Raw genomic sequence first — 67,828 nt, forward strand, 5'->3', positions numbered from 1 at the left:
TATTTCCCCACCGTCTACGACATTAAGCATCTCATGAAGTTCTGCAACAGCCTTCACGGAGGCCTCAACAAGCTCGCTGAGCTCTTGGAGGTCGAGAGGGTTGGGGTCTGCCACCAGGCCGGTTCCGATAGTTTGCTGACGTCATCTACCTTCCGCAAGTTGAAGGAGAATTTCTTTAGTGGCTCCCTCCAGAAGTATGCTGGAGTCTTGTATGGATTAGGGGTTGAAAATGCACAGAATACTACTCATTGAGACTTTTAAATCAAAATTTTAAAAAGATTATATTATATTTTTATTTTTATTTATACATATGTTGAAATTAGATTATAAACAAAAAACCAAACAAGTGTTGAGAAATACTTAGACCTATTTTTGTTTGAGACTTTGGATGTTGGGTGAATGCAAACATCACTTGTGGAAACTTTTTGCATTATGCAGTATTTACTTGTGCCTTCTGATACTTAAGTCCTTATTTTCAGTTTTGTGCCAAAATATCTCCTTAATTCTTAAATGATAATGCAGATTGCGGAGTTAGCTCAAATCATATTCTAGGTAGGACTTGGAACAGTCATGGTTGTCTTTGTTTCCATCCAATTTATTTGGTACGGTGGAGTTACTTTGTATTTGTGCACCTTGATGCCCTGATTAATTTACCTTCTCTTCTTACTGTTTATGTTTTGGTTTAAATGCGGACAGTCTAGGAGCCATTTTTGGTTCTGATGATGATGAAACAAGATGAATCATTATCTCACTAGGGTTAAACTTCATGAGCTCCTGTTGTACCTCTCGGCTCCTGTCTCAGAATTCATCTCTTCCTTAATGTTCTTTGGGTTTTCGACCAGTAAATTTCAGGCCAAATTGTCCAATAAAGCTACAAATATGGTTTGCCCTCAAACGTATTGGTGACGTTCTCCCTATTTGTTTCTGACTGTTTTGTTTGGGGAACAAAATCTAGGCATTTGATTTGCGTAGTCATTGGGAAAGCTAACTATCCAATCTCAGAGTGGTAGCGTCGTATGCAATACACATATCAGAGCTGCTAGTACATTACATTTAATTCAAACAATGAAGAATGAGCAACTAATTTCAAACAATGAAGAATGAGCAACTAATTTCACAGGAAAGGTTTACAACATTATTTAACTCCATGATCATAGACTCTTAACAAAAATATTAATTGGAATTAAATCACACTTCAGGCTAACAATCCGAAGTTAAATCATCCATTATCTTCAAAACGATTTCAGAGCTTGATTTCAAAATAATTTTCAGAGCTTGATTTCAGAAATAATGGAAATCGAGAAAAAGAAACAAAAAAAAACGAAGAGAGAAACACACATAAATTCTGAAAGAGAACGCAGATATAAACGCATGAAAGAGATCGCAGAGAGAAGGCATGAAAACGCAGAAGAAATTCGAAAAAAGAAACGAAATTCTTTCGAAAAAGGAAGTTATATATTCGCGCATTAATTGATTGAAAAATCTGTTAAGAGGCGCCTGTTAGGTGTAATTGAGTAACTAGACTTGTAAGACGTGTATAACAAAAACGCTTGTATATGAAAAATAATTCTTAAGTATTAAGTACTACTGTACTAAAATTTATTATTAGCGTGTTAAAATTTTAAAGAAGCCACCTCAGCAGCCAAAGCAAAAGATGTTTTCACCATAAGACTAGCCTAGTTTGGATAAACAATTTAATTAAGTTACTTTTTTTTGTAGCTGCATTCGGGTTCGAATATTGGTGTATGCACCGAGTTGAAAAGGAATCCTTTAGTATTGTGAGGAACCCTTTAGTATTGTGTGGGTGAGTGTGTTGTGTGCGTGTGTTGTGATACCTAGGATTGGGAGTTGTCCAATCCATTTGACAAAAAAAAGTTACTTTTGAAAAAATAGCTTAAACAATAAATGATTATATTAAAAGTAGTTTATAAATAAGTTATTTTGTGTTCAGATTTTTAGTTCTAAAAGCACTTATTTTATAGAAATGTAATAAAAAATAGGAGTATGAGAGAAGTTATTTTTTTTAACTTCTCTATAAGCTTCTAAATAGCTTCTTAGAAAGTTGCAATTTGATTTTGAAAATTGCACCAAATATTAATACTACTATTTTTCATAAGTCAAAAACTCAAAAAATTACTTTTAAAGTTTCCAAACGAACCCTAAAGAATATTAATTTAACTTTTAACTTTTTTTTATTACCGTTAATAAAAATATTTTCATTATTTATAGGGGTGACAAAGCAGCCGTCCTGCCCATCAAGTAAGACAGATTTTAAATACTAGTCTGTCCCGTTTTATGATGAGTAAGTGGGTCGGCGAGTTAGCCTGCTTAACTTTTTTTTTTAAAAAATTAATAAAACTAATATAAAAATTGATAATTAAAAAATTAAATAATTATAAATTTGTGTATTTTTTTTTCAAATATTTAACTTTAATAAAATTGTTTAAAATAATATCTGATAATAAAATTATCTTTATTTTAAGAAACAATTCACATAATTTGAGTATATTATTGTATTTTTTATATTAATCGATTTTAAATATTTATAATTTTTTATTTTAGTTTTAGAATCTATTGATTAAGGTTTAGATTTCGTGTTTAACATTTAGTATTTAAGATTTATAATTTGGGATTTAGGGTTAATTTTTATTGTTATAGGTTTGGAGTTTTGTTTGTTTCATAGTTACGGTTTAACAGCCCATTCTTTCACGGCCGATGTGACATTCTCTCTTTTGGATATAACTATTTATAAAAGTGTATAAGGCTATGTTGTAACGCCAATATCTATTGTGTTATATACTCTTCCATATCTTTCCCTAAGATCAACTTGCACAAATTCAGCTTACTCTGCCTCTTCATGTTTTGCTTCTTATTATATGTATCCTATTTTCTTTTGTATTTTATTGATTTTCTCTCCACAAGGCCTTTTATTTGGTATTATGAGAACAACAGTGAGAAGAATAAGCTAAATGCCAGAAACAATCCTCATTGTCATTCAAGAGTTTGGAATATATATCTCCGCTCACCAATCCCTCCAAGAATAAGCAGAACATCACAGGAACAGTCAGCTCGAAACATCTGATCCTAATAATAATGATAATATTTCGACAAATAAATATTAAAAAAAATACTGAAATAATATCCACTTGGTTCTATTTTTCCTAAGCCAAGCAGCTAAAGATATTTAGCCTTGCGCTTGAAGGCCAAAAATGTAAATCAAACCAGCGATATTCCGCGATCAGGGGGAGGAGGAGGAATAGAGCGTTTGATTCTGAGAGTGCCAAGAGAGAGAAGAGATGTAGCGAGGATGACGCCAAGCAGATCGGCGAGGGCGTCCTTCAGGGATGCTCCGGCGGATCGGAAGTAGCCCAGGTGATCGGCGGCTTCTTTAGCGGCGCCAGCCAGGAGAGAAGCCATGGATGCGAGGGGAATTGACTGGCGGCGAAGGAAAGGGTGTGGGGTGAGGGATGCGGCGCTGTGGAAGAGAAAAGTGAGCACGAAGCAGAACATGACATGGTAGGCCTTGTCCGCCGCCAACCACGGGTCTGCGTCTGCGTCCTCCATTGCATTCTTCTCTCTTCTTCTCGGTTTTTTTTTTTTAATTATACCGAATACTTTACAATTTACATCCGATTTTCCTTTGTATGTGTGATATAAAATAGGATTTAGTTAACATGACTTAAGAATACCGATAAGATTATATTAATAGAAGTAACGAAAATGTTAAAAAATAGAAGAATTTATTATATATTTAAAAATGTAAATTAAAATATATTATTAGATTATTAGACTAAAAAAATTAAAATAATAAATTAATGATTAAAAATATTAAAAACAAATAAATTATATTTGTTTTTGTATTTTTTTTAGAAATAATATTGATAAGATTAAATTAATAAAACTTTTGAATTTTTTATACATATAAAATATATGTCTTGAAAATTTAAAGTTTTTATATTTTTAATAAAAGAATTTTAATTTATAATCTTAGCCTATATTTGTAAGAATTTAAGATAAATGAGATCAATTTTATAAAACAGTAAAGAAAACATTTTTTTTGGGTGAAGCTAAAACATACATCCAATTTAACTAATGAGACATTTTTTTTGAATTTTATTTAATAATTTTTATTATTTTATTATATACATTAATAATAAATAATCCTGTTTGTTTTATTTTATTGAGAATTCTATAGTATCTATAATTTTGACTTGATAAATAGAGTAGCAACCCATTGGAAGTGGTACGTGGCGTTGGACTCTGAAAACAACCGTCCGTCGGACTCCACTCCCTTCCTTCTTCATTCTCCATGGAGGTCACCGCTTCGTGGGATTCCCTCCGCCAACAGGTTCCATTTCTTCACCTTCTATCCCCAATTTCCGTCTCTATCGAACATTTCACATGCCTATGCCTATCTATAATGAAATTTGGAGGCCACTATTCCGATTTAATTTCTTTTTTCTTTATTATATATTTCCTGCTGTTGGTGATTCGAATTATTGGATCAGTTTGTTGTGCTTGTGCCCTTTTTCTACTTATGTATGAGTTAGACCTGGCTTGGGTTCATAGAATAACTGCATCTCGAAGCTAATTCTATACGCATACGCTTGAGTGCTGACTGCTCCGGGAAGCTCCCCATCATGATTATGGAGTTACAAAATCTTATTCTTGTGCTTTGGACATGGATTGCTTTGCTGTTAGTTCTGATTTTCTGTTTACATTCATATTTGAATTTAAATTTCTCAGGAAATGAATTATGAAGATTTAAAAGGCTTCTGATGATTTTTTATGCTAGATTTAAGTTATTTGATTTCATAAATAGGAGAGACAGCATAGAAGCTAGCCTAATTTGGGCAAAAATGGTCTTTACTTAGAATCAAGGTATAGGACGCATTTCATTGCTTGTTCTGTTCACACCAATGCTCTCAAGGTATTGTTGTAAGTAGCAAAAGTTCTAATCATAGATGGTTCGTTCCTTTAGGTTATGTATTTTATCATATTGTTGTTTTGTATTCAAATTGCATTACTGATAGCACATTTATTGAATCGTTTGTTTTTCTTTCTGCAGGCAAGAAAGCTCCAAGCTCAGCTGGATGAGCAAATGAGTTTGTACCGCAAATTGGTGTCAGCAAACATTTCTACGAAATCTGATGCTGCTGAGAGTGATTTGGAGTCTTGGATTGAGCGGCTACTCAAACAACTCCAACAAGTAAACTCTCAGATGAAAGCCTGGGTGTCATCCGGTGGGTCAGAAATGGTTTCTCATACTCTAACTAGACACCAAGAAATTCTTCAAGATCTCACCCAGGTATTTTATAGCACAAGTTGAGTTTCCCCTATCATTCTCTGAGGCTGTGAGCTTGCTCCCAACAAAGGCTAACTACTTCACTTTCTAGGACTTGTATTGTTATGGGTTTATTATTTCTGCAACATAGTTTTATATATTCAACATCTGGTCTACTTCTCTTTCTGCTTTGTAATGATTCTGCTTGTATTTATTTCAATTCATGATTTTATTAAAGCTCGGGCCTGTCAGAAACCAACTTCTTCAAGATGTAATTTGGTTGCAGGAGTTTTATCGCCTCCAGTCTAGTCTTAGAGCTAAGCAAGAGCATGCTTCACTACTAGATGATTTTAGAGAGTTCGATCGGACAAGATTAGACCTGGAAGAGGGTGCAGGTTCTGAACAGCAAACCCTCCTAAAAGAGTATGCATCTATAAGCCGAAGCACCGGACAGGTCGGTGACATGAAACAATCGAATTGGTTCTCTGTTATAAAGTTCTGTTCTCGTCTTATCATGATCTAGCCAGTGGAGTGCTTTATATTTGAACTTAGATATTTCTCTCACAAAGTTTGTATGATATTTATGTCTGATTTATTTGCTCTTTCTTAATGGGGCTTTGTAAATAGCAACATATTGGTTATGTGCAAGCACAATAGGTTAGTATTAGGATATTGCTGGGGTGTTTAAACCAAACATGTTAACTCAGAACAGTTTTACTACGTCCACAACTTTTTTAATAGATATAGATTTCTGAGTTCTAAAGTATTTGATATGTCATTCCAATGCCTTGTTTAGTTTCCTTGCTTGGATCTGGGGTGTGTCTGTTTTGTTAAGGTGTCTGCTGTTTCCTTTTAAGTTCTATGGGAGTGGTCTCCATCTCGGATTTTCTTATTTTGAAGTGTTTTGCATATGGTTGTGGTACAGATGGACACTGTTATTTCTCAAGCACAAGCAACGATGGGTTCACTAGTCCACCAGCGCTCAACTTTTGGTGGAATCAATTCAAAGCTCAGCAATATGAGCAGTCGCCTCCCCACGGTATGATCCCTGTTTCTAAAGCCTTCACACTGAGTTGTTTTTGTTTTTGTCAGTTCATTGCTGTCTACTAGAACTAGGGTTTATGTGCCTGGTAGGATGTTGTTTGGAATTCTTCTGTTTAATGTATGCAGCATCACTTTTAATTATGTTGCAGGTAAATAACATCCTATCAGCAATAAGGAGAAAAAAATCAAGGGATACAATAATTCTTTCGCTTGTCATATCCGTGTGCACGTTCTTGATTTTAATATACTGGCTAACCAAATAAGGTCTCATGGGGTGGCTAGCAATGGGCATGCTCGTTGTTTTTCTTTTGGGGGACTCCATTGTATTAATTCATCTGATTTTAGGAGGTGCCTTCGGGCATTTCCTTTTAAAGATCAAGTTACTGATCAATTTTCATTATTTTGACATAAATAAATATATAATTTTCTGTTTCAAAGCTTAATAGAAGGAATGATCTATCACAATTCAAAAGGGACCTGTCTGAAGGGGCTTGATTTTAAGGTTACAGATTCAAAAGAATCTCAACTCTCAAGTAACAACAAAGCAGAAGCAGTTGAAGAAGCAATCTCACGTAATGACTCAGGGTCAGCATACTCGACTTGATTTGGGATAGAGATGTAAATGCCTTCAAATTTGCTAGGACAACTCCACGTTTGTTTTAGGCATATTCACACTCACAATCTGCATGGCATGTGCGTGTACAACATTACACAAAGAGTACCGCTAGGGAGACAATGAAGTATCTATACAATATATACAATGAAATTTTAATTTGGCCCATTTTAAAATAAAAATGAAAATAAATCATTATTTACCCTAATTGAAACCCTCAATTTCAAATTATCCCCCATTTACTTGTTATGACCGTCAATAACCCTCTCTCCCCACCCCTACCCACACCCCCCAAAATCCCACACTATCACTGCTCAACCTCCCCCGAACTCTCTCGCTGTCGTCTGCACCCGCAACCTGCCGCAGCTCGGACGAGAATTGCATCACCCACCTCCTTCTGTAGCGCCTAGCTTCCACACCTATACCCGGTCGCTGGAAGCAACCGCGGCGCACCGTTCTGGGCTGAACATCCCAGCCTTGCATCCCCTCGTGTCGTGGATCAGTCATCGGCGCCGACCCGAACAGCAGCACCCGGACCTGCTTCCCGCGCGTCATCTCTGCGTCAGCCTGCTGTCACGATCCTGCCTCCTGTGTCGGAGAGTTGATGCCGTGACCATTCGACAGTCCAGGGTCTCGTTAGTGTTAAAGCCCCCATCTCCGATCGTCTTCAATCATCTACGGTTAGTGGGTTAATTTTCTTTTTTCAGGATTCATCTTTCTGTTACTTCGTGTTCTAGACACAGTTTAGCCTACTGAGATGTTTGATTGTACATGGTGGAAAACGAATACATGCAATTTTAGTAAGTAGGAACATGATGAATAAGATGTTTGCTGAGATTGTTGAAATTGATTTAAGCATAGCCCGGAAAAGTTAGCAAAATTTAGGTAATCTGGTTCAAATAGCATAATATTTTTCCCTCACCTGGTTGTACTTTGCATGCAGCGTGACGTAAGCAAGCTGACCATTGTCTATCTGTAATTGACCCCTAATTAGATGGTTACTTTAGCAAGATATCGGATGGTTGGTTTTGATGATAGATCTTTTTCTTTTTCTGCATATATGCTGTTTGTTTGTGCTATTGGTGGTTGTATTGAATTTTAATTACGAATGTAACAATTGAATAAAAGTTCTTAATTTGTTAGATGTTTATTATCAATTAAAATGGATGTTCATTTTACTATGTATACAAATGGTTCGTTTATTCGAAAAGTGGATGTTATTTTACTTATAATATTGATCTTTTGCATTGATTTGCTGAATTTTGCATGTACATGCTCCATTAGTTTCTTTTGTTAAGTGGTTTGGGAGTAATGAAGAAGATTTGGATTAGACTTAGTTTATGTTTTCTTGAATTGAAGTTGGGTTTGAGTTAGGCTATTTAAACATGGTGCACAGATGAAATTTTGGTTAATTTGTTAGATGTTTAGTATCAACTAAAACGGATGTTCATTTTCTTTAGAATAAGTTAGTTGGCTGTAAAAGTGATTTGACTATCTCTTTGAGATTAAGGTACTATGTTCACTCTTAAAGTGAACAACAATTAAGTCACATAAACAGAACAAGAAATGATGTTTTTTCTCTCTCTTACAACTACTGGAAATCACAAGAGACAGCAAGGTATGATGCAACAATAAGATTGCTGTTGTATGACTTTGGTGGTCACAACCCAGAATTTGTAGTCCTGGGAACAGTCTTAGCACAAGGGGAAAGGTTGCATGACACTCACCAAACCACACAATTGCATAGATGCATGCACTGGGTTGCATGCTCAGTCTTGTCAATGAATGCATGAAATTTCATGATCGATCTACTGGTTTATAATGTCTAATCATGCATTCAAATGATGTAGTGATCCATTAGAAGGTTAAAGGTCTTCAATAGAAAATACCATGACATATAACATGTCTCATAATATGATATTTTGAATTAAGATAAGAAAAACAAGTTTAATTTACATATGTTTACAAGTGATACTGAGAATTCAAGATAAACCTGCCAACATTAAAGAAGTCCTTGAGTTCTTGATGAAATATCTTGAATTGCTCCACAAATGCTTGATTATATTCCCTTGGGTTCTTTGTGATTTTAGCAAGCATAGCTTCTGTTGCAACCAAATCTTCAGGACCACCATTTCGATGAAGCTTGTTTTGTATAGTGTGCTTAATTTGTAACTGCCAAAAAAGAGCATGAAACAGGCAATCTATCATACATTAAACTGAAATGGGATTACATACTTGAGGTACTGTGGAAAAACAACCTTGAGGTCATATGGGATGTCATTCCGGTGAGAAATATCTCTAATTCGAGTTAGAGGAGCAGATTCTTGAAGAGCTTAGCCTTGAAGAGCTTAATATTTGTTATCATGATGCAGCATTTCTTGAAGATTCTTCTTATGTTAACACATTTTTAAATCTTGATGACTAACTGTTGACTTTTTAGTATTTCTCTAAACTATAAATTATATATCTCATGTAAATGTTATGTAATAAAAAAAATTCTTTTAATTTTAAATTAAGGTTTTATTTATTTTTCAATTTAATATCAATGTTTACAAAAATTCTATTTTAATCTATACTTTCTAAACCATAAAACAAAAGAAACACGTGGAGCATGCGGATGCAAAAACCAGAAAATTAAGTAAAGGACAAATGGTATATCTAAAATAAATATTCACTTTAAAAAGAAAGGAACAATTCGTATAGACAGTAAAATGAACATCCACATTAGTTGATAAAAAATAACTAAGCAATTGATCAAAAATACCACTCGTGCATCATGTTTAAATGGCATAACTAAAACTCAGTTTAAATTCAATCAAATTAAACTAAATCTAATTCAACCCATATAATAGAAAAAACTTGCAGGCCATATGCAAACAAAACGCAGGAAATCAAGTAAAAGACAAATAATATACCCAAAATAACCATCTACTTTAGAATGGAAAGAACCATCTGCAATTATAATAAAATGAACATCCGACTTAGTTTAAGTAGCTAAAGAAAAATACAATTTAGTATTTGTTTCACAAATCAAAATGTCACATAACTCTGTTATAACTTAATCACTTATATATATATATCTAACTACAACAACTCAAAGCATACTTGAATTCAGTGAATGGTACACTAAATCCAATTCTACAATATGACCAAGTTCCGTCTCATCAGTTTCTAGCTCATTCACACCCGTCACTTCCACGATCTGCAATCAAACACAAACAAAAAAAAAAAAACCAACCAAAAGAATTAAGTGACATATGGTACTATGACATAAATATTAGCAATATAAACCACCAAGAAAATGACTAACTTAAACAGGATTAAGCATGTTAGTAAAATTTTAGTTTATAATAGGCATTATGCTCACTATTTTTTAACAAATGCTTCTAATCAGGCAAAATTATATTAAATTCACTCCAAATCACATACACATCTAAATTAGAATGAAAATAACTATGGACCTGCCTAATAAAATGAACATCCGGCCTATATTAAAACTACTTTACACTAAGAGTACATCAAAATTAAATTCTATAATATATATCTATGCTTCCCTTCATGAAAAAGAACCATTGGAGCTCCAAGCCATAGAAACAAAAACAGATTCATGGATATATACAAAGCACTATTCTCTCTAGAATATACATTATTTGTCGCCTATAACTTACATTTTCTGCATTTTATTTATGTCAATTTAGTTAGACCATAGTATAAGATCTTATCTATGAGTTAAGACATATTTAAAGACTATAACTCAAAGAAACCATCATAAAATAAAATTCTAAATAGAAGAAACTAGAAAAAAAGCACTTGTACTACCTTTCCAAGAGTGAAAGCAATGACTGCACAAGCAACACCAGTACCTACAATAATAATGTCATCACATTCTTCTGAGACTTCTGGTGGAGTTTATGTACCATTTACTGATATCTTTATACTTTGTGCATGTGTTGTTGCACTTGGAACACTGAATTTTCTCTTGTTTGATGCAGAACCGTACAAACAAGCACAAACACCAAACCAAAAGCTATGACACTTCCAAAAATGAACATATAATCTATTGCCAAGAATAAGAACAAGGGATTGGTGAAACTGCGAGACATAGTTTGGGAAATAACGAAGAAAGATTAATGAGAACTAAGAATGGTGATACACCATTTTTGTTCTATTGTTCCTGTGAGTCTTAACGTGTTATACTCTTTTTTTTTTAATATCTAAAAACTTGCTTCAACAATAAATGTATATCAATGCCACATAATTAAACAACAAATAGCAACAACAATAATAAATTAACCACATTAATATAAACACTCACACTGTTATGATTTAGTCCATCAACATCACAACTATGAAGAGCTACAAAAAATGTTATATATAATGATAATTGTAAATCAAAACTAGCATCATAGTGGTTGAAAACCAATTTTAATTGCTCAAAACTTCAAAGAACAAGTGATGATGCATGTGATTATTTATGTTCAAAACCAACATGAATAAACCATTTCATTCAAATCACTCAATAAAACATGGTATGCACTTCTTAAAAATATACCAACAATTGATAACATCTAAATTTTTAACCAAATTGGTATTTTGATAAAAAAAAAATCACAAACAAGTGCATAACAAAATTCAAGCTCAAACATCATTAGAAATCACATAAAACTGCACAATTGTAAATTATAATGCCTCATGAGAATAGAATTTAAGTCAAATGCTGGCCATACATAAGAATTAAACAAAAGATTTCATTTAGGCATTTCATCGAACATATGATGTGCATCATGTGTAAACAGAGCATTCAGTACAATAGAAGCAGCAATCAACCTATAAAATTCAGCTAGCAAACACATTCAATTTAGCAACAGATATTAACTAGCCATAAGTCTAATCTATATGCAGAAACCAAAATTAAAAGCAATGAAATAAATAAAATAGAAAGAACCGGGGACAAGGAAAGGGATGGAACCTGCGTCAATGAAGGAGAGAAAGAAGAACGGGGGCTGGTGTCGCAGCGAACACCAAGTGTGACGGAAACACTCTAATCGTGCGGGAGGACCGGTTGGGTAGCGCCGACTGCTCAAGTTGCAGCAGACTTCATGGAGGTTGGTTCTCTAGCGTCGGCGGTGGGACTCTCTTCAGTGGCTGCTTGGTCAAATTGGGAGAAGGAGTTTTTGCTAGGTCAAAAGGAGAGGGAGAGTTAGATGAAGGAGATAACAACAAAAGAAAAATCCTAATTTCATTCAAATTTAAAATTTGAAATAAATAATAATTAATTACTTTAATTATTATTTGATTTTAATTACAAAATTATCTTCATTGTAGACATTGTAGAGTAATTACATTGGCTCCACATACTTTTCCTTACACAAATTACTCAATTAGCGTACCTTAATCAGTTAATCCTCGACTTCATCGCCCGATCCACCAGAGGAAGTGGAACATTAAATAATTTCGAAGTACACATAATATAATATCTAGAGAAGGAATGAAGAAGATTCCAAACTTGAAAAGTGATAGTCAGATATATGGATCTCTTAATTTTTTTTTGAATTGTTATATTAAGTGTGATTTTTTTATTATATATTCTTTAAGTGAGATCAAAAGAAAATATGTAAAAAAAGTATTGAATAATAAGATATCACATCTGATAAAATAATAAAAATAATTGAGAAATATATTCTCTAGATATATCATGGCCTAATTTGCATCAGAGTACTTTAATTGATATTCTAGGATTGAGTTTAGATTTCCTACTAGGCTACTACTATAATTTTATTTATATTCTATCAATAAAAATTAAATACATATTAAAACTTAAGTAAATGTAATGAGGAGTATTAGGAGTTAGCAATCATTAATTAGCATCATTAGTGTTTTTAATGATATGGAATTTCATTCAATGATGTGAGATTACTCACTTTTCTTTTGCTAGTTAAGTACTAGTTAGATTTTAATAAAAGTGTTGATCCGTTGGACTTTCTCAAATGTAATTAGTACTTAGTAGGCCACGTTATCTCCTACCCGTGCCACTCTATTTTAGTACTTAGTGCACAATTAGGGGTAGCAAACGGGCCTAAACCCGCCGACTCGGCCTGCGTAACCCGCCAAAAAGACGGACTGGGCTGGAAAATTGGGATCGCCAAATAGTAGAAGCCCGTCTAACCCGCCCCGCTTAAACTGCTGACTTTGGCGGGGCGGGGCGGGCTTCCCCGCCGGGCTTAGAATTTTTTTAGCAAAGGGTATTTTTACAATTTTTTTTACCAAAACCCAACTTACAAGATAATGAAGATGAAAATTGAGTATTTTGGATTATATTTATTTTGTTTTTGAGACAATATTTATAATTATATTTTGGGTTATATTTATTTTGCTTTGGAAACAATATTTATAATTATGTTTTAGATGAAAACTTGGTTTATAATTATATTTATTAGATATTTATAATTACAAAGACTTTAATGTTTGTAAATATAAAAATTATAATTTGTTTATACTTTTAGAAATTATAATAGTTAAAAGTAAAAAATAGGAAAAATTTTTTTATACCTTTATATATATTATTTGATAGTTAAAAAAATAAAAAAAATAAAAAGAGGTTATTTGGCGCGCTAAGCCCGCCGTTAGACGGAGCGGGCTAGGATTATAAAACCGCTTCACTAGACGGGCCGGGTCAGGCCAGCCCACCAAATGACAGGTTTCTGGCGGGGCGGGACGGGACGGGCTTCCCAATTTACCACCCCTATGCACAATATACATTAGTTAAACTTTATTTTAGTACGTAAAATTTCTCCTATTAAAGAAGAATATAATAATATAAAAAATAGATCTTCATTTTTTTTATACTTAAGAGTAAAGTGTGATCTCTCATTTTTTATTTTATAAGTGGGACCAAAACTAAATAAAAGAGAAAGAACAATGAAAAATAAGATTAAATACTAAACACCATCCAATTTTTTTTTTCATTTGAGAAGATCCACTCCCATAATAATATAATATAAGATGCTGAGTTGTAACTATTTGCCTAAATCATAATAATACAACAGAGAAGTGAGTAGTTGAACCGTAATTTAGGTCCAAGCTAAGTTAGAGGGCATGTTCTGGCCGTTAATGCACAACTGATGGATCTATATATTAAAAGTTGAGTTTATTAAGTTATAACAGATTAAATAAAACACCGTTGTGACTTAACAGAGACTCAGCAGCAGCACCGGCCGCCGGTACAAGAACCTCTAAAACATTCAGAAACCCATACACAGACAATTGGGAAAGGGAAATGCAATAACTTTTAGATCGAAAGAGGCGTATCAGAATGGGTTGGAGGAAGGGCCGCCGGCGGAAGAAAAGGAGTTCAGGATGTGAGCCGGTGTATCTGAACGTTTACGATGTTTCCCCCACGAACGGCTACTCCTACTGGCTCGGCCTCGGAGTGTACCATTCCGGGGTGGAAGGTTTCTTCCATGCATGCATGCATCTACTTCATCATTTCTCCATAATAATTAAGAATATATATAACGTTGACGTTGTTGTTACAGTTTACGGCGTTGAGTATGCTTTCGGGGCTCACGAGAGTTCGTGGTCGGGGATATTCGAAGGAGAACCGAAGAAGTGCGAAGGATTCAAGTTCAGGAAGAGGGTGATGATAGGGAAGACGGGGATGGGAGAGAGTGAGGTGAAGGCAGTGATGGAGGAGCTTGGCGGAGAGTACAGAGGGAATGCATACAATTTGATAAGCAAGAACTGCAACCATTTCTCCAACGCAGCCTCTCGCAGGCTCACCGGAAAATCTATTCCCGCTTGGGTGAATCGCCTTGCCAAATTCGGTATGCACGTAATAAGCTCTCTCTTACTTATTAATTAGCTGATGATGATCGATGATGATATAATTTGGATTGCAGGGATGTGTTGCAAATGTGTTGTGCCGCCGGTGAGATTGGATGCAACCATGGCCAATACTCACCGCACCATTAATTGCGACAACATGCCAACCTGCCAATTGCCCGCCTACAGGGAAACACTAGAACCGCACCAATATAAATAGAATGCACCTTTTTCATCTCTTCTTCTAAATCCTCTATATCACATGCACCTCTTTCAATTTTCTCTAAGTCTATATTTTGGAACTATAGAGCATCTCAAAATTATATAATAGAATACTATTCTTTATTTTGACAATCTTGTCAAGTAAATAAATAATTGGTTTATCAAAGTCGGCTTAGTTCATCTATAAAAATCATTTATACCAATAAATGAAAGAATTTATTTGCTTAAAAATAATATAATTATATTAGACAATAAAATATAAAATAAAAATATTGTTATTTTTTAAAATATATTAAAAAATATTTTTATTATTTTTATTATTTGTATTTTTTTATTATTAATACTTTACATATATATAATTATATTTTAATATCTTTACAATTATACTTATTTCAACATGTTATTGGTTGTTGTTTTTGTAATAACTAAAAAGTTAAACATTAAAAATTTTGTTTATTAACTATAATGTAATGTTATTATGCAATTGTGAAAGAAATATGATAAACAAATTTAAACATTTGTTACATATACCACATAAAAAAATTTAATTCACCGACTAAAATAAATACAAAAATGAAAAGAACAAATAAATGTAGCTTTATATAATTCTAATATTAAAAATTTTAATGGTGTAAAATTATATCTAATGGTATAAGATTATTTACTTTTTTTCTGATTAAATACTGGCCAAATTTTAATAAAAGTACTGCCTCTAGACTTTTTCAAACATTTATACCAATAAATATATATATAAGAATTTATTTGCTTAAAAATAATATAATTATATTAGATGATAAAGTACAAATAAAAATACTTATTATATTTTTAAAATATATTTATGAAAAAAAAACATTCTTATTATTTTTATTATTTATATTTTTTATTATCAGTATTTTATTTATATATATATATTTTAATATCTTTGCAATTATATTTAATTTCAACATGTTATTAGTTGTTTTTGTAATAATTAAAAAGTTAAACATTAACAACTTTATTTACTAATTTTTAACTATAATATAATGTAATTATTATGCAATTGTGACAAAAAATATGACGAATAAATTTAAACATTCATTATGGATACCACATAAAAAAAACTTAGTCCAATCGACTAAAATAAATACAAATAAATGTAATTTTGTATAACTAATATTAAAATTTTTTATATTATAAAATTTTTTAAATAAAAATACATCAAATTTAATGTTAATTTATATATATATTTTAATTACTTTTTAAACAATATAATATACTTATTAAAATATACCATATACTATTATGCACATTATGTGGATCTCAGTTAGTTACGTTAACATAAAAATTTAATCTAAAAATTGAAAGGTCAGATTAAATCCAAGTAAAATTAGAGAGATATATTAAAATTTTACTTCATTTAATGAATATTGGATCCATCTCAATTTTGGGTTCGTCATATCATCATCTCTATCAGCTGTAGAATGGTAGGACACCTGTGTTTGGAGAAATGTAGTATTATTATTAATTAGAAACAAAGATTGGATTATACATTCTCATTGACATGTTATTATTTTGTGCAGTAGTGATGCAATAATAATACAGTAATAGTAAGATGAAAGATGGTATAGGTGGAATAAGAATAAGAATGTGACGCAGAAGATGGAGAGAAGCGGAAGACCGGGGCAAAAGGGAAGCACGAGACCCGCTGCTTCGCTCTTTGTTTATTATTTTTGTTAAAGTGAGACAGCGAAGTTTGTTAGTGAACGAGTGGGAATGAGTGATTTTAGTGTGATTTTGGAGAGAGAATTCAAATCATGCATGCACCAATTGACACCAAGTGTGTGAATAATCCAATCTCTCAGCTGCTAATTATAATTTTTCACTTGTTTTCCCTTATTATATAATCTCATGTGCTCGTCTTTTTCTTAATCACTAATAAAGCTTCTTCTCTCTCTGCTCTCCTCTTTGCTTTTCACTTTCAACTTAATAACCAATAAGCAATAAACAATAAGCAATAAGCAATAAGCAATAAAGAATAAGATGACGAGCCTCGAAGACATCAAGAAGGAGACTGTTGATCTTGTTAGTTCTTTTCCTTTCTTCCTCTAATATTCTTGTTTCTCTAGGTATGTATATCATTAATGTGTGTGTGTGCAGGAGCGGATTCCTGTTGAAGAAGTGTTCCGAGAATTGAACTGTACAAAGGATGGACTCAGCTCTGAGGAAGGCCAAAAGAGATTGGAAGTTTTTGGCCCAAACAAGTTGGAAGAAAAGAAGGCAATAATCCATCAAACTCATTCATTCTTTTCTAGATAATTGTATGTTATGTTTTTGTGTGAGTAATTGCATCAACCATAACTAGCTTGCCATGTTGTTGTGGCAAACAGGAGAGCAAGGTGCTCAAGTTCTTGGGCTTCATGTGGAATCCTCTTTCATGGGTGATGGAACTAGCTGCCATCATGGCCATTGCATTAGCAAATGGAGGGGTACGTTTTGCGTGCTCTACTACATTCCGTAACGTACGATATCCTAATTTGACCTTCTCTAATCATGTTTAATTTCTTCCACAAATACGCAGAATGAGCCACCGGATTGGCAAGATTTTGTGGGTATAGTAGTGCTGTTAATCATAAACTCCACCATCAGTTTTATAGAAGAGAATAATGCAGGAAATGCTGCAGCAGCACTCATGGCAGGTCTTGCCCCTAAAACGAAGGTATAAGAAGAAAACAAAGACAGATGTGAAGAATGATGATGGTTGTTGGTTGGGTATTATATTTAAAGGGGTTGGTTATGTTGACAGGTTCTGAGAGATGGAAGGTGGAGTGAGCAAGATGCTGCTATATTGGTGCCAGGAGACATAATAAGCATCAAATTGGGAGACATCGTCCCAGCTGATGCCCGTCTATTGGAAGGAGATCCCCTCAAGATAGATCAATCCGCACTCACCGGTGAGTCCTTGCCTGTAACTAGGTGCTCCGGCGATGAAGTCTTCTCCGGTTCCACAGTAAAACAGGGAGAGATTGAGGCCATTGTGATTGCCACCGGAGTCCACACCTTCTTCGGTAAGGCTGCTCACCTTGTGGATAGCACTAACCAAGTTGGCCACTTCCAACAGGTACGCTACAGTCTTCTCTTCATCTCTCCAATCACTGACTAGTTCATTTCATTTCATTGAGGTGATGATGCTTGAGTTGTGAATCAAATGATCAGGTGTTGACAGCCATTGGTAACTTCTGCATTTGCTCTATTGCCCTGGGAATGATCGTAGAGATTATAGTCATGTATCCCATTCAGCACCGCAGGTACAGGAGCGGAATTGACAATTTGTTAGTGCTTCTCATTGGAGGAATTCCCATTGCCATGCCAACGGTCTTGTCTGTAACCATGGCTATCGGTTCCCATCGCCTATCGGAACAAGGTGCTATCACTAAGAGGATGACAGCCATTGAGGAGATGGCCGGCATGGATGTTTTGTGCAGTGACAAAACTGGCACCCTAACATTGAACAAACTCACCGTCGATACCAACTTGATTGAGGTCTTCTCCAAAGATACCGATAAGAACACTGTAATTCTTCTTGGAGCTAGGGCCTCCAGGGTTGAAAACCAAGATGCTATTGATGCTTGCATTGTAGGAATGTTGGGTGATCCAAAGGAGGTTTGTAATCCTTCCCTCAGATACATACATAGATTGATTTACTTGTCTTTAATTAATAAACTAGTATTGTGTGAATAAAACAGGCTAGAGAGGGCATTCAAGAGGTGCATTTCCTTCCCTTCAATCCAGTGGATAAGCGTACAGCCATAACATACATTGACGCTGAGGGTAACTGGCACCGAGTAAGCAAAGGGGCACCAGAGCAGGTACGTACATGCATGAATTATGAACACATCTCCTTTAATTCAGCGGAATGTCCTTAACATAGAAATTGTGTTGCTAGATTATTGAACTCTGCAACCTCCGTGAAGATGTGGCAAAGAAGGCCCATTCCATTATTGATAAGTTTGCTGACCGCGGCCTCCGCTCCCTTGCTGTAGGCAAACAAGTGAGTAGTTTCTTACATTACATTACATGACATGCGAGTGAGTGTTTGAAGATGCATCTGATGATGAAGAATTGATTGCAGGCAGTACCAGAGAAGAACAAGGACAGCCCAGGAGGACCATGGGAATTTGTAGGGTTGTTGCCTCTGTTTGACCCACCCAGGCATGACAGCGCAGAGACCATCAGGCGTGCACTCGAGTTGGGAGTGAATGTTAAGATGATCACCGGTGACCAGTTGGCCATTGGTAAGGAGACTGGTCGCAGGCTTGGCATGGGAAGTAACATGTACCCCTCTTCCTCCCTCCTTGGTCAGCACAAAGATGATTCCATTGTTGGCCTTCCTGTTGATGAGCTTATTGAGAAGGCTGATGGCTTTGCTGGCGTCTTCCCTGGTAACTTATTATTACATTCATTCTATACACACACATTTCTTGATTGATTTTGATGTGAATATGATAATTGTAGAGCACAAGTATGAGATTGTAAAGAGACTCCAGGACAGGAAGCACATTTGTGGGATGACTGGGGATGGTGTGAATGATGCTCCTGCCTTGAAAAGAGCAGACATCGGAATTGCAGTGGCTGATGCAACCGATGCGGCGCGAAGTGCCTCCGACATAGTGCTCACAGAACCAGGGTTGAGTGTGATTGTGAGTGCAGTTCTGACCAGCAGAGCCATCTTCCAGAGAATGAAGAACTACACCATATATGCTGTTTCCATAACAATTCGGATCGTGTTGGGCTTCATGCTGCTTGCTCTCATCTGGAAATTCGATTTCTCGCCTTTTATGGTTTTGATCATTGCTGTACTAAACGATGGCACCATCATGACCATTTCCAAGGATAGGGTGAAGCCATCTCCCGTACCAGACTCATGGAAGCTTAAGGAGATTTTCGCCACAGGCGTGGTGCTTGGTACCTACCTAGCCGTTATGACAGTTATTTTCTATTGGGCTGCTCATGCATCCGATTTCTTCTCGGTAAGATGGAAAAAAAAAGTAGCAAAAACAAGAAAGCAGAGCAAACTTGTTTGGGAAATAACATAAATTTTGTACAATGGCAGGACAATTTTGGTGTGAGATCCATTAGGAACAACGAACGCGAGCTGATAGCAGCAGTGTACCTTCAAGTGAGTATTGTGAGTCAGGCTCTGATCTTCGTGACTCGATCGAGGAGCTGGTCTTACGTTGAACGCCCCGGCGTCTTGCTTGTTGTTGCCTTCCTCATTGCACAGCTGGTGAGTTGGTTATTAAATTAGTCTTTCCATTTGCATGTATATGTATTGATTGCTTGGTTGATTTTATCATCAGATTGCGACCATCATAGCTGTGTATGCACACTGGGATTTTGCGAGGATTGAAGGGATTGGATGGGGCTGGGCTGGTGTCATTTGGCTTTACAGCATTGTTTTCTACATTCCATTGGATATCCTTAAATTCATCATCCGATATGCTTTGACCGGCAAGGCTTGGGATAACATCACTGAGAGCAGGGTAAGTACCGTACCTAACAACTCCACTACTCTCACTCAATTACTTAATTGATTATTGAACCTTGCAACGGCAATGAAATTTGCAGGTTGCTTTCACCTCCAAGAAGGACTACGGAAGGGGAGAGAGAGAGGCACAGTGGGCCACAGCACAACGCACACTTCATGGCCTCAATCCTCCTGAAACAGATCAAATACTGAATGACAAGAACAACTTCAGGGAGCTGTCCGAACTCGCAGAACAGGCAAGAAAGCGTGCTGAAGTTGCCAGGTTGAGGGAGCTCCACACACTCAAGGGCCACGTGGAGTCTGTTGTCAAACTCAAGGGGCTTGACATTGAAACTATTCAGCAGCATTACACTGTTTGAGTGCCATCATAGATTTAGCAAAGAGAAATTAGATGAATAGAAAGCTCCTTGTGTTCTTGATATGCAAGGGCCTTAGAATAATCCAACACTTCGAGATTGTGCATCACAGTCCAAGGTTGGCTCACAAGTTTTTTAGTACTAGTCCCCATGAGCTGTTGTTTCCTTTCATGTTCCATCATGATTGCTTCCCTTTCTCCTTTGCGCTTTTCGCATTGATACGGATTCCCTATTTAGCACTAGTAATATGTATTCTTCTCACTCCATCACAATAAAGTTACTTAGCACAAATTACTGAGCTTCCTCTCTCTCTCTCTCTCTCTCTGTTCATGCTTTCGATTATTATTATCTTATAAAGATTAATTACATGAAATCTTTTAAGATAAATTAAATATATACATCATAAGGTGTAGCTTGATAGTAACTGACCAAGTCCCTTAATTATGTAGTTGAGAGTATAATCCATAGAAAAACGCATGAAGCACTTTAATTTATTGCCAATCATTTATTTAATAAACATCGTAGAAAAACGATTTATTACAACTAGGTTTAGACCAGCGCAACATGCATATACAATTTATAAAATATATAAATTAATTAGTTTAAAATATTAATTATTTTTACATAAATTAGAGTTAAAAAAAGTATAAAAATATTTAATTTAATTTTATTCGTTTGACTTTATATAATCATCTTTATTTTTGTTATTTTAAGTAGTAATTTTGTTTAATTTATTATTGTTTTGAATTTTTTAGATTATATTTAAATACTATAGTACAAAAATAAAAATATTAGATAAAAACAAATATGAATATAATATAATTTCAATACTTGAAATTAATATTTAATTTTTTTTATGAATTATAATAATATTATATATTTTTAATAATATTATTACAACTAAATGATATTAAAAAATATAAATTATTAAAAGAGAAAAAAATAAAATATAAGTAAAACGGATAATATATAAATAATTATTACAATTAACAAAATAATTTAAAAAATCATATATTTTAATGTTTTAAAAAATTTATCATCTAATAAGCATATTTAGCAAACAAACAAAATATGGCCATTAATCAAATTATTTAAATACTTATGAAAAATATTAATAAGAATAAAAGGGAGAAAAAATATGAGAGATATCATTATTCTAGTGTTTAGAGACCATCCAATAATACATATGTTTAGTAAATTTAAAAAAATTATAGTCATTGACTAAAATCTTAAAATACTTGTTAAAAACATGCGTAAGAATTAAGTAATAGAATAAAAAGCACGAGATTATATAAAATAAAAATAATAACAAAAATATATAATAAATATTAATTTATATAATAAATATAAAAACTAATACGAAAGAAAATATTAAATTAGATTTTCTTATTCAACTTATATTTATTAAAAAAATAATATTAACATTAGAGATATAAAATAATATACACAAAAATAAAAAATATAAATATACAAAAATATAAAATATCTAAAAAGTAAGTATTATAAAAGATAAAAAGAAAAAAAATCAATCTCATAAATTATGATACAAAGAAAACTATGAAGTGGTATAATAAAAAAATTTTAAATGTTCAAAAATAATTGTCAATTTATTGTGATTCTGTAATCTGCAGAACTCTAAAACTGCTACTTGCCACGCACCCATATATGTGTCAGTAGTTTACAGAATTATTGTGATTCTGTAATCTGCAGAACTCTAAAACTGCTACTTGCCACGCACCCATATATGTGTCAGTAGTTTACAGAATTTTCTGAAACTGCTTTGTCAGTTCGACCGATATATTATCGAAGGTGAAGGTTGTGAAATTTTTTCTTTTTTTTAAATTGGTATGTGTAAATTCTCAGCTTCTTAGTTTGCAGGTTAATTTGAAGGATTTTAATTTCAGATTAGCTGCTAAAGTGGTAAAGATGAATTTTGACAGGGCATCTATAACACACTTCCTTACAAAAGGTGACACCTGTGACTGTGAGAAGAGCGCGTCCTCCTAAGTCTCCACGTACACATGCTTATTACTTACCACGCAGCCATACATGTGTCTGTGGTCTGAAGCTGCTACTTGCCACGCAGCCATATATGTGTCTAGTCTGTAGACTCTGAAACTGCTTCCTCAGTTGCGATCTAAGGTAAAGGTTATGAAATTTTCTCTTTTTCTCAAATTGGTATGTGCAAATTCTCAGCTTCTTAGTTTCCAGGTTAATTTGGAGGATTCTGATTTCAGATTAGCTGCTAAAGTGGTAAAGATGGATTCTGATAAAGGCATCTTGGAACATACTCCCTTGCAAAAGGGAGATACCTGTGACTTTGAGAAGAACGCGTCCTCCCAGTCTCCACATGGACAAGGTACACATTCTCTTTTAGGACTTTAAATTTGAAATAGGTTCTCTTCATCTTTGTGCTTCTGTGGACTTTTTTTGGGTTACTCAAAATTGCTAACCTTTGAATTACTAACTCAGTTCATTATTTATTGAATAAAAAATGGAATTGCTGTGGTTCTAGGTATGAATAAAAAACCTGCGAGATCAAATTTGTACGAGATCTGTGCTGCAAACCATTGGAAGCCCCCTCTATTTGAATGTTACAAAAAGGATGGTCCATGCCATCAGATAATGTAATTCTTCCTGCTATGATATAGTACACGTACTCTCACACAATAATTCTGTATTTTAGTGTTTAATGATACTCGCTGGGTTTATTACTTTTCATTTTTGTTTACAAGATTTATTCTCTTTCATATAGTTATCCAGCTGATATGTACATTCAACTTCCAAGCAGTTGTAACAAAATTTGCCTTCATTAGTCTTTGTTGGGCAAGTTGTTTCATGATTGCTTGATCATGCATCATTTTAATAATTCGTGCCTTGTGGCTTTATCATGATATTCTAATATTCAACCTATTCTATTTTATTGCCTCTGTTTGTCGGACACAAATGCAAGGAAATAGAAGTAAGTGCATCATAACAATATTTTTTGTTATTTTCATTGACAAGATATCTTTTACAGGTTTACCTTCAAGGTTACTATTGAGATAGAAGATGCATCGAGGAACATTATAGAGTGCTATGGTGCCCCTCAACGAAAAAAGAAAATAGCTGCAGACCATGCAGCTGAGGGAGCTTTGTGGTACCTAAAGAATATAGGCTACGGGATGAAGAACAAATAAAGCAATATATTATTGGATATCATCAACACTCATGGCTTCGCATGCCCCAAAATTTAATTCACTCTTCGGTGATGCTCTCTAGACTCGGTTGCCAAATCTCAGAAGACCATGCTTTCTTAGGAGATCCCCTACAGTCATTTCCTGTCGAATCTTGCATCTTTCTGCTAGTTAGCGTGTTGTCACATGATAAACCACCACTCTTGTACTCAACATATGTATTTGAATTTCTTATAGCTGATACAATTTGCGGCTTTTCGCTTTTGTTTCGAGAATCTTGTTTGCATCTAGATTTATTTGAATTATTATTATTCCTGAAGATACAACACATATGGATCATGCCATCATCTTCCTCATCTCTGCTGAACTGTTTATTTCTAGCTTCTCCAATTGAGGAACTGATGCTTATGTCACGAGCTGGAGAAGGAGAGTGCCTAGGAGAAAGCCTTTGAAGTTTTCTTATTGTGCTCATCGGTACCACATAGTACTTGTGTCCAACAACGAGCACTGTGTCTGGTGCAACAATTGCCCATGGTTGCTGGAACACATGTGGATATGCAATGCAGCATCTTGGGTTACGGCTCATAATCTCGGCTGCAGTGACAGGTCTGTCGTGAAGTTCAGTGTGACCGCCAGGATGGACAATCCGAAGAAGCCTAGTCTTTGAATTATTAGCACAATTCCAGCATGAAACTGGCATGGTTTTGCCATATCTTTGGACCATAGAGCGGGGCGGGGGAGGTGTTTGAGTGGAAACAAGCTGTTATAGACTTGTTGGAAAGATTTAAGTAGTATAAATAAATAACTCATCATAGTCAACCAAAAAAATAGAGAGACACATCAACAAGTTTGATTTTGTCATCACTCATCAGCAAGTTTATATGCTTTCCCCTTCTTAGCTGTTTATGATTTCATTCATTGATATTATCATCAGTGACTTCAACCTAAAATTTTATTATATATTTTTGTTTCTTGTTTTCGTTTTCTAGAATGCATTCCCCTTTTTCCTATACAACAGCCACTAATCATGATGAATCATATGAACTCTTGAGTTTGGATACTGATGAACCATCTGAACTAAACGTATCAGTGAAGGCAATGATTTAAAATGTTTTTCATCACCATTTTCGGACAGTATAACAGGATTTGGATTTTCTATATTTTAAATTTTAATTTAGAGGATAAAGTGTGATTTTTCACTATTTATTTTATAAAAAGGATCAAGAGAAAATATAAAAAAAAATATTTAAAAATAAGAGATCACATTTTACTCTCTCAAGTAAAAATAGTAAAAATCTAAAATTCAGAAAATCTAAATTCTATTTTATCATTTCATGAGATCCACTTTAGAAGTCATATAGTAATTCTATATTCTTAGGCTAAGTAAGCAATAGGTTGTAGAGATCAAATTAAATGGAACCGATTATTCAAGAACATGAAGCTAAGATAAGGAAGATTAGGGAAATTGACCATCTTCAATTGACTCCATTTACAAGCATTGAGAGTCGTGAATCTCTAGAAATTTTATAGAATCGTTCTTGTTGTCCTCACCAATCTTAACAAGAATTTATTGTTTCTTGAGTACAATTAAATGTTCCAAAAATGCAATCCAAAGTCTTTTTATCTATTCTGATATTATTTTAAAATGTAGAATAATTTAATTTAAGAAGTACAAATCTGACCGTTCGATTTGTATACTCCAAATTTTTTTAATTTTTTAAACACAAATCAGAGGATCCAATTTGTGTACTCCAAATTTTTTAAACACGATTTGTGTACCTTCCATAATTTTAAAAAACACCAACAATTACAATGTTAAAGTATATCACTCATTCTACTCCCATCTCTAAATTTTTTAGCCACATTCTAACATATGATATATATTTTTTGGACAGTGCTGACATATGATATTAACATGTGCGTTTCCTTCCGTTATTAGGCCTATTTGTCATAAAATCAAAATGTCGAACAACACACATAAACCCTTTAGGTGTTGACATTTGTTGCTGTAAAGAGTTCCATAATAACTAACTAATTAACTGCTCAACGAAGAAGATATAAAAGAAGAAACACAGGTTAAAAACATTCAAAGCGCAAATGATGGAAAAAGATAATAACAATTGGATATACTAGTATCACTCTTTAGTCTTTACAGCACAGCATTAAGATGTGACTGAGTGCACATGACATGTAAGAGTTAAGTTACAAACAAAATTTACAAAGTGGAAATCACTCTGAGCGGACTGGTTCTATATCTGTGAGAGAGGCACCAACCTTAAGTTGGTTGTGTACCAAAGGGATGAGGGAATGTAGCACATCTGTTATTAGCGGCCTATAACTTGGTTCGGCTTGCACACACAGAACAGCTACTGCTGCAACCTGTACAATGTAAACACCAACTTAAGATTTTGTAGCATTGAGTTCAAGACATCTTTCTGAGTACACTGCTTCTTTTCAATGAATAATGAACCTGATATAAATGTTTCAAATCCATTGTGTCTTTGATAACAGGATCCACAATACTTGGAAGCTTCAATCTGTCGGTTAGCTGAGGCATGGCCTGCGAGTTTCAAAAGTTTTACACACCAACTACTGCACATATCTAAGAGGGATTGGTATGAAACAAAACATACCCACGAAACGAGGGATTGATATTGGTCTGCTGACATGTTTTCCATCGGTTTTTTTCCAGTCAGAAGTTCTAAAAGGACAACCCCAAAAGCATACACATCGCTCTTATCAGTTAGTTTACCTGAAAAACATAACTTGCAATGTTATATTTCTGTTTTGAAGGAAAAAGATAAGCGCAAAACTATAATAATAGGAAAGATTTTATCGATGTGCCTCCCTTTTTCTCTGTATTTGTAAGAGAATACTTGTAAAAATATAATCATGAAAACAACAAACTTGATCCCACTAAGCATTGTTAGTAACATGAATTAATCATCATTATTAGAATCTACAATTTCAGCTTCTCATAAAGTTTTCTAAGCTCTTTCATCTCTCTCTGCCCTTTTTAACATAACTATGAGAATACCTAGCAATTTTTGCAATTAATTGCACAGAACTAATATGCTTATAAGTTAGTACAAATAATGCAACCACTTGGATCAAGAAAGAAGCAAACAGTGTAACAAGGACTATAAGCTTTTGTCTGTTAATTATAATAACGAATATTCTTGTGTACCATGTGATATGTACTCAGGTGCCACATATCCCAAAGTTCCCGACATCTTCATGTTCTTGTGTTGCACTCCAGAAGAGATAGCAAGTCCAAAATCTGTGAGCTGAACCGTAAAACTCAGTGTAGGAACATAAATCAATAATTAACATGTATGATTAAATTATCATGTACTGCCTAACCTTAGCATTAAAATTAGAATCGAGAAGAACATTGGAAGACTTTATATCTCTATGAACCACAGGGGGATTGGAGTGTTCGTGAAGATATTCTAATGCTCTAACAAAGTCAAATATGCATCAGTCATTAATCATTATAGTATATACAAGACAAGAAATACTTTATTAGCAATTTTTGACAGAATAAGCGTGACGAAATCACCTGGCAACATCAACTGCAATTCTTAAACGGAGATACCAAGTTAAAGATGATCCACGATTAGGCCCTAGAATTATTGTTAATATAAACAAACAATATAAGATGCTTCAGTTCCCAAGTATAGATAATTTTTATGTATTTCTTCTGAATCAAGATGAAAGAAATGAAATTAATATACCATGCAATTGAGTTTCCAATGATCCATTCTCCATCAATTCATAAACAAGAAATCTTGATTCACCATGAATACAATAGCCCATGAGTTTTATGATATTTTGATGCCGAATCTTGCTCAACCAACTCACTTCATTCTGCAGTTTGATGTAACCATCAAAGGCAAACGAGTGTAGCAAACCTAGATATTAAATATTGATATGGATATCTTCTAATTTTTAATAGTAATAGAGGACCATCACCTCAAATTCTCTATCAGCATCACTATCTGCTTTCTTAACAGCTGCATGGAAATTCTCATCAAGATGAGCTCTGTAAACAATTCTAGAACCACTCTCTGCCATAACATTGCTGTTGCTAAAGCTGTTTGTTGCGGCCTCTAATAATTGAAAGTCAAAAATAGCAACTGAACTCTTCTTATCTGCCATCCTTGAGTAGTTAAGTTTAGCATTGACAGGGTTTAAGGTTTCCCCTTTTTCAGCCTCTACACACTCAACAAATAAATAAAAAGAATGAATCAGAGATCTAACCAAAGCCAAGACCATGATAGGAAGTTTGTCTATAAAGGCAGAAGGTAGTAATACCCATGTTTCCTTGGCTTTTACTGCTGGAGCTTGTTAAGCTTCTATGGCGACGAAACCAGACATACAATACAAGTAGGAAGATTCCAAGGAGAAGCGCAGAACAAACAATTAGTGATATTTGAATCCTCTTATTCAAATTCTGGTGGTGCACCATTCTAACCTTAACTCCTGTTTCAGAAGAAAGTACAAGCAGTAAATTTTTAATTATTTAAGGTTTCAATTTGAAAACTTTTGTAGTGTTGTGAAACCAATGCAAGCAAGCAGAGAGAGAGGTAGAAGAAAGCGAAATGAAGGATTTGATTTTATAGGGCAGTACCTGGAGGTTGTGCATTTGCAGAAGTGTGAGCAAGAGCAGCATGAAGAAACAGAACAAGGAGGCTCATTTGCTTTGCTGTGGGAGCAGAATGAGACAGAGAGGAATAACAATAACTTATCAAGAGAACCTTCTTTCTTTTCTTTTTTGCTCTGTTTCGAATTTTAAAAGGAAGTTGTTTTGGACAAGGGTACTTTCAGGGAAACCGAGAAAGCACTCTTTTAATACGTTTGATGTTTGATGAAAGATGATGATGACGAGGAGAGAGAGAGAGAGAGGCATGTGGCAGTTAAGTTATGCAAAGGCAGAGAGTAGATTTTCTCTGGTGAAAAAAATTGGATGGTGTGCAGTGTTTAATCTAACCATTCATTATTCTCTCTCTTATTTATTTTTGGTCTCACTTATATAATCAAAAGTGAGAGATCACACTCGATTTTGTCTAAGTGTTAAAAAAATTGGAGAGGATTCATTTCCACGTAAAGAAAGGTGTGTACTCAGAGAGAGTTCAAAGTTCAAACTTGAAAAGGATAGTAATGAGACACAAGGTTTGTGAGATGTGGATAGTGTAGACAGATGCTTAATTGTGGGTCACCAACACACATTAATGCAACCATCTAAGTTCCCCTTTGCCAACCTTTCAAACATAAAGACAGGCCTCAACCTCTTTACTCTTTTCTTTACCTATTTACAAATCATAAACTTGGCCCCCTTTTCTCTTAAGTCTTAATTAATGCATGCTTAATTGCAATATAAGCAAAGAGTGGTGGTAGATTGTGTTTACTTCCTCGCTCTCTAGTCTACTGTTGCTATCACTATTAGTATTTTCATTACCTATTAATATTATATGAATCTTGAAAACACTAATTGTTGCAATGTCAGCTGTAAGTTTCGCAAAAAAAAAAAATCCAGCTAAACAAGAAAGTTACTAGAAACTAGAAAGCAAGGCCATAAATCTAGTCATGGAATGCATATTGTATCCTCGCTTTTGTAAACAAATTTGCGAGACGTGTGAGAAATTCACAAATGCCACGTGAACTTTCTAAACAAGGTTGGGGGGAGGAGTAGACCGAGCAAGCTATTTGCAATTGGCAATGTTGTTCATAATTCATGTTTTACCTAAGTCCTTTTGCTGGGTGGGATACTGGGTAGAAGAAGGGGCCTAGGCCCAATTCCTTTTGGTAACATGCTTGTTACAAAGGGATGCTATTTGGGCTTGCTATTGAGTAGTGCCAAAATGCAAGTTTATCTTGGGGAAGAAGAGTATTTTGGGGTAGTGAGTAGTGAGTGCAATGCATGCAAGAATAGCAGGGGGGAGGCACATACAACTAGGCACCTCTTCCATTTAATTCAACTCTACCCCCTGAACGCTCTTATCTCTTTGTATTTACTGCATGCACTACTAGTCTGCACCTCAACCCACCTAACGCTGCTCTTAACACTTGTTCTTACTCTTGCAGAATCCAGAGGGAGAATAGGAAAATACTGCGACCCATTTTACCTATTCTTGTATGAAACCTGCGCTCGATGGCCTTTCCCTACCTGTCCCTCACCACAAAACCCATTCGATCAAACACCTTTCCTAAGGCCACCACTGGTTCCATCACCACCTTTGATAATTCCCCCACCAATGCCACCCATAGATCCATTCCCATGGCTGTCCCCACCTGACATGTTTCTTCCACCTCTGGAAGATCCGTTCGCATCATATTCACCACCACACATCCTGTTGCCGCCGCCGATGCCTCCAGAACTGCCCGGTAATCCACACGAGCCACTTCCAATTCCATTGGTGAAGCCGCCCGTAACAACGAGCTTTCAAGAACCATGACCAACCATTTAAAAACTCACTCGTCCATCTTTTTCTGTTCGATTTAGGAGCTACTGACTGAAAATGAGAAAATCCTGTAACTGACATATATCTCATTAGCTAGATTTTCTCTGTTTTTTACTTTCCACGTTTCTGTCCAAATAATAAACAAAGTATCTTAAAGTTTTGAAAATAGATTTTTTCCCATTTGTCTGCATATATCATTTTTAAATTTATACCATATAATATAATTAATTTAATTCTCTGCATAACGCTCGAGTCTTAATCTAGTATCCTTTAAGTGGAAAAAAAAGTCCATTCCCGTCTATTTTTTATACTTATATAGGATGTCCTGTCTATTATTATTATTATTAAAATTTTGGTAACCCAAACTATGCCAAATTTAATATGTTGTAGACCCTCAACTATGCCAACTTTCAAACATTGCTGACTCAACGTAAATAGGGAACGCGATGTGATTATCATGTTGCAAAATTGGGTTCATCATGTAAAGAAAACTGTAGCAGAATCTTATTGATGAGTTCCAAAACTGACTTTCTGTTTTCCATCATAAACCTAAGGACATAGGGATATTCTAGGAAGGAGCCAAACAATACAATTGGGTCTTCTTTTCCTTCCTTTTCCTTCATTGTTTCAATAGTAAACAGAGGAAACTAAAACAACCCACAGAAGAGTTAAAAATAATATATGGATCTGAACTAATATCATTCTTATCTTAAAAGTTAAAACAGAAAAGAGATTTCTTTAGTACTTAATATCTGGATTATCACGTAGACCTAGCTTGGAAATAACAAAACAATACGAATCCCAGTCGGTGCTTCTAAGGTATTTCAGTAATCTTTTTCTCCTCTGAACCATTGCTAGCAGACCTTTACGAGAATGCTTATCCTGAAAACATCATTGGGAACAAATCGAATCACACTCACCCTCTAAATCATAGTCAATAACACATACTGAAACGATTGAACAGGGAAATAACTGTTCACTAACTCAATTCTATGGGGAAACAATCTTAATCTAAGTTTAAAGAACACAGTATATTTCCTCTGTTTCGAAAGATCAAATGGAGTCACGAACTAATATTGTTAACTATTTAGAAAGTAAATTAATAACAGCAGTATGCACGCAATTTCTGCACGTTATCTTCAATACTAGAATCAAGGATATTCACATACAAAAACGGAACTGACCTTCTTGTGTAGAACTGCTGATAGATGCTTAATCTTAGTTGTGAGTTGTGCAACTGCAAGAAGGAAAAAGAGGTAGAGCATTAGTTCCCAATCCCATGTAAAATGTACATTCAAAACTATCACTTCAACTTTCACCAAGACCTATATTGAAGTAAAAGTCAAGCTCACTATTCTAGTTATCTTCCCTTTGGATCCTCTTCATAGTAAATTGCATAAATAAGTCAAATAATTTTCTTTACCTTGAACACGAGCAGATCCACAATCAGACTCTGACATTTTAAACTCCTCTCTAATCTTTGCTAGCTCAATTTTCAACTTTTCTGCTGAGGACATATTATCTGGATGGAAGTACTGAAATAAACGTAATGAGAAAATCAGTTAACTGAAACAACAAAGTTAATTTTATGGAAGAGAAATTTTAAAGCAACATAACAAGAACATCAATAGCTCTTTAAAAGAACCTTCAATTTCAATGATATGGCACACCAATGATCCTAGAAGTGCTTCACATGATATTATGACACGAATTACTTCATCGAAAAGTTAGGCAATAAAATCAGATTCAATATACTAATGCCTGTGCATCTTAGTTCAAAATAGAATCAGCAGAACCCAAGATTTTTACAATATAAATAAAACAAGGAATGATAAATAAACAATAGGGATTGACATTTGAGAAGCAGAGGCTATAATCAAAGATACAATGAATAAAATGAGGGAAAGACAGAAGCCTATAATTGTTCAGGAAATTAAACATGGAGGTTATCTCTTTCAAGAAGGCCAAAATGCAGCAGGACCGAATGCAACATTAACTCCAGAACCAGTGACAATGTCTCTGAAGGGTTATGTTGGCTATTTTGAATTAATTAACCGAAAACAAATGCAGAGCGAATCCAACATTGCTCCCATTTCCTTGTAGATTTGGTCATTACTAAGCATACATGATAAAAATTTAAAATTAAAAAAAAATTATCTTGCACAGATGTCACGAGAAATTTGAAACTTGATCAGACTAAATGACAAATATCAACAAGGATCATCATATGGCAAATGATACATTTGACATGGGCATAAGCAATAATGCAACATGAGCACGATCATTTTCATTAGTGCAGGACCCATTCGACAAACAGCAATGGTAATATGCAATGTTGCAATTTGGAACAGAGAAATGAAAACTCGCATCACCAATATGGAAGTAGAGACAGCACGGTAAACCATAGATAGGACAGAACACAGAACCAATATAAATAAACAAATATAATACTGACCCTTTCAACAAGGTTCTCTTTAGGAGGATCCATCATGAAGCTTGGTCTCCCGCCCAAATGACCCAGCATATCAAACCTCTGCTCTGGAAAGTTTATAGAATTAGGTAAATCTTTTGGTATAAATCATAAAACGGAGGAAAACAAATTCGATTGGGTTCATGATCAGGATCAGAGTAACAAGGAAGAAATGAAGATATAACATCAAAGAGGAAGAAAAGATGGGTACGCTTTTCTTTACTAGCTTGCTCCAGAACAATCAAGCTCTCTTGCAATGGTTTGATGCCGACACCAATGAGGGTGGAGCGAGATTCCATCTCCTCCAGCTTCCTCAGTTTCACCAATCTTTCATTCAACTCCGCAATAGAGAATCCCTCTCTCCCCCCACCTTCCGCCCTCAACGCCCTCAATTTCTCTCCCAACTCTGGAAAGCTGTACATCTTCACAAACCCCGTCACCGGGGGCCCAGAGCCCTTCTTCTCGTTCATTTCCTTCAAGAAAAACGTCGGCAACTCCCCGCTCCCGCCTATCAAAGAGCCGCTTGAGGCGGAATCAGAAGGACCCGATTTCACGGTGCTTCTAAACGCCGACAACGGCATCCGATCGCCGCCCTGCTTGTTCGGATTAGATTTAATCTTCTGCACGCTCTCGCGGAGCGCGTCAAAGGAGATCTTTCCCCCAATGCCGGGCGCCGATTCGCCGGACTTTTCCGAGACTTTTCTGTTGTAGATCTCCTGAAAGGAGATTTGCCCCGACGAGGAGGGCTCGCCAGCGCCAGGTGGAGGGGGTAACGTGCGGCGGCGGAACTCCGAGAGGTTTTTGCGGATTTCATCGAGGGAGTTGACTTTGGAAGCGGCGGATGACGGGGTTTGCGGGTAGGGGTTCGCGAAGGGTGAATTAGTGGGGCGGGTTCTCTTGAGCTTGTCCTTGACGTCGCTGAAATAAGAAGACATGGGAGACTTGGGAGTTGAGTCGCCGTTACCGCCGTCGGAGCTGGAAGTGGAGAAGCGGTGGGTGAGAGTGAGAGGGTTCCATTTGAGTCTGGTTCTGAGTGTGAGGGAGAGAGCCATCGTCTCAGGACACACCTGTTCGAGTGAAGCACCTCACTTCAGTTAGTTCGTTAGGGTTTTTCAGCTCACCCTAACCTAACCCATTGCTTCCCCACATCAATTGAAAAATTAAAACATTCATCACTACCCAATAATTCTCAATCAACTTTAACTTAACCCTTTTTCAGAAATTTTTTTATATTAATACACCTTTAATATATTGATTCTATTAAAGTTTTAAATTTATTTTTTATCTGTTTAATAAATCTCCTCAATTCCTAAAAAAATTAGTTAATAAGAGTCTAAACAAATTTTAGTCACGACAAAAATTAAATTTTAAAAATATTAATTAAAATTTTTTTTTATAAATAATTCATAAATTAATCATATTATATGTATACAAAAAATTAATTATTATTATTATAAAACATATATTAAAAATAAATTAAACATCATATATATTTATACATAACCATACGATGATTAATTTGATAACTTATTTTTTTTTTTTTTCACATGACGTTTTTGTTTGCTGATAAGTTATATAAGTGCTCATTATTTTAGTAATATTAGCAAATTTCACTGGCTTTCCCTTGTATGATTGTTATAGAAATGCAGTTTCTTTAAAAGATAAATGAGTAACACCAAATTTAAGAATCAATTGCTTCACTTGCACTTCTAATTTCTAAACCCAAACTCATTTATAAACAGAACAAGAACTTGCAGTCAATAACTTTAAAATTAAGTGATATCAAAATCGTGCATTACAAATGGCGGGCAGTTCAATACTTTAGCTGGACTTGCATTACTTTATCTTGTAACTCTTCTTCATCTATTGGTTTTCTTTAGTTTACGTATGTACCAACTAACAACACTATCATGTTTTATTGAAACAAACAATGGTAGATGCCGAGAGGGATGGGGTAATTAAGTTCCCTTGCAAAAATTAACTGCTTACATTCTCGAGTCTTATGAGCCATAGAGGTATGGGTCACACTTAGTAGTCAGTACGAAGTACCATCAGAGATGATAGGACGCCAGAGAATTGTCCTATACACTCCTTTAACGCCAAAAAAAAGGCCAGAAAGTTTTAATAAAGAAAAGGGTTAACGGAGTCCCAATCTATCTATAGCCGCAACTCCTGCCCACTACTACAGATAACCTAAGTTCACTTCGTCATCTGATTAGTCCACATGTTCTTCGAGTGTGCAGAGATTATTATTTCTAACAACACAATTCATGACCACAGAAAAGCAGAGAGAAATGGAAGAGCATGATTTGTGTGGTAGTATTAAATATTAATGGTGGTATGATATGAATGAACAGTCGATTATATCATAGAGATAAGTAAATAGTACTATGCAATTGTCATTTGCTCACAATGCAAACAAAAGTGGTTAAATACCCGGTGGGGATGGTAATGTGAAAATTAAATAAAAGCATAGTTGCTAGTGGGGGATGAGGAAGCTATGATTTTTGTTGCAATGTATTAATTTGTAATAAATCGTGCGCCCGATGCTGATTGGGAAATAGGAATATATAATGAATAACTAATAATACAATTACAATTTACAAATATATATTTGCATAGAAATAATATTTAAAAATTATTTAATAATTTAATATATTTTTATTAAATTATTCAAAATACTCTACAATCAAATAAAATATACACCACAATTCATCTTTCTCTTTTTTATCATCTTTCTCTTTTAATATTGTCGTCACCACCACTATTTTTTTCTTCTCTTTTTTTTTCATTTGATTTCTTCGTAGTTAAATATTACATAATTAGTTTAACAATAATATAAACACATTATTTAGTTATAAATAACACATAATTTTTTTATGAATGACATAAAAAGTTTTAATAAATGACACCAAAATTAGTAGATGACACAAAAATATAAAATATATTTAAACATATTTTAATAGAATCCTAAATTATTTTGTGTATAACAAATTATATAATAAATAATAAAAAAAATAAAAACTCACCTATAATTATTTAGCATCTAAGTCTTAAGCAAAGAAAAAAAAAGTAGTGGTTGAGGTTTGACACGTGTGCTAGAAGGTGGGACCAGAGGGGCGAGAGAAAATAGGGACGATCTACAGAATACAACATCTGTAAGGATAGACAATTACAAAGAGAAAGAAGAGGAAGAGGACATTTTGGGGTTTTCCTTTCATAAAAAAGATCATCCGTGTCTCTCCCCACACACACACTCCCTTGCTCATGTAAGAAGCACCGAGAGATGAGAGACCGAGGGAGGCACATCATTTCTCTTTAAACCTTCCAAAATCCACACCTCCTTTTTCCTTTATTTTATTTTATATATATATTTAACATTCCAACGACACCCACCATTCCCATATCTCCCATAACACACACCACCTCTTGTCTCTTCCAATCAACCCTCTTCCACGCTCCACAAGACATGTGCCATGATAACTGGGTTAAGATCGCCATGGCCGACGATTCTCTCGTCGTCGACCTCCTTCTCCGACTCCACCAAGCCCGACAGCCGCCGCCACCTCCCTCTCTTAACCTGCAGTGGAGCGTGCGTCAGCGCCGTTCCAAGTGCGTTCCCCGCCACAATAAAGCGGAGACAACTAGAGCCAGTCCTACCACCCCTCTCTCCTGGAGCGCCACCACCTCAGCAAGCGGAGGAGGCGCCACTCTAGATAGCTACGAGGAGTCCAGCCGCCCAACCAAACACCTGCATACCTCGAGATCTAAGGTTCCACGCTTCATCTCTCTCTCTCTCTCTCTCTCTCTCTTCCTTTTTGTTAGTTTGAGTTCAGCCGTATTCCTTGTTATGTTTTTAATTCTGTGGGTATGCTGTGTGCATGAGGTGCTCGCTAAACGCGGTGCATAAGTTGAAGGGAAGGGAAGGGAACTGACCTTTGTCTCTGTTTCTTTTTCTTATTCTTTTACTATGTTGGCATCCAATTAAGTGCCACTCGCACTTTATATTTTTTTGAATCATGGATGGACGAAAATGCCATTCACCACTCATCAGGCTCAGCTCAGCCTTTGGTCCGATCGCGCCTCTTTGCTTTTTTTTTTTTTTTTTTCAAATCAAACCATTTTCGGAGCTGGCTTTATTCGCCTTATCATCTTCTCAACACAGATTTGAACCGGTGCCTACCTACTCTCGCAGGACACGCCGTGTTATCATCTTCTTTACCTTTATTCCTCTCTCTTTCTCTTTCTTTCGTCAGGAAAGTTCAACCTATTACCCTTTTGTAACTGTTAATGTATTTTATATTTTATTTCTTAATTTTGGAAAGGAAAGGAGAGACTTTGATTCAACGCAAGGAGTCAGAGGCTTCAATGACTCTTGTAATCTTATTCACGTTTTTTCCTCGCCGCTCTTCATCTCAAATTACGCAAATGACCTTCCTTCTCGAGGGCAATTTCGTCTCTAGGGGATATGTTCTGGCCGTGTCCGGAGAAGGTTAAAAAATAAAAAAGGTTTGTGGGATTGTGAAGTGTAAACTGGGATGTTATTGTTGCAGTGTGGCATTCGTGGTTTGATAGGGAGGTGGATAAATATTAAATTTATGAGGGGTATTTATGTAATATGAGGAGAGCAGCAGCACCACAACTACAAGTGCATTTTTGGTGGCGTGTTTTCGTGGGAAAGGCAAAATAGCTCTTGCGACTGCTGCTTGTTTTGTAGTGGTTGTGCACTTTGGAATGCTCTTGTGTATTATTAGGTTTGGAGCACTCATGTGGTGTCACCTCCCCTACTGTAGCTTTACCTGCGGCCGCACCTTCTCTACTTCATTTAGGGGTCTGCGTCGTCGTTTCACATATAAGAAACGTTTGTTAAGGTATCTGCATCACAGCAATTAAAAATATTATTAGTATTATGCATGGGCAAAAGTCAAAAGTAGCAAGTCCTTATTTTTTTGATTGGGAACTGTTATCCTATGAAGAAAGGAAAAACATGGTGGTATATTAGTCTTTTTATGCTTGGTGGGGTAAGGTCCAAAAGGGGAGAATCTGTGGTTTTTTGGGATCGAGACGAATATGTGGTTAACAAAATGAAATTATGACTTATCTCTTCTCTTCTCTCTCTAAATAAATGGGAAAAAAAAAGAAAAAGATAAAGGAAGGTGGGGGAAAATAGTAACTTGGCAAACCATTCCAAAAGGAGGAGTAAGTTAAATTGGAGGAGAGGAGATAGGGATTTTGGTAGCGAGGGGGGGGGGGGGGGGGACCATAGTGTCACTGCCACCAACTAAGCTGGCTGGTTAGTTATTGGCGTTTATTAGTCACCGCTCACCGCTGTCCATGGAATCCATCCTTTCATTTTTTATTATTATTATGATGGATTATGGATATGCAATTATGCATTACGCCAATACCTTCATTTATTTTTTGTGTGTAGAGGCAGATTGTGAGCTCACATACTTTTCTTACACACCAAACCATCAATATATAACACAATACACACGCTCTCTCTCGATCTCAATGTCTGTGGACTCTGGAGGGTGTCATTGACATTTTCATTCAATACCTCAGATCCAGTCTCTGTTGCAGTCTGCCACTTTGCACTTCACAGAAAGAGAGAAACAAATATGGCACGCTTACCCTCACTACTCCACCCTTTTTCGTTTCACTTTAACGCCATCTTTTCTATCTCCTTCCACTCCCCTTATTATTTATTATTATAATAAAAATCATCAATGTCCATTGCACAACTGCACCCTCCTATCCTACCTAAATCCTAAACATTGGTCCGCTGCCTCACTTCACTCCAATTTTTTTCCTTTTCTGAGAATATGATAAAATGTTTCAAGACCCTAAATTCGGTATTTTATATATTGCAGGTTGCAAATCCAATCGAAACAGCTCTTACCAAAAGGTCACGAAGAAAAAAGGTAAATGTTGATACATACATATTTTACATGTTTTCATTGAGTATGTCGAAAGCAAAGTGCTATTGATTTCTATGTAAAATTGAGTTTGTTTGGGCCTGGCTCCAACCCAATAGAATAATGAGCTACTTTACATTTTGACTTAGTATTTGTTGATTTATTTGCAGACTTTAGCTGAACTAAAAGAGGAGGAGACTTTGTTGCTCAAAGAAAGGAGAAGCTTGAAAAATGTACGATTCAGGCGCATCCTGTTTTTTTTTTTTTTTTATCACATATTTGGTTTGTTTATAAACGTTATTTCGATATTTGAACAGGAACTTGCATCGTTGCGTCTCACACTTGAGAAACATAGAGCCACAAATGAAAGCTTAAAGAGATTAAAGGTGACCTTCCCATGTTGTTCTGAATCACTTTGTCATCCATATTTGAAATCTTACAACATTTTTTAATGAGGACAAATGCAGCTAGATACATGTTGATTATGCACTTGACATTTTGTAACAGCTTGATTTGGAGTCGCAACGGAACTCTGAACCAACTAAAATCTACGAGGAGTCTAAGAAAGGTGTGGTTGACCTACCTCAGTGCCATCCATCAACTTCTCTGTCCCCAAAAACTGTTACACATAAGGTTATTGATGGCCATTCATATGTTTGTCCAATAAATTCTTGTTCCAAATCACAAGAGATGAGTAAAAAAGAATCTACCTTGGTGCTCCCTGATCTAAATTTGCCTGTGGATGTGGATTTGAGCTCCAATTGCATGGACTGAATCAGCTAATAAGAATCATATATGTACTATGATGCAGCCTAACAATTTAGGTTTGTGCTAATGTAATTGTTGTAGATGCTGAAGAGTAAACCATTCATCTTCATTGGTCAACATTCACGTGGAAATTGTTTCCCAGGGTAGCTTAGAAATCCTAACAGATCAGGCTTAGTATTTCACTATTTCCATATGTTTTTCGTTCCATTGTTTTCTACAGTGTCCAAAAAGAACCCTGTATTCCTTCTCTTCATTTTTATAGAAAATATTTACTGATAAATGTAATTACGTGTTCTATAGATGATTCAATAACTTTGGTTAAAGGTTGTCTGTAACTGTATGATTTGGTTGTATCTTGGGTCTTACAAACCAGAAACGCTCAGCATGGTTTTTTTTTTCTTTTTTTTATCAGATGAGATGGTGTATATTAATGCTATCCATCAAAAGCATTAAGCATGTCTTTTTTTTTTGTTTTGACAGAAAGCATGTCTTTGACTGTGACTCCTATATATGTATGGGTTTTGTTTTCGGCCGTAAGTAGTAACATGTCCTCTCTATGGACCTTGTACGACTATTTGCAACTTGGACATCTATTGGGCTCAAGCGCTCTACCCAACCCTTCATACAAAAAAGAATATTACTTGTAGGCTATGTTTGTTGGAAGGAAAGAAATTGAGAGGAAAGAAATTGAAAGGAAGAAAATAAAAAGAAAAGAAAAGAAATTAAGTGGATTTTTATTTTTTTTTATATTGTTTGGATGAAAGGAAAATAAAGAAAGAAATGTTATAAAAAGATAATTTTATTCTTATATTATAAAATATATTAAAAAAATAAAGGGATAATATTAAAAGTAGAGAGAGAATTAATTTTTTCTTTATTTTCTTTCCATTATTTGAGAAAAAAAATTGGTAGTCTCACCAATATTTTTCCATCCATTTTCCTTCCTCTCCTATTTTTCTTCTCAACCAAACAAGAAAACATAACTATTTTCTTTCCAATTTTCACCTAAGGCTGAAAGTGAGCCGAGCTGAGTCGAGTTAGACCAAGCTCAAGCTCAGCTCACCAAAATTGAACTTGGCTCACGGCTCAACTCATTAACAATCGAGCCTATTTTTTAAGCTCAAACTCGACTCACCGAAAGCTCACGAGCTGGCTCAAATAATAGAAATATAAATACAAAATCTATAATTTTATATCAATAAATTATAACTTATATATTTTAAAAAATATTTAAGAAAATAATTTTATATATTGTTTATCTATCAATAAATATAAATTTTTTATTTATGTCCTACATCAAAATTATATATAATAAATAAATATAAAATTTTAAATAATTAACATCATTAATATATATAATTATATATTACTATTTCATATGCATATATATAATATTAAAAATATAGACTAAATGCATATAGGATATGTGTATTAACATATATATATATATATATATATATATATATATATATATATATATATATATAATCAAACTAGTTCACGAGCTAATGAGTTGTCCAAGCTCAAATTCGACTCATTTAATTTATGAGTTCAATTTCAAACTCAAGTTTGGCTTACCAGTTCACAAACTTAACTTATCAAACTATTAACGAGCTGAGCTCGAACTGGCTCATGAGCTGCCTTGACCCACTTCCAGCCTTATTTTCACCTCAAACAAACACACCATAGTGCTTTTTATGATATATCTTTTGTTACCCTTTCTTAAAATAATCAACTCCCAATATTCAAAACGCTTTATTATTTCAATAGAAATAAATAAAGAGAATTAAATACTATTTAATATTAAATAACTATATTCTTTAGTAATCATCATTTACTAAATGTTGTTTATTATGTAATATGTACCATTTAAATAAACAAAATTTAGTTCTCGATGAACATCAATCAACTAGTAAATATGAAGAAACAACGCATGCATTTTCTATATCTCTATATATTTTCCTTAGTGTTTTCTGTAGTCTTCGTCAAGCATCGTGCTACATGGAAGAGTGCATTGCTTTCGTCACTATACTTGAACAAATGCATCATTGTATGTACGCTGATGTGAAGAGAAGGAAGGAAGAAAGGATACACTGGAACATTATTTTCTTTGCGGTAACATGGGTGTTGTGGTGGTGCTTACGGGCCTGAATGAAGTTCTTTTCTGGAATGCAAAGGTATGTTTTGATGATTTATTAAACAATTGCATGTTTAATATACAATTATGGAAGAAAGAAAATATGTATAAATTATGTAAGGTGTGAGGTGTGAGGAACTTATGCTAACAATTTCTCCAACTCCAAGCAAGGGAGTATAGGACTAAAGATGTAAAACGCACATATGAACATAAAGTACTGCCAAAGATTCAATGCTGTCATTATCCTAGGATCTTCCCTTTCCAAGTCCTTATGTGTGTTAAGATATAACAAGATTCGCAGAATCTTGGGCCATCATTTTCCCTTGTGTAAAAAATAATTTCTGAAGTCTGTTGAGTCACAATGATATTAATACTCGATTAGACATCAATACAACTTTTGGAATTAGACACCCACAAGTAGCTAGATTCATCTTAGATTAGATAATGAAAATGTGCATTATATATTTTGAAGTCTCAAGTAGTTAAAAAACTTAAAATTGATGAAAATAAGCCTCTCGGAATATATTTAGACATATAAAAATATATATTAGATTTACATGGAAAGGGAGTAGACAAATACATATAGGGCCTAGGGTCAGCATTCATCAAGCTCACTTAAACTATGGCGGATTCCCGGCTCCGTATTCACTATTGCTGTCTCTTTCTCTTTGCACTCAACCATGATGCATTTTCTGCTAAATAGCAATACCAATTACTATTCATTCAACATACATGGATTACATATTGTATTGTGTTCATCCCAATTGCATGCATGCACTGCTCTATCTAAGAATAATACTAATACTGATTCTAATACTAACCTACAGAATCATATATATCATCATCAGCAGCAATGCTCCCATTCTCACTCCTCACAGTCTCACACCAAGCTTTAGCTCAAGCGCATCAGGCACCCCAGAACTGAACAATTGTGCAACCGAGGTAACCACCGAACACTTCCTATCGCCACCGCGCGCCCCTTTCCTCTTGCGGATTCCGCCACTGCTTGACGACGACGACGACGCCGAAACCGGCAACACCGACGGTATCTCGAAGTTGGTTCTAGCCTTGGACCCTCTCAGGCGCCTAGCCGCCGCATCGTAGGCACGCGCCGCCTCCTCCGCGGTGTCGAAGGTGCCAAGCCAGTGGCGGCACCTCCCAATACGGTCGCGTATCTCGGCCGACCACCTTCCCCAGGGCCTTTTCCTGACCCCTCTGTACCTCTTGGTGATGACCGGACCATTCTCCGTCTTGTTATGTTCCATCATTTTGTGGTGGGTTGGGTTACTATCATTTTTTGTCCCAAAGAGGACGTGTTCTCCAACAATAGCAGCGATTCCTTCGAGTGTTTTTTCATCATTTCTGGTTTGTGGAGGGTTTTGAGGTTCAGACGAGAAGAAGCGGGTTATGCTTTGTGGATCCATGTTAACATGGAGGAGCCATTGGGGTGATTCTGATGGTGCTGGTTTGGGAAGGAAAGTGGCCATGCCTGATGCCTTGTGATTTTCTCACAAGTCACTAACATTATTTATACAAGAGTTTGATGGAGTAAAATATTGTATATTTATTGGTGAGATTTCATTAATATTATTAATGGAGATATGTGAAGATATTGGCGTCAAGTACAGTTGGACAAGACCGTAATCCCTCATACTTACACGCTTGTCTTTCCTTTGAGACTACTTGAGATGAGAGGGATCAGGGCTTCAATCTCATTGCCTTTTTACCTACATCATTCAATCCCTACGTATTCATTCGTATAAAAATACTACCCACCTAGCTACTATATAGTATGTATATGACACTACCCGTAATCAAGGGTGACTCAAGTACCGAGACACCATTGATGAGATGAGATCACATACTTCGTCGTCATGGATAAGATTGTTTCCTTTGACTACCATTTTCTTTTCCTTTCATCTTCACATACGATATAATCAATGGCTCAATTTTATGGATACGAAAGGCTTAGGTGTGCTATTTTCATATGTGGAGTTATGACGTACAAGACAAAAATGTGGGACAGATTTTTCTGAACCAAAGGTAGAACAACTTAGATCGAGTTTTTTGGAAATAAAATTTTGCTTCACAAATCGTATGGTCCGATTTACAGCGGATGGAATTTGAAATCTGAAACACGCAATTCGGACTCTCCGTTTTATTTGTTTCGGCTAAATTTGTTGAGCAAAACGTGACTCGGACCGTCCATTTTCAAGAACACAACTCGCAGAATTCGAGTTCTGGTTCCTCTGATCTCACAACGAGGTGAAGCACCTCTTCTCCCCAGATGAGAGTCCAACACCTCATTTCCTTCCATATTCAAATTAAAAAGCGTACAATTAATCATACCTCCCCACTCACATTTTTTAATTAACTTTCAAATTGAAATCCAAATCATTTCTCAAAATATAATATTCATTCCTTTTACTTTAACAATTACTACATACCTGAATATTATTTCAAGTTAAACCATGAATATATATAAATAAATAAATAAATAAAACTGCATTGTATTCGACTTCATTGATTACCCCCTATTCTCAAATCTAGCTCAATACACGTAGTACTCTACTAGTATTACTATTCACAAAATCTTATGTCACAAATACTCAGATGCGAACAAGATTTGATTGCGTTATGAATGATGACAGAGGTCTTTCTCAGGTCAAGAATTTAATACGCATACCTGATAGATTAGACAGCCCAACAAGCACCTCTCCCCTTCTTCCGTTGGGGGTTCAAAGTTCAAACTAAAACTTCAATTGCTTTGCATCAAACACTCCCATTCCACAATGCCAACATTCGCTGCTAACTATGCATTTTCTATATTATTGTTTTATTTATACTTTTTCCCCTAATAATCATATCATTGATTTTTTTGGTTCAAACTGTGGCAATGGCCAGCTGGCTGGGCAGTGGATATACATACACATATGCTGTTTTCCGCTTTTTTTTTTCTTTTTAATTTATTTTTTTAAAAACGAAATGTTTTTGTGGCATACATTTTGTTAAGAACCATTTTTTTGGTTACTTAATTCCATTTAAATAAGGGGAATGTTAGAGACACAATGACTTTATTGAAAAACAACCACCAATTAAATAAAAACACACTATACCTTTAAATTAATTTTTTAAATTTTAATATTAAAATAATTATCCGTACACTAGTAAAATGAACATCTGATATGTCTATTATTTACATTATTTAATATTTTAATTGTTAACATATACTTTTCCTTTAAATAATTGCTATACGAATATGCTATTAAGAAAAAAGTTAAACATAAAGCATTTAATCTAGAATTCATATACTCTGCTTTTGTCTTTTCCTTCTTTTACTAATGCTAACCATTTGGAAGGAAAACTATTTTCTTAAAATAGTCAAAACAATTTTAAACGAAATTGTTTAGTGTTGCTTATTATTAACTACTTTCTTAAAAACTATTTTCTTATTAGTCGATAACCAGCCAGTTGTGAAAATTGATTGTTTAGTTGTATTAAGGCCATTGTATTAAGGCCCGGCCCTATGTATAATCTAATCCATATTTTAATTTACATATACTCTAATTTGGAAATATGGAGGAAATGAGATATAAGATATAACATGGAGAATTGTTGAGGTATTGTTTGTAAAACTAACAATTCAAATGGACGACCATCTTCAACAATGCAGCCATTGACTCATATACGCAATGTCATCTTCCACTTCCTTGTATTTGTCCTTCCAAAAGAATACTCCAAATTCTTATGTATGTTAATGTAACCTGTAGAGTGCAGGCACCGCAGTTGATCTCACAATCGTCACATATATCTTCTCATGTTATTAATTAATTAATTGGAAAAAGTCTATGACTAGTAACTTTATTAAATTTTGATCAGTCTATAATCAGCAAAAAAAAAAAAGAGTAAAAATATTATTTGGTGACTATTTGATAACTATAAATTAAAAAAGTTACTGGTTTGTCGCTACTCAATTAATTGTTAAGCATTACTTTTGGTTTTGGACACACATACTTAGTAAACTTTAAACTAAAGTGCTTGAGTTTGAGAATTTTATTTCTAATTTGGTATGTCCACAACTCGTGCCTCTCTAAGCTTACAAGTCAATGCAGTAAATTGAAAGAGTATAGAGGAAAGAGTGCATTCAAAGACGCACGCACAAAGATACAGATGATGTTAGAGCTACATGTGTAGGTAGCTAGTTTTGAACATTTTCCAATGCGAGGTGGCTTTGTTTGTAGCAAAGTCGTGTGTTTGTGTGATATTTGGAGAAACATTCCGTAACAAGAGCCACACCACGAAGAATGTCGGTCTATAAGCCCCAAGTAAACCCCTAAACACAAAACATTGGAGAGAGATTTAAGCGGTTTGGGAGAAAGAGAAGGGTGCGTTTGTTTTCCCAAGGGGAGGAGGAAGCACGCGAAGATTTTGGGGTTTGCACAGTGGTGCTCTCACTCTTTGGACCAAGAGATTTTATTTGTCTTGCTTTGCATTTTGCATGGAGAGAAGAGTAGGACCAAACAGACAAACAAAGTCTCCCATAATCATATCTTTATCATTTTCCTACTCTCTCTATTCATGGATTTGTGGCAACTCTGAATCTTTTGCCTAAATAATGTAACCTTTTTGTGCCTTCTCTTTCCTTCTTTTGAATATTCTTTCGTATCCTTCTTTCCTTTTCATCAAAATGGCACTCGCTCTCTCTCACTCTGTTACCGAGAGATATGGGATTCGGACTTGCAAGAGTCTCAATTCAGTAAAGTTGATTGTGACCATCTCTCACTAACATGACACTCAATTCCTCTTGTACTTCCTCTAATGCTATTATGCTAATGCACTACACTACACACTATTTACTTTTTATTTTTTGAGAGTTGAGTTCTTTTTCCACTTTTTTATTTTGATATTGGGTGAGTGATGGTGTATAACCGCATTATGGGGGTACAAGGTGCTTAACGGGAGTGTGACGGCTAGGATTAAAAAATTGGACAGTCTGTTTACTGGTTGGATAGGTACACAAATTGGACCGTCCAATTTGTGCCTCAAGCCACGTGTTAAACATGCAAGGACCCGATAGTGAATATTGTATACACCAAGTGAAGCTTAGCCCCTCATTTCACTTTCGTCCCTCTTCATCAAACCCTACCTTCACCCCACCGTCACTTTCGGCCTCCGATTTCTGTGCACGCAACTATCCACCACGCACAAATTGGACGATCCGATTTGTGTCTCCTTTCACCTGCAAGAAATCGGACCGTCCGTCTGATTTCTTCTTCATCACCTGACTGCTGTTACCCTGGTGTCAAACTCCTATAAACTTCATAACCTCGCGTTACACCAAACCTTGCGTCATATGCAAAAGAAAAAGTATAGGTGAACAATGAAAATATTAAACAATGTAAACAATAGATATATTGGATGTTCATTTTACTAGTGTACGAATAATTATTTTAATATTAAAATTTAGAGGATTAATTTGGAGGTGTAGTGTATTTTTATTTGATTGGTGGTTGTTCATATTGTTCAACAATAAAAATATTAAACAATGTAAACAATAGATATATCGAATGTTTATTTAAAAAATTAGCCTTCTTTTTCCATCCATCTTTCTTTTATTTATTTTAGGGCTAGAATAATTATTCCTTCGTTGGAGTTGGACCAAAAAATGAAAAGGTTATTAAGATAAGTAATTGGACAAGGATTTTTGGGTTCCAACTTCCTCTACACTGGAAACCAGTCCAGCCTTATTCAGAGAGAGCCCAAAACTAGCTTAAGTCCAATTACATGCATGCAGATTGATTGCTATTTTTTAGTTTGTTGCTTCCTTTTACTTGAATTTATAGATGTTGGATATATGGAGATATACATTTCTGTTCAGATGGGAATTTCTTATGAATAATTGATTCTAATACAACGGGAGAAGTATAAATAACTTCACAATATTAAAATCTAGGGTATTCGGAAACTGAAGCAGCACAAAATATAAATCACAATCACAATGAAGTAATGAACAAGAATATGGGCTTGTGCGTGAGATATCAGATATTGTTATTCATTATTGTGAGTCTATCCACACGGTAATGAACATGGGAAAGCCTTGATAAAGAACCAGATGCTGCTGGGAGTTGATAACAGAATATATGTACACAATAAATACAGCAACATTAAGCTAAGTAAAACAAGATGTACAACAATAAATACAGCAACAATAAGCTAAGGGTGGATGATGAGAGGGCAGGCAGAATTGAGATTCAGCACATCCAAGATAAGTCTAGCCTGTAAGACACAGACTTTGCTGCTCCTTGAACACCTCTTTCCGAAATCTGGGGACAATCTTCAACGGCCAAGAAATCCAACTTAAAGGATCCCACAAGTGGCTTCAGTCCATCATCTGAGATCCCCAAACACTTGCTTAAGCGCAAACGGCACAAACGGGGACACTGACTCACAAGCTGTAGACCCTCATCAGTTATCTCTTGGCATCTGACAAGTTCAAGGTTTTCAAGATATTGCGACAAGCAAAGAGTTTCCATTCCAATATCATTGAAGGAGTAAACATGGTCGAGAGCAAGCTGCCTAACGGGGCACTTGTCTAGTAAGCAAAGTATTCCCCTTAATGAGAAGGAGGTGGAGGAAGGGAACTCCCCATCCGAAAACGATATCCTAACTGATTCAAGCCTTGAGCAGTTGTGAGCCAAGGCGATCAGGCTTTGATCTGTTAATCTCGTTAGGGAAAAATCACAAGGAACTCTCAAGGAAACTGACTCGAGTTCAATTGATGTTTGGGATAAAGAAATAATGTCAATGTCCCTTACCCCAACACACATGTCCAAGTGAATTTTCTTCAAGTTGTTGCACCTGGGCAAGACGCAAGCAAGGCCTCTGCCAGGGCTGATGATGCAATTCACGAGGCTTAGTTCCACCATACTGTGGCAGGGGACATGTTGCTTCTGCCATGTATCCACGGATAGCCGGTCATACACCTTCATATAGCGGTAGTTAGCGTCCACCTCAAACTGCAGGGTCTTGAGGTTTTGCCAGCCAGGACCCAGCTTGATCAAGTCGCCTTCGCCGATGGCTCTGCAGTTTTTGATGGAGAGATGGTGGAGGGTGCCAAGCCTGCCGAGGTATTCAAGCCACTCAACGCTGCTGACATTGAGGCATCGAATGAGGTGGAGGGAGGAGAGGTTCTTGCAGCCCACAACAAGAGAGAGAATGCCGCAGCCGGTGATCCTGGGGGTGAAATTCAAGCTGAGGGAGGAGAGGTGGGAGCAGGAGGCCAAGTAGCGGAGGCCGACATCGGTGATGAATGTGCAGTAGCTGAATGAGAGATCTGAGAGGGAAGGGCAGTGGTGCGCCAGGATGAGGAGGCCGCTGTCATCCAACTGCTTTCCAAGCTTTGACATCCAACCGGAGTAAGTGATTTCCACTCGAGACAGGTTCCCAAACCGCCTGCACAGAGATCTCAAACCCTGCTCAGCCGGGTTCATTCCGCACCCAACCTTCAGCGTATGCCTCTGCGCCATGTCCACTTCATAAAGCCGTTTACACGAAAGCGAAGCACAATTCCTGTCACTGCTTTTCTCTAACCTCCCCAATATCTCCCATATTATATGCTCCGGCACTTTATCCATCTCAATTTCTCGCATCTCACGCCAATTTCAAGTTTCAACCTATCTTGCATGCTTTCCCACACATCTAATTACTGCAAACAAACATACACCAATACAATTACCTGCTCTCACGCCATCGCAATTTACATCCTCTCACCAACAATCCACATATTCTCATCGTTCACGTATTTCCCCCCTTCCTTCTTCTTCTGTAATCTTCTTCCTCCGGTATTTTTATTTTCTTTTTTTCCTTTTTTTTGGGCCTCAAATGTATTGGACCTGGCCCATAGTAGCAAGTGGCCAAAAAGAAAAGAGAGCTGTTTGGGCTATAATTTACGTTATTGTCAGACAAAAAAACAAACTGGCTGATTGGCAGAGTTCAGATTTGAGAGAGTTAAAAAAAAAAAAGAGAAAATTCAAGTAGAACCGACTTCACGTGAAGTTGATAGGTAAGAGTTGTTTAATGAAAATTTAGTCAAATCAATCAAATCATTTAACGACTTTTCGTAACTAATAGAGACATTTCCAATAGAGTTTGAGTTTGAGTGACATAATGTCATAACTAATAGAGTTGGGGATAGGGTAACGCCAATGCCGTACCAAAAAGCTGCAACATTTCATTTCCAAGTAGTGTGCATGGCATGCATATGATATGATCCGCAAAAGAATCCAAGCCCAGACAGGGACGAAGCTAGGTTGAAGTTGAGGGAGGGGCTAAAAATTAATCTTGTAATAGAAAAAGAGTAAAAGAAAATTTTTAAGGGGGGCTAAAATAAAATTTATACACAATTTATAAAAAAAATTTAAAGTTTGGGAGGGACCATTGCCCCCCTTTGGTTATATGTGGCTCCGCCCCTGAGCCCAGACAACTTATTAATTTTGTCATGTATGGTTATGATTAGGGGAATCCTCCCTTTTGGACATGAACAAATAAAAACACATGCATGATATCTGAAAAGAGCATCCATGCTCTGCATCAACACAAGGATATAGAAACAAGAAACAATAGCCAAAGGGGGAACACTATCATCTTCATAAAGCATGCGGATTCCGGATGGCTAGGCCCTCCTTCTAGATTCTAGACAACTACACCAGTCCTCCTAAAAAAAAACATCTTATATTGCATTTTTATGAGGGCAACAACATTCACAACTTGGACCTTTCCCCATTTAAAGTTTTAAACTCCTACCAGACAGACAAACACGTGGTTTATGTTATATCTATATTGTCTTTGCATATGTATTATTATTTATATCTTTTACTTTTGATAATAAAACTGACCAAGTAAAAAAAAATAATTAAAGATTACCTCAAATTTAGTCAATCCCTATTTTTCACATACACTTATTACTCAACTTTATAATAATAAATATATGTGAGTTTTGAATATAGAGATAGGATGCCAAAAATTTAGAAGTTAATAATATAGAAGAGGTTAGTATAATTAATAAATTGAAGAAAATAAATAAACTTTCTCCATAGGGCATATGAGTAATAGGTAATGCTAGAGAGAAAAAAAAACAACTAGAATTTGTCTTATTTAGCATTCATTAACTGTCGCAACAATTAATAAATACTAAATAAGACAAATTATGGCTGTTGTTGGCTGATTTTCTTTTGTTACTAAACATTTCTTAATATTATAGGGGGCGGGTTTGTGTATGTGTTTATGTTGCATCCAAAAGGTGTATGTTTATATCAGTAGAAGAGAGGTGGAAGCAGGTCAAGTCTGGATCTACTGTGTGCGTAGTACATGCATTAACTAGCCAGATACATCATTGCTAAAGCAACGACAAAACGAATTAATGATATAGCCATCTCATACCCCAATCATTCAGAACCACAATATTGAGAGCATTCCCCGGCCCCCTCCTCTTTTGTATATGGGTATCGACATAGTATTATATATATTTCTTTTACCGAAAATGCTAGCTGCACCTTTCATTGAATTAATAAAACAGATCGTCGGGTAAAATGTCTAGCTTTGCCTGATAGGGACAATATTTAATTATTGTTGGAAAAATAAGAAAGAGAGATAGAGATATATCATATATATGTGGTTAACAAATATGAGTAGAAAACATCAGTGGTCCGTCTCTTAAATGTCTCAGAACTCAGAAGTCAGAAGTCATCAGAAGAGATTGATGGAAGAAGTTGAAATCCATGTATCCAACGGTGCAAACATGGTGGCATCTTTCAAATAGCTTTTTTACTTTCAGAAATTTTAACAATATTTTATATTGATTTAAGATTTAATTTCAAACGGGCAATAATGGAGGTGGCGTGGTACAAGAAGTCGGAGAGAGATTGAGTCTCCCGAAACTGATGATGATGATGATGATGATGAGCAAGAGCAACAGTTCCAAGTCCATAGTCAATGGTGGTAATACGGCAAAGAAGGCAAGAAGAAGCTCTTCGGAGTGCTTAGACCACATCGTGGCGGAGAGGAAGAGGAGGCAAGAGATCACTCAGAGATTCATAGCACTTTCTGCCACCATCCCTCACTTGAAAAAGGTCGCTCGATCTATGCATGCTCTCCTTCATTTGCTTTTATTATTTCAAGTTACATTAATTAATTTGTTGGATAGATTGACAAGGTGTCAATTCTTAGTGAAGCAATCGCTTATATCAAGCAACTCAAAGAGCAAGGGAAGAAGCTAGAGGAGGAAAGCAGAAAGAAGAACAGAACAGTAGTAGAGTCGGTGTCGTTGGTGAACAAGAGGCATGATGCTGCATGTGAACTAGTTGAAGCAAGGGCGTTGGAGAAGCAGGTGTTGATTCGGATCCACTGCCATGGCCACAAAGCCGTTCCCCAAGTATTCAGCCATCTCACAAATCTTGATCTCTCCATTGTAAGCACAAGTGTCTTACCCTTTGGGACCTGTGCCCTTGATATTACCATTGTTGCTCAGGTATGTACCACCGCACCTACCTCTACAACAAAAAAAAATCAGCCAAAAACAGTCATAACTTGTCTTATTTAGCATTCATTAATTGTTGCGACAATTAATTAATTGTTGCAACAATTAATGAATGATAAATAAGGGCTATTTTTTTTGTCTCCCTATTTAGCATTCCAATTTCAATTCTCAGTCAGTAGTCTGATACCATCCACTGCATCGCAGATGGGTGAGAAATACAGGGCAAGCATGAAGGATCTAGTTCAAAGCTTGAGACTGGCGATACCACTCTGTTAATCAAAGGATTTTCACGCCATCCATGCATCCTAGCTAGCTTGCTTTTTATACATCAATAAATTAAATTTGATGAAAAATAGTGTCTATATACATAAATAATATTTTATGCAATTCTTCCGCCACTCTTGGAGCGTCACAATATTTTATTCCAAGTATTTACTATTTAGCAAAGTATATATATATATAAACAACCAGCGCAGATGCATGCAATATATAATGCATAATGATCATCAAGTTTCAAAACCCTAGCTAACAATAACATGACCAACAAGGCCTCCAGGTAGGGATATATAACATTTTCATCAGTGATAGTTTCCTTTTATTTATGCTCAACTTTTATTTATAGGCCAAATATGTAAGGATAGATCGATGCCAATAATGATTGGTCAATCAAGTCCAAAATTCATTCAGAGACTAGTAGTTCCCTAAAATATTCCCAAAAGACTGGTATTGTAACTAAAATTAGTTAAAAAGCTGTTAGAGTAGGTTATTGTCACTTACCTCTCTACTCTTCAATTCTCTTTTGCTACAATAATAAGTCATACAAAGAGCTGTTGTAAGGATATTTATTATTTAGTAACCTGCAAACCTCTCTTCTCTTACCAATATATTTACCGCAAAAAAAAAAAAAAAAAAATACTAAACAGAATAGAAAAAAACTCTCGTATACTCTTTAACATCTAAAAAGTTAGCTATTAAATTAATCATTAGAATAATATTTGACTTGTAAGCTGTAACATCTTTATTCGGTAAGAATATTTTAGTTTTACCGATATCTTTATAGCAGTCATACTTCCATTGAATTATTTAATTTTTAATTCGTTCATAGTTTTAAATCTGTGAAATATTGAAAATAAACATACTAGAGTTAGTAATTAATAAGAAAATTTTCCCAACAAAGAATAACGCTACTACTGTAACACTTTTTTTTTTGGTAATGAAATACAAACTATTAGAAGTTTATCTTTTAATACCATATAACATAAGAAGTTTTATTTGACTAATAAGATATAGTACATCCGTCAAAATTTGTAAAGATTCAAAGCATTGAAGTTATATATTTTTTGAAAAATATAGGAAATCAAGTGTCTACCAACTAAAAATTGAACAATTTAATTAATAATAATTAATTTTAAATTATTTTTTTAATTTAAAATTTGATTAATCGACATTAATGACATTTTTAAATCAAAATTACTCTAATTTATTTTTTCTTCCACTCACCATTCTCCACACAAAATCACAAATCTTAATCCCTCCTCCCAATGCCCTACGCTGCTACGATTTCGTCGTCGCGCTACTAGTATCGTCGCAGCACCGTTCTCGCGCGCCATTGCTGGTCGTCTTTGCATCATTCTCCACCACTTCATCTTCCGTTCGCGCAGGAAAGACAGCCACCATCGTGTTTTTACTTCACCCTCCTCGCATCCCATCGTGACTCTCCATCGCTCGCGTGATGCACTCTTGCCGCTCGTGACTCCCCATCGTTCGCCACTTGCACCCCATGACTCTCCATCCGTCGCGACGCAGCCACCACCAGGTCTCCATTCGCGACGCGTGATCAGCTATTCTGATCCATGGCGACTCCTTCACTCATCGCAACACGCCATCGCGAGTTCCTCTACTATCCACGCAACGCCGTCCAAGACGTCGTCGCCGGCCACCCTGCGGCTCTTCTTCTCCTCCTCCTATTTGGATTTGAATGATTTTTTTAACTAATTTTTTATGTTTTTTTTCTGCATTTCGGATGATTCTTTTTTATTAATTTAGAATTATTCTTTTTCTTATATTTTGTATGTTTTTCCTTAGGATTTAGAAGATTATTTTTATTAGTTTTGGATGAGTTTTTTTTTCTATTTTTTGTATGTTTTTTTTCTTAGGATTTAGATGATTTTTTATCTTATATTTTGGTGCTTTGTTATTTTTTAGAAATTCGAAGTTTTTTTTTAGAAAAAGGGATCAATGTCACCGTAAGAAAAGAGAGTTATTTTAACACGTTTTTTTTAACACTATAGTTAAGTGTAAAAATTAATATATATTTTTGACAAATATTACAAATATCAAATTTTCTATGTTTTTTTATGAATAATTTGACTGTAGAAAATTGCTACTCAATTTTGACACTCATTTATTTTCAATTTACTCTATTATTCCTCTTTTTTGTTGAACTCTATCAATTTTGGCATCACATTGCTCTCAATTTGGTATCATACTACTCATTCTTCATTTTCGAAATCTCAGTTTATTCTTCAGTTTCAAGATCATCTCGTTTTTTATTGAGAATTTTTGTTGAGAATTTTTTATAGTCAATAAATGTAAAAATAAATAGTATTTTTGACGGTTAATAAGTATCACAAAAAATATATTCTAAATTTTTTTAACAAATTATTTTTTACGGCCAATATTTATCAAAATAAGATCTAAACTTTTTTTACAATTACTTATATGTTAAAAATATTATTTTTGACAAAATTTTTATTAATATATTTCTATAGTTAAAATAATGTCAAATTTTATTTTTTTGACAAATTTTAATTTTTTTTAACACATATAATCCTAAAAAATAATCTATATTATTGTAATGTGTTTACGTAATAAATGATAAAAAGTGAATTAAAGTAAGAAGAGATAATTAATAATTATTAATTTTGTATCTTTTAAAAAAATTTAAATAATCACTAATTAATCATAATTAATGTTATTAGTTAGTATAGAATATAATTAAAAAAAATTTGTTAGCTTATTGTTGGTTAGACCCCTCTTAATTTTTCAGTAGCATTGATATTTTTTTAAATAAATGTGATAAATCAAATTGTATTGTCCGTAACAAACAACACTTAATTGTAATGCATTATCTAGTTAACCTATTTTGCTGCTGGGTAAAACATGAATCACGCATCCTTATGACCTTATCCGCTTGATAACTAATGATTATTGTTGCCCTTTTTCAACCAACAACGTTGGCTATTTTGGATTTGGGGAAAATAACGCGAGTCATTTTTTGACTTTGTCGTTGATTTATGCATTGCCAGACATCAATGAATTAGAAATAGGGTTATGATAGATAATTAATAATTTTTTGAATAACATGAATAATTATTAATTAAATTAAAATATATTACATCTTTAAATTATTTATTTAAATTTTAATATTAGAATAATCATTTATATACTTAGTAAAATAAATATTTGATATATCTATTGTTCACATTGTTAAAAATATTTGCATGCATTTCGTATCGTTGATTATATTATTGGTTCCATCACATATCTGATGGCTGAATTTATGTATATTTTTAAGATATAGCATTCGAAATCTTTTTGGATATACTAACTAAAAAAATAGATAGAAATTAAAAGAGAGAGGGGTTGTGAATAGAAAATTAAACATAAGCTAGCATAAAATTTCTGAATGATATTGTTGTATTTTTTAAAAATGAAAAACAAAATAATGTTGATTATTACATATGTTTTGGCTTATTGCATTTTAATTTTAAAAAGCTACGCCTGTAATGTAAGTGATCCCATTTGACCTTTTCCACCTTGCAGGAGTAGTTTTCCAGATCAAAGTGGGGACAGATTTGTAAAATAAAGAACAGTACAAAGACAACACAATCTATAGTTTTATAGACCTTACATTTGGCATTTTTTCTTGTGGTGGGAATCTCATACAAGATATATACGAGATTTGTCTTGCACCTGTAAAAATCGGCCAAAAAAATTTGGTACCAAGATATTTTTACGTTATGTCTCAACATGAAACTGGAGTGTTATGTCTCGGTATAGTGGGTCAGACTTTCTTACTAACTACGAGAAGATTAAATATATACTTTTTAAGAAAGAATAAAAGCAATCTAATTTTTTCTCCGGTTAAAAAATGAATATGCATAGTGTGAGAAGAAAGTGATATGATATTTTTTTAGCTATTCGAAAAAAAGCAAAAAGCGAAAAATAATTAAAATATTATTTTTTCTCTGTATAAAGGATTACACATACAGCAGAATGAAAAAGCTAAGACACTTATACTTCCTCTTTTTTTAGAATTGTATTTTATAATATTTTTTTCTTTCTTTAACTTCAACATCACAGAAATTTTTAGTTTAAATAAGTGTAATAATTTTTTTGTGTAGGAGTAAAGGTTGTAAAAGACTTAGAGAAAGAGTGTTGAATTTATGACCTTCTTTTACTTTAATGAAATAACTTTTTAAAAATAAACTTTCAATCTGAATCTGTTTAAACTCAACAGCAAAAGATTTATAAGACAATTTTTTTTTCTCATAAATATCAGAAAACAGAACAAAGAAGGAAGAGAGAAGATGACACTATCATGTATCTTGATTCAGTTGCCTTGTGCAATACAATCTATATCCAATCTCCACTACAATAGTAGTGGAATTTTCATTATAGTTAAAGTATTACATACACCAATTCCACAAGATTGACACAATCCTTTCCTTCTCAAGTTCTAATCTAACTTGACTTGATTATGCTAACACCTAACTCTTCATTCTTAGTGCTAACCCAACTAAGAGGTACCTCACAGGTACTGGATATAAGACAATAAAATCAGCTTAAAGAAATCTGAAATCACTCTAGGTTTTTCTCTCAAGTGTTTCACTCAGCCTTTTATCATTCTTTGGCTTTTTCTTAAACTCTCTCTTTCAGCCTTTTACCACTCAAGAAATTACAGAAAGATATACATTAAAAATGAAATTACAATCTATAAAACATCAAGGAGATTGATACTTCAATAACCTCTATTGTTATGCGATGAACCAGATTTTCTTAACTCTAATTTCGTTCCTCATTCTGGCGGAATGCTCCTTTGATAGGAAGTACTGTACAAGTTGATAAACTCTCTCAGAGAAGACTTCTCAGAACATAAACTTCAAACCTTGGTTCTCTCTTCTTGGCTTTAGAATAATGTAAAAATTTTCTTTTGTATCTCCTGCATGTTGCTGAGTTGCTCTCTACCAAGTCAACTCCTCGAACTATGTGCTACCAACTTAGTCTCTCACTTTCTTCCATTAATCCCCAATTTATAACTTTGAAACAGATCTCTTTCTCTTGACCGAATGTCTCAGAACAGCAAAGAAAAAAAGTTTTTAATGGCAATCCCGTATCTGAACCTTTGAGATACTATTTGGTCCTCAAAAAATAATTTTGGCCTTTGATTCACAGTAGTATATTTTAGAAATCATTTTTTTCATATATCTCAAGATGAAATAATAGAGAGTTGGAAAAAGAGGGAAGAAAGTAAGATGCATGTAAAAGAAAATGAATCATCTTTAGCCTATGACTTAACTTGATATGGTTTGATTTGGGTGATTAGATCTCAACCTTTTTACTTAACCCTTCTCTTTCTTTCTTCTTCGATGATAGACTTAGGAACGAAGCACTCTCTCTCTTCTCTGAGTTCTGTCCGAATTGAAAAAGGAACATTGCTTTGGAGGCAAGCACTTGGAGAGATCAGCTCGAAAGAATTACATTGGGCTCAGGTTGGCTTTGATCTAACTGACCCAGCTGAATTCTTTGATTTGTTTTCTTTGGGCTTCCTTTGTTTAGACAGCCCACCAGCAGATTCATTTTGTTCCATATTGGGCTACTGCTATGTTTGCTAATTATAGCATGCATCACTTAATCAGAAATAATCAAAATTAATTGGGTGATTAACCTACTAAAAATAATGTTTGTCATTATCAATTTAATTTAGTTAATTTCTTAACTCAACAATCTCTTCCTTGATGACACACGTAATTAAAATATTAATAAAAAAGAACTGAATTTGAATAAAGTTAAGGAACTTCCCTTTGATTTTGTGTTGCTTCCCCTTTCTTAAAAAAGAGTTGCTCCTCCTAGATTTATACTCTTCTCTTCCTTCCTGTTTATTATTTTTATAGAGAACACAATAAAGTACAACACACAATTCAACTTGACTAAGAAATTTTACACAATCATCAACAAAAATCTAGTCCAAAATTTGATAGATTACATCAGTAATTTAAAAATATCCATTTAAAAAAACTGCTCAAAATTAAACAAAACAGAACATCAAGATTAACAAAGACATGTTCAAGCAACAAATCTTGTAAGATGAGGTCAGATATGATTATCACAGCCTGATCATAGCAGTATCAAGCTTTCAAGTTCAATTCACAAAAAATATCACAGCAGCAAATATTCATGACAGCAGCAGATTCAATTCACATTTAAATTAGTTTACTATTTAATTAACCCACTACTACCCTTTTTGTCATCAAGAGTGGAAAAAACACTCAAAACGGCATCTGAAATCCTGCACAAAAAGTGTTAATGCAAAGTCCAAACATGTAATTAAGTGAAAATAAATGCAGCAGTGCTTAAACAATTTACAGTCATCCGAAACAAAACATAGAGAAGTTCAAAAGAAACAACAACAGTTTTATGAGATAAAATTTAATAGAAGGTAGCAGCAACATGAGACAATTCTAGACATCCGAACCATCCTCCTCAGAATCAGCTTCTTCTTCAGCACCAGTAGCAGCATTTTTATCCTCTTGGAGATTATCAATGAACTTCACAAAAACAGCTACTCGATCTCTTAATTTTCGGAGGAAATTCTCATGCTTGCTTGCTAGCTTCCTATATTTTTTGCTCATAGCAATCATATGGATTGACTAGGAGACAAATTCTTATATCACGTCCTTAACAACCTCAAATAGAACAAATTTTTGTCCAGTTGAGACTGAGATATCCTCGGTAAAAGATAGGGGAGAATCCTCAGAAACAGATTCATCATCATCATCATCTATGTTCTTCCTATGTAATTGTGTATTCACTAACTAGAAGCTAAGATGAAATATACGTCTCGAGTTGCCATCTGTATATTAATGTTATTATTAGGGGTGATTTATATTTTACTCTTCATATTTAAGATATGTAATAGAAATTGATTTTCCGTAATGCATCAGTCACCAAAATAGTTATACTATTATAATGGAACCAATTTTCTCGATTTTAAAATTCTCAGCGCCTGGATATGATTCAAAATAAAAAAAATTAGACTAACATACAACGAAAATGATAGGAATTATATATTTATATATATACCATTAATGTTACTATTAATTATATATACTATTAATATTAATCTTATTATAATACTATATTATTAATAATATAATACTATATTCATATTTATATATGTAGTAAATTTTATATAACAATATATTTAGCATAAATATATTAATATAATAGAAGGATTACACATACAAGTTATTTTGGTTTATAAGTTATATAAGTTGGACCAAACCTAATAACAAGAACGCTCACCCATACGAGCATGTCAACACGCGTGCTACTCAATGGTTTCTATAGCGCGCTTCACGTTCTTCCTCCTTCTCTTCTTTTTCCTTCTTCTCCTTCTTCTTCTTTGCGTTTCTCCTCATTTTTTTTCACGTGTTTCATCTTTATTATCCTTTTTTACTACTATTGTTGTTGCTACATTTTTTTCCTTCTTCTCTTTTTATTGATTTTGTAACATTATGTATTTTTTCTTTTTTGTTTGATTTTTTTCTCTCAAGAAGAATTATGAGAATATGAAATAAAAAGATAAGAAAAGAATAGAAAGATAAATTATGAAATAGTTTATTTTGTTAATTGATTATTGAGATATGAAGATGAAGAGAAAGAGAAAAGAAAGAAAGAAGAAATTCAATGAAAAAAAAAAAAAGGAAAAAGAAAAATGTTCCTTCTAATGTTAGATTTTTTTTCTTTTGAGTTGAACCATACCTTAGCCACTATTAATTGGATTCAAAACAATAATCAATTTTGTTCTGATTCAATTGACAATCTGAATCTGAATTATTCATTATTTTAACAACGAGATCACTGAAGATGAAGGAGAAAGAGAAACAGAAAGGAGAAGAAGAAATTCCAATGAAAAAAGAAGAAGGAAGAGGAGAAGGAGGAGGAAGAAGTGGTGTTGATGACGACAATAACAAAGAAGAAGAAGAAACAATAACGGTACGAAGCGCGTGAATATAAGTGACTTGTATAAAAAAATGTCTCTACGTGGAGAATAATTCTTAATATATATATATTATTAGCATAAATATATAAAATACTTTAATATTAATGAATATAATAACTTTCATATTCGGTAAATAACTTTCATATTCGGTAACAGTTTAATATTGATTTAACATATGCATTATTAGTATTCAAAATTTCTTATATTAATACTAATATCATATTTTTAACGATCATAATAATATATAATATTTAGATTATTACACATAATAATATTAATATAAATAATAATATTAATAATAGAAAAAAAATAAAAAATACTAGTATACATGTAATTGGAAAAAAAAATACTAGTAACATATACTACAAAAAAGGGCAAATATTTGAATTATATATATTACCTACTAATATTATTATTTAGGATACATGTAATTGGAAAATTATTCTAATAATATATATGATTTCATAGTTAAATTATTCGTATAATTTATTAACATTAACATTAAAAAATAGCAATTCTTTTTTTAAATTTATCCAAAATATAATACAAGAATAAATATATACATGTCAGTACTTTCATTATATAAAAAATAAATCATTACAAAAACCAAATTATATTAATATTAATATGATATATAATAATGTTAGTTACTTAGAAAGAAAAAAAAATACATGCATAAAAATACATTGCTCTTTGAGTCATAGAGTTATTAGGATATATTCTTCATGTTTTTATATGTCAACATGTCATGAAAGCAAATGAGCAAGTTTTATGGGACATGTGAGTGTCTAATGTCTGACATGATAAAATCACTGGGTGTGTAATATTATGAACAAATCTTTAATTGGATTTACTAGGTGAAGTTGAGCGTGATGGAAGGTTTGAACAAATTCCATCAAATCTTGAATTCAAATATTCAATACACATATACACACAAATAAATATAGAATGCTTTATTTGAACGGCATGATGAGAAAATAAACATGGTACGTACTTATGGTGATTTTATTTGACAAATTAAGAGATTATTGTACTGATACAATAATTAAAGGTCAAAATTCAGGTGCAGTCGACATTACGTAAAGTTGATAGTTGAAAGTCATTAGATAAAAATTTAGTAAAATCAGTCAAATCATCTGACGACTCTCAGTTATAAACTTTACGTAAAGTTTAGTACACATAAATTTCCCCTTAATTTAAAAAGAAAAACAAGCATGGGGATGCAGCAGATACAAGTTGCAGGGTTTGATGATACACTAGTACGGATCAGTAGTGTTGTTGATCAATAACAGTTGGCGTAAATTTGTGAGGAGATCATGGAGTGTCATGGTGTAAGCATCTCCCATCTTTGCAATGATGGTAATACCCAGAGTCGAATTCCCAAATGGCAAAACGCTGCTTCCGGTCACACTCAGATGAAGATTTTCAAGCTGCTCCAATATCTTCACCTCAATTCCATTCTCTTTCTCGCAGTGGATCTCAATCAGCACTTCCTTCTCCTTCTCCAGCATTCTTGCTTCAACATCTGGCAGCACTTGTTTTTCCTCCTTGCTACGCCAATCCTCCACTTCCTCCTCCTCCTCATCCTCCTCCTCCTCTTCCTCGCTGGTGCTGTCTTCGTTGTTCCGACACAGCAGCTGAGTCTTGTTGAGGAATATTACTGGCTCTGTTGGGCCCCTCTTGTTATCATTGTTCCGCTTTTCCAGCTCCCTCACACGTTCTTGCAGCTGTTTCACGTAATTAATGGCTTCCCCAAGTATAGAAGCCTTGTCCGTCTACACATACATATACATATTGATCATGAGAAATTACTAGCTAGAACACTACTTATCTATTGTTAATACAAGATGATCTACTTATCTCTTTGGCACAATAAAGGCCACAGTAACTTTGTGTGATTATTATATTATATTATGTTATGTGGCACATGTGATGTGATGATATTATTCTAACTTTTAATAATCCATTTTTTGTTTTACTCTATCTCTACTCTCTAGTACATTTTTAACATTTCTGCAACTGAAAATAGCAAGACCCGCCGCTTTGATGCTTGTGAAGATCCAGAATATGGATTCTATTCTCTTATGGTGCAACTTATATGGAATTTTAAATTTTAATCATGTCACTTAATTTGAATTTGCGAGTTTTAATCAACTATATATATATATATACATCTAATAAACAATGTAATCGGTAAAGGGATATCGTATAGTATAGTAAAAGATTTAGATTCGTTGAATGCTAAGAGCTTAAGATAACAGGATCAAGTATATTTTATGATCTTTCTTCCAAATAAACAAGCAGCTATATTGATTAAGAGTGATGCATGTATATATATATCCGATTTGATTTAGGCGAATTATAGGAATAGGTAGGTTGAAATTGAGTAAGTGATGGGATAATTAGGGAGGTACCTTCTTCAAGCCAGGAATAGTGGCGGAGAGAGCTATGAACATCTGGGTGAGTTGCTGTCTTCTTTTTCTCTCAGCCATGATGTGATCCACAATCTGAGAGTCGTTTCGACTCCTCTTTGCTGCTCCTGGCTGGGGGTGAGGGACGGGGACGGGGATCCTTGCTTGCTGCGGCTTCTGAGGAAGGTTCCGTTTCTTTGATAAGGAGGGCAAAGGGGTGGTAGTGGCAGCACCCGCACCCACCCCCAGCGGTTGTTGTTGCTCTGCCATGGCAGGTATTATGGTTGAGTTATCGAAGGAGAGAATGAATGTTCTGGGCCTTTTTCCCTCCGCGCTCTCCGTCGTGCCGGTGGTGACGAGATCCACAGTAGAATGATTGTCAATAAAATCCGGTGGCATCTGCAGGATTTCTCTGAGGAAATCGTCATCATCATCAGGTGGCTTCTGGCACTGCTCCAATGATAAGAAGAAATCTCCATGATCATGGTGCTCTATTTCCTGTACGTATATTAACAATTACTTTAACAAATAAAACTATATAATACTAGCACTTTTCTCTTAGCTTTATACTAGTTGAGTTGGTTGTAATTAATAATTACCGTGTGTAGAGGCCAGTTCTCCCAACACTGCTCCATTCTTATGTTTAATTACAAGAAACTGTGTTTGTTTTGTGGTATGAAGGGAAGAAGAAGAAGGAGGATGTAAAGGAGGGTAGAGAGAATGACGATGATATATGTGGAGGGAAACTCGTTTATCATGCAGTATGATGAGGATGGATTCGGTGAAATGATTGAGGAAGGCAGGGGTCTGTGGTGGGGGCCCATGCTTGTCATGTAAGAGGCACTTCATTTAATCAAAACACATTAAGAGACCACATGGGACCTCTTCTTCCTCTACACACACCAACCACGCCCCCTTTATTACTTTTCTATCTCTTTCCCTAACTCACTAACTAGTAACTATTACTTTTCTTTTCTGAATCAAACACACACACACACACACTTTTTTTAGTAATGGAGCATCCAACTCTTTTTCTAGGGTACTTGCAACAAGTTACAAGGCTACAGTGGACCATCATTAATATGATGCACATCGCGGTGGACGAGCCTCACATGGGAGCATCCCTCTCCCAAAATGCTCTGTTTTAGTTTTGTCTCATTGGATTTTTTTTATTTATATAAATAGAAAGCCAAAATCAGTTCTGTCAGAAATAAATAAATAACACAGGTGACCAAGTCCCCAAATAGCATCTTGTAAAAGCAGTATCCCTCTAACTATATATATATATATATATAATTTGGAAGAGTCTTTTTAGATCTAAAATTCTAATAACATGTCATAATATCATTCATCACAAAAATTTCAGCTGATGAAAGTAATATTAATGGTATATCTCTAATACTTCCTAAACTTTCATTGTACATATTGTACAAATATTCCATTGGCGATTAGTAGTTTCAGGGAGTCATTCATGAAAAGATTCACCGTTATGCCACGCACTGACGAAGTAATATTCTAAGTTTCTATTTCTATATTAAACTTATGGTAAGGCCTAGTGCTTTTTATTAGTTTTTGCGTGTATCTTCATGACTACTGGTAATGAGTACATGTAGATATTCCTATATATAGTTTAATTAACTTATCCATTCATTCATCTAGCTGTGTTATAATTACGTTTTTACATGGTTAATTATTGGAAAACATCTTATTATGAGGCAGGAATGTATATTGAATTGAAAACAGTAGTTTCTCATAAAAAAATATATATGTGAAAATGGTTGGTCATCACGAAAAAAATATGATTGAATTGGAATATATATATAGAGAGAGAGAACATATGTGAACAAATAAATGGAATAAAATCCACGCGGAAAAAAAACAAGGAAAGAGACGACGAGAAGAGTAGAAGGGACCAAAGAATGAGATATGAGATAAAAGAAGATAGAAGTATATGTTTTGGTTAACAAGAACAAATAAAAAGACAAGAGAAGCTACTTATCTCCTTGTTGACTCCTCAGTCCTCACCTCACAGGCTGTAAATTAAATATGCAGCCATTATTGAATGAATATTTCTTTTTTTTTAGTTTTAATCACTACCTATATAGTGTATATATAATTTTTTTTTGTGACCATTATTACTCTTGTCTACAAATCAAACTTACCATGCAATTGTTGTTATTCCTACATAGTGCAGTATTTATTTATAATATATTAAACAGAACTTAAAGTAGTTTTCTAATCTTTTTTTAATTTTTTATTATATTATGTCAATTTAAGTGGCTAATTATCATAATTTATTTATTACTTATGTAATTGAATTATTTTTTAATATTTTTGTTTTTAATTGAATTATTTTTAAACTTTTTTTTAAATAAATACAATTCAAAACAATAAAAAAAATTGTTAGTTCTCATAATTTATTAAAAACAATTAAAATCAACATAATTGTCTATTATATAATGAATCACTATAACCGATTACAAATAAATAATATAACCCATCACAACACAAATAATATAAATTTTAAATACAATTAATACCAACATAATTATCTACTATGTAATATTATAATGAATGATTATAACGACTAAAAATATCATAGAACAACATAAATATTTGTATACCTAAATAATGCATATTTTTAATTTTAAAATATCCACTCATATTCACAGTGTAACTATTTTAAAAAAATTAAATTTTTATTTTTGTGATCTTATTACATAATATATTAAAAGAGATACCAAGAAAGTTGAGAATTATTCTCAAACATTTAACTTTATTTTATATTTTTTCACAATCCTAAGTTATAGTATAAAGAATGAACTATTATATTTTTATCTAAGATGGCTGGCATAGTCTAAATTAATTTTTTATACTATAATTTAGATTTTTTTATTTTTTTCTCATTCTTATGATATATTTTTTTAAGTTATCCAATAATTTTCATATTTTTTTATTCTTTACTTTTATATAGAATATCATATGATTTCAATGTTAATATTATTTTTTTTAGTAAATATAAATTGAATAATAAAACACAATTCATCTTCTTCTTTTATGCCCACTCTTTCTTATATTTACTATATAAGATTATAACTTAGGGTTTTTCTTCATTTTTTTTCTTGCTCTCGACATCTATTTTTCTTTAGGTTACTCTATTTATTTATTTATTTATAAGATTATAAGATTATTTATTTATTTTTTACCAAAGATAGGAAGATTTGAACACACGACCTCTTAAATAAGTATAAAAAGACTATGTTATTTGAGCTATAACGCATATAATTTTATTCCTTTTTCTTTACTCTTACTAATATTTTAATAAGTATTTAAAGAATATAGTTGATGACTCTAACTCTTTTTTAGATTGGTAAATGTGTATATTAAGTGCTAAATTCTTAAAACACTAGAATATATAGTGTCTTTTGTAGTTTCTTTTTTTTATTTTTAATCTAATTGTATTTATTAGATATAATATATATATATATATATATCACTTTTTTTCCCTTTTAACAATTCATAATTTTTAGTATCATTTAGTTGTAATGTTATTAAAAATATATGATATTATTATGATTCATAAAAAATAAAATTAAAAAATTAAATATTAATTTTAACTAGTGAAATATCATTTTGTATTTTATCTAAGAATTTTATGTTTATATGATAGTATTTAATAAAAATATTATTTATATACTAAAATTAATTATTAAAATTAACTATTAATATATTAATATATAAATACATATATATTTTAATTTATTAAAAAAAACTATACCAAAACAATATCTATTTTGCTTCTGCCCATAACGCGAGTCTAGATCTACTCATTGAATCATTTTACCCGGTACGTTTTGGAGATGGAAATCCTGATTTTCTCCACCTAAATAGTGTTTTGAAGATAAAAAGCAGTCAATTGAATGACAAGTGAGATAGCCTTGCACGGAATCTATATATATTATCTCACTCCTTCAATTAAAGTCGGTTTTGATGATACAAAAACGTCAAACTCTTTCAATTATTGCGGGACCATCTACTACTTAATCAATGAAATGAAACGAGGTACGGTTACAATAATTTACCATAAGAGATGTCACACATATAAATTTAAATTATTAAATCACTAAAACACGCTCCGTTTTGCAATAAGACACCCTTCACTAAAACACGCTCCGTTTTGCATACAAGTACACTGTATACACGTGCTGAATTTGTTTGGTTAGTTTAATTTGAGTGATGAAAAATTGTAAAAGCAGCTCTTAAATGTATCCTACTCGCGTTGTTCTACTTTTCAGCAATCATTGTCCTCCTATGACAGTGATGTTCTTAAGTAAAACATTTATTAAATAAAGTAGCAACTTCAAGAAACATACATGCGTTGTACTTGAAATTTATTAGAGTTGTGAATTAATGGTTGAAGTTAATAAGGTGAAAAGAATGTGAGCTATGTACCATTCACCCTTTCCCTGTCCCTAAAGTGAATTATAACTCATAGCAAGTAGCAACTATGTAGAAATTGTTAGATTAAGAAAGCCATAAAGAGGAAGGGACAAACCGTTAATTGGCCATCGCAATTTCATCTTCTTTTTTTTTTTTTTGTGTCTTACATTACACACACTCATACAGACTAGAAGTAAAAAGATTTCTATATTCCATTGGGCTGAAATTCTAATTCTTCTTGAAGTTATTTTATTTTGGACAATGGTTTGGGGTTGGGTTGATACTCTGCCCAAATCTGATCCACGTTAAATTCTTTGATATGATGGGCCGATGGAGATGGCATTATATATTTTGTTTTT

The 67,828-nt window shown here is 34.2% G+C and overlaps 13 protein-coding genes and 1 long non-coding RNA gene across 16 annotated transcripts in view; 7 read left to right on the forward strand and 7 right to left on the reverse strand.

Annotated features, from left to right (window-relative positions):
* The window catches only part of LOC112771269 (probable CCR4-associated factor 1 homolog 7), a 1,443-nt gene extending 1,003 nt beyond the window's left edge, over positions 1-440 (forward strand). For both annotated transcript variants that reach the window (XM_025815959.3, XM_025815960.3), the window contains exon 2: positions 1-440. This exon is cut by the window's left edge. In XM_025815959.3, the coding sequence (XP_025671744.1) occupies positions 1-252 (252 nt within the window). In that variant the 3' untranslated portion in view covers positions 253-440.
* A 2,530-nt stretch (positions 441-2,970) lies between these two features.
* On the reverse strand, positions 2,971-3,564 carry LOC112773093 (uncharacterized). Its single transcript, XM_025818135.2, has one exon. It carries the CDS (start codon positions 3,562-3,564, stop codon positions 3,217-3,219), a length of 348 nt encoding a protein of 115 aa, XP_025673920.1. The 3' UTR covers positions 2,971-3,216.
* A 138-nt stretch (positions 3,565-3,702) lies between these two features.
* Positions 3,703-6,765, forward strand: LOC112772471 (Golgi SNAP receptor complex member 1-1-like). Its single transcript, XM_025817423.3, has 5 exons — positions 3,703-4,348; positions 5,069-5,308; positions 5,571-5,738; positions 6,210-6,323; positions 6,478-6,765. Exons 1-5 carry the CDS (start codon positions 4,310-4,312, stop codon positions 6,589-6,591), a joined length of 675 nt encoding a protein of 224 aa, XP_025673208.1. The 5' UTR covers positions 3,703-4,309; the 3' UTR covers positions 6,592-6,765.
* A 3,088-nt stretch (positions 6,766-9,853) lies between these two features.
* Positions 9,854-12,146, reverse strand: LOC112772028 (uncharacterized). Its single transcript, XR_003187309.3, has 3 exons — positions 11,911-12,146; positions 10,761-10,804; positions 9,854-10,143 (listed from the first exon to the last, which is right to left on the reverse strand). It is a non-coding gene; the product is annotated as an uncharacterized lncRNA (long non-coding RNA).
* Positions 12,147-14,103: 1,957 nt separating this feature from the next.
* On the forward strand, positions 14,104-14,982 carry LOC112772243 (deSI-like protein At4g17486). The gene is made up of 3 exons (XM_029295214.2): positions 14,104-14,392; positions 14,477-14,764; positions 14,840-14,982. Exons 1-3 carry the CDS (start codon positions 14,254-14,256, stop codon positions 14,980-14,982), a joined length of 570 nt encoding a protein of 189 aa, XP_029151047.1. The 5' UTR covers positions 14,104-14,253.
* Positions 14,983-16,885: 1,903 nt separating this feature from the next.
* On the forward strand, positions 16,886-21,155 carry LOC112772481 (ATPase 9, plasma membrane-type). The gene is made up of 13 exons (XM_029295332.2): positions 16,886-17,045; positions 17,121-17,240; positions 17,351-17,449; positions 17,542-17,679; positions 17,767-18,081; positions 18,177-18,623; positions 18,707-18,829; positions 18,907-19,011; positions 19,093-19,402; positions 19,476-19,990; positions 20,074-20,247; positions 20,321-20,503; positions 20,589-21,155. Exons 1-13 carry the CDS (start codon positions 17,004-17,006, stop codon positions 20,865-20,867), a joined length of 2,850 nt encoding a protein of 949 aa, XP_029151165.2. The 5' UTR covers positions 16,886-17,003; the 3' UTR covers positions 20,868-21,155.
* A 1,857-nt stretch (positions 21,156-23,012) lies between these two features.
* On the forward strand, positions 23,013-24,315 carry LOC112771738 (endoribonuclease Dicer homolog 4). The gene is made up of 3 exons (XM_025816548.2): positions 23,013-23,223; positions 23,380-23,491; positions 23,884-24,315. Exons 1-3 carry the CDS (start codon positions 23,016-23,018, stop codon positions 24,041-24,043), a joined length of 480 nt encoding a protein of 159 aa, XP_025672333.1. The 5' UTR covers positions 23,013-23,015; the 3' UTR covers positions 24,044-24,315.
* A 1,823-nt stretch (positions 24,316-26,138) lies between these two features.
* LOC112769357 (probable receptor-like protein kinase At1g80640) lies at positions 26,139-29,127 on the reverse strand. 2 transcript variants are annotated; one of them, XM_025813855.3, is made up of 10 exons: positions 28,674-29,127; positions 28,358-28,525; positions 28,016-28,257; positions 27,778-27,910; positions 27,603-27,666; positions 27,404-27,500; positions 27,228-27,327; positions 26,674-26,792; positions 26,511-26,600; positions 26,139-26,419 (listed from the first exon to the last, which is right to left on the reverse strand). In XM_025813855.3, exons 1-10 carry the CDS (start codon positions 28,738-28,740, stop codon positions 26,270-26,272), a joined length of 1,230 nt encoding a protein of 409 aa, XP_025669640.1. In that variant the 5' UTR covers positions 28,741-29,127; the 3' UTR covers positions 26,139-26,269. The 2 variants fall into 2 exon arrangements, with proteins under 2 accessions (XP_025669640.1, XP_072081376.1); XM_072225275.1 differs by having other exon boundaries at positions 28,016-28,264; positions 28,674-28,877.
* A 1,859-nt stretch (positions 29,128-30,986) lies between these two features.
* On the reverse strand, positions 30,987-34,208 carry LOC112769356 (uncharacterized). Its single transcript, XM_025813854.2, has 5 exons — positions 33,186-34,208; positions 32,960-33,042; positions 31,928-32,039; positions 31,689-31,741; positions 30,987-31,386 (listed from the first exon to the last, which is right to left on the reverse strand). The coding sequence occupies exons 1-5, from the start codon at positions 34,024-34,026 to the stop codon at positions 31,243-31,245; spliced, it is 1,233 nt and encodes a 410-aa protein (XP_025669639.1). The 5' UTR covers positions 34,027-34,208; the 3' UTR covers positions 30,987-31,242.
* Positions 34,209-35,909: 1,701 nt separating this feature from the next.
* LOC112771365 (uncharacterized) lies at positions 35,910-39,940 on the forward strand. Its single transcript, XM_025816087.3, has 5 exons — positions 35,910-36,746; positions 38,848-38,898; positions 39,063-39,125; positions 39,210-39,278; positions 39,400-39,940. Exons 1-5 carry the CDS (start codon positions 36,444-36,446, stop codon positions 39,664-39,666), a joined length of 753 nt encoding a protein of 250 aa, XP_025671872.1. The 5' UTR covers positions 35,910-36,443; the 3' UTR covers positions 39,667-39,940.
* A 2,421-nt stretch (positions 39,941-42,361) lies between these two features.
* LOC112772089 (ethylene-responsive transcription factor ERF084) lies at positions 42,362-43,284 on the reverse strand. The gene has a single exon (XM_025816968.3). It carries the CDS (start codon positions 43,282-43,284, stop codon positions 42,670-42,672), a length of 615 nt encoding a protein of 204 aa, XP_025672753.1. The 3' UTR covers positions 42,362-42,669.
* Positions 43,285-47,821: 4,537 nt separating this feature from the next.
* On the reverse strand, positions 47,822-49,820 carry LOC112771350 (F-box/LRR-repeat protein 14). Its single transcript, XM_025816068.3, has one exon. The coding sequence runs from the start codon at positions 49,444-49,446 to the stop codon at positions 48,049-48,051; it is 1,398 nt and encodes a 465-aa protein (XP_025671853.1). The 5' UTR covers positions 49,447-49,820; the 3' UTR covers positions 47,822-48,048.
* Positions 49,821-51,349: 1,529 nt separating this feature from the next.
* On the forward strand, positions 51,350-52,729 carry LOC112772956 (transcription factor bHLH19-like). Its single transcript, XM_025817979.3, has 3 exons — positions 51,350-51,924; positions 51,999-52,322; positions 52,536-52,729. Exons 1-3 carry the CDS (start codon positions 51,736-51,738, stop codon positions 52,605-52,607), a joined length of 585 nt encoding a protein of 194 aa, XP_025673764.1. The 5' UTR covers positions 51,350-51,735; the 3' UTR covers positions 52,608-52,729.
* An 8,859-nt stretch (positions 52,730-61,588) lies between these two features.
* LOC112770994 (transcription factor bHLH25) lies at positions 61,589-64,277 on the reverse strand. Its single transcript, XM_025815528.3, has 3 exons — positions 63,629-64,277; positions 63,033-63,527; positions 61,589-62,393 (listed from the first exon to the last, which is right to left on the reverse strand). The coding sequence occupies exons 1-3, from the start codon at positions 63,662-63,664 to the stop codon at positions 61,875-61,877; spliced, it is 1,050 nt and encodes a 349-aa protein (XP_025671313.1). The 5' UTR covers positions 63,665-64,277; the 3' UTR covers positions 61,589-61,874.
* Between the last annotated feature and the right edge of the window lie 3,551 nt (positions 64,278-67,828).

The sequence above is a fragment of the Arachis hypogaea genome, chromosome 18 (genome assembly GCF_003086295.3).
Source record: "Arachis hypogaea cultivar Tifrunner chromosome 18, arahy.Tifrunner.gnm2.J5K5, whole genome shotgun sequence".
Lineage (NCBI taxonomy): Eukaryota > Viridiplantae > Streptophyta > Magnoliopsida > Fabales > Fabaceae > Arachis > Arachis hypogaea.

Bases quoted from the DNA above. Each gene is read 5' to 3' on its own strand.
- LOC112773093 (XM_025818135.2), bottom strand. From the start codon at position 3,564: ATGGAGGACGCAGACGCAGACCCGTGGTTGGCGGCGGACAAGGCCTAC.
- LOC112772471 (XM_025817423.3), top strand. From the start codon at position 4,310: ATGGAGGTCACCGCTTCGTGGGATTCCCTCCGCCAACAG. The intron at 4,349-5,068 runs GTTCCATTTCTT...TTCTTTCTGCAG, and splicing joins GGGATTCCCTCCGCCAACAG to GCAAGAAAGCTCCAAGCTCA. The intron at 6,324-6,477 runs GTATGATCCCTG...ATTATGTTGCAG, and splicing joins TGAGCAGTCGCCTCCCCACG to GTAAATAACATCCTATCAGC.
- LOC112772243 (XM_029295214.2), top strand. From the start codon at position 14,254: ATGGGTTGGAGGAAGGGCCGCCGGCGGAAGAAAAGGAGTTCAGGATGT. The intron at 14,393-14,476 runs GTTTCTTCCATG...TTGTTGTTACAG, and splicing joins GTACCATTCCGGGGTGGAAG to TTTACGGCGTTGAGTATGCT. The intron at 14,765-14,839 runs GTATGCACGTAA...TTTGGATTGCAG, and splicing joins GAATCGCCTTGCCAAATTCG to GGATGTGTTGCAAATGTGTT.
- LOC112772481 (XM_029295332.2), top strand. From the start codon at position 17,004: ATGACGAGCCTCGAAGACATCAAGAAGGAGACTGTTGATCTT. The intron at 19,012-19,092 runs GTGAGTAGTTTC...AATTGATTGCAG, and splicing joins CCCTTGCTGTAGGCAAACAA to GCAGTACCAGAGAAGAACAA. The intron at 19,991-20,073 runs GTAAGATGGAAA...GTACAATGGCAG, and splicing joins ATGCATCCGATTTCTTCTCG to GACAATTTTGGTGTGAGATC.
- LOC112771738 (XM_025816548.2), top strand. From the start codon at position 23,016: ATGAAATTTTCTCTTTTTCTCAAATTGGTATGTGCAAATTCTCAGCTT. The intron at 23,224-23,379 runs GTACACATTCTC...CTGTGGTTCTAG, and splicing joins CCAGTCTCCACATGGACAAG to GTATGAATAAAAAACCTGCG. The intron at 23,492-23,883 runs GTAATTCTTCCT...TATCTTTTACAG, and splicing joins GGTCCATGCCATCAGATAAT to GTTTACCTTCAAGGTTACTA.
- LOC112769357 (XM_025813855.3), bottom strand. From the start codon at position 28,740: ATGAGCCTCCTTGTTCTGTTTCTTCATGCTGCTCTTGCTCACACTTCT. The intron at 28,258-28,357 runs GTATTACTACCT...TTGAGTGTGTAG, and splicing joins TAAAAGCCAAGGAAACATGG to AGGCTGAAAAAGGGGAAACC. The intron at 26,601-26,673 runs GTATGTTTTGTT...TGAAACTCGCAG, and splicing joins ATCAATCCCTCGTTTCGTGG to GCCATGCCTCAGCTAACCGA.
- LOC112769356 (XM_025813854.2), bottom strand. From the start codon at position 34,026: ATGGCTCTCTCCCTCACACTCAGAACCAGACTCAAATGGAACCCTCTC. The intron at 33,043-33,185 runs GTACCCATCTTT...TAAACTTTCCAG, and splicing joins GCAAGCTAGTAAAGAAAAGC to AGCAGAGGTTTGATATGCTG. The intron at 31,742-31,927 runs GTAAAGAAAATT...TCCTTCTTGCAG, and splicing joins TGGATCTGCTCGTGTTCAAG to TTGCACAACTCACAACTAAG.
- LOC112771365 (XM_025816087.3), top strand. From the start codon at position 36,444: ATGTGCCATGATAACTGGGTTAAGATCGCCATGGCCGACGATTCTCTC. The intron at 36,747-38,847 runs GTTCCACGCTTC...TATATATTGCAG, and splicing joins TGCATACCTCGAGATCTAAG to GTTGCAAATCCAATCGAAAC. The intron at 39,279-39,399 runs GTGACCTTCCCA...ATTTTGTAACAG, and splicing joins AAAGCTTAAAGAGATTAAAG to CTTGATTTGGAGTCGCAACG.
- LOC112772089 (XM_025816968.3), bottom strand. From the start codon at position 43,284: ATGGCCACTTTCCTTCCCAAACCAGCACCATCAGAATCACCCCAATGG.
- LOC112771350 (XM_025816068.3), bottom strand. From the start codon at position 49,446: ATGCGAGAAATTGAGATGGATAAAGTGCCGGAGCATATAATATGGGAG.
- LOC112772956 (XM_025817979.3), top strand. From the start codon at position 51,736: ATGATGATGATGATGATGATGAGCAAGAGCAACAGTTCCAAGTCCATA. The intron at 51,925-51,998 runs GTCGCTCGATCT...TTTGTTGGATAG, and splicing joins CCATCCCTCACTTGAAAAAG to ATTGACAAGGTGTCAATTCT. The intron at 52,323-52,535 runs GTATGTACCACC...ACTGCATCGCAG, and splicing joins ATATTACCATTGTTGCTCAG to ATGGGTGAGAAATACAGGGC.
- LOC112770994 (XM_025815528.3), bottom strand. From the start codon at position 63,664: ATGGAGCAGTGTTGGGAGAACTGGCCTCTACACACG. The intron at 63,528-63,628 runs GTAATTATTAAT...ATATACGTACAG, and splicing joins AGAACTGGCCTCTACACACG to GAAATAGAGCACCATGATCA. The intron at 62,394-63,032 runs GTACCTCCCTAA...ATGTATGTGTAG, and splicing joins CTATTCCTGGCTTGAAGAAG to ACGGACAAGGCTTCTATACT.